The sequence below is a fragment of the Varanus komodoensis genome, unplaced genomic scaffold, assembly GCF_004798865.1.
Source record: "Varanus komodoensis strain SLA01 unplaced genomic scaffold, ASM479886v1 scaffold51, whole genome shotgun sequence".
Taxonomy (NCBI): Eukaryota; Metazoa; Chordata; class Lepidosauria; order Squamata; family Varanidae; genus Varanus; species Varanus komodoensis.
Window position 1 is genome coordinate 2,111,986 of NW_025336100.1, and position 72,089 is coordinate 2,184,074.

Below are 72,089 nucleotides of genomic sequence, written 5' to 3' on the forward strand. Positions count from 1 at the left end.
GTGTGCCCCCCCCCCCACACACACACAGCCTTTGCAGCACGCGCCCATTGCCGGCAACCTTCAACTGGCCCTGTTTAAAAAGTTTGACCCCTGCTTTAATTGCAAATTCCAAGAGTAGTAGATAGTGCACTACTTACTAGCACTCTGTCCGGGTGTGAAGGTCTGATCCTACATCAGCCTGTCACAGCCTATCACTTAATCACATCTTTCTTGTGCACACGGGCACATATCCTTAATTTTAATTTAAACTATATTACTATATTGAGCCTACTACTCTGAAAAACTAATTCCATGTGGATATCAACAGTCTTGCAGAGAGAAGCAGTTCCAAAAGAAGACAAAAGTTATGTATTAGATTTCTTCCTGGGATCCCTTGAGAAGAGCAATTTTCTCCTGAAAAATGATCCGTGGAACTTTTCTAAAATAAAATTTAGTCTTATTCTAATTTACTTGAACTAATGTTTCAATGTATTGTTCCAAATACAATGTATGAAAGAAATAAAACACACTTGTTTTCATGGCACTATGTTCCTTTTCACAAATAAAGTCTTGTTATTTGTAACTGGTATTTATCATATCCTTGATTTAATATTTTCTTCAGAGAAGGGAAAATAAAGATTCCATTTTCTTCTTTTCTTGTTTGAATGAGAAATTCTAAATTTACTCTTCTTTATCTTCAAGCTGAACTCCACACTGGATTTTTAAAATAAGGGGCAATTTCTAGAAACGTTTGCCCCTTATTTTAAAAACAAGTTTGCATTGTTGTTGTTGACCATTAAACCAAGTTAAATCTACAGTATGGCTACTGTCTTACTAAGTACTTTTGGGGAGTGGTGGTTCAAACTGCATATAGTGTCAAATAGTAGCAATGGCAATTGAAAGTAAAAATACTGTTCTTGTAAACCTATTGTTGACAGCATTCCAATGTAAGACTCTGAGTAGTCATGAGAATTTAGTTGCTTGGAAATTTGGTTTTGATTACTCTTTTTTAAGCTTATTGCAGATTATGCAATAAAGTTAACTACATGTTATTATGAGTGAATGAAGCATGTTAGTCTTCTCTTCTCCCTTCCCTTCCCAGCAGATAGTTGGGAAAAACAGAAAGAAAAAGATATAAGCAGCTTCAGAAACTAGAAAATACAACCTGATCTGATATACGATATGTAAGACCAATATGAGATTTGTGAATTTACATACCTCATTAAATTCCCGCACTCATTTTCCACTATTAAACATGGCACCCAATGAAAAGTAGAGATGGGTTCCTGATTTCCCAAGCTATTTCTCCCAAGCTATTTTTCTCCCTGTGTGGTTTAGTTCTAGTTTCAGAGCCTGACTGGGAATAAAAACAGCTGGGATGAAGCAATTTCTGATAGGGAAAGATTCAGTATCTCCTTTCACCCACCATGCAGAGATGTATATTGCTTCTTGTCCCTCACCCTTGAAGGACACAAGGGATCCAGGCTTGGTGCACTCAATTAAGCACAACAAGAATGAGAGGGAAAGAACCTAAGTTTTATTCTTCAAAAATAGTTGGATCACAAGCAAAAGGGAAATAGACCTAAAACAATGGTGAAGTTCCCTTTAATTCCTTTGATGACCAGGTTACAATCACAGACACTCACTGGATTGAAATTTCTGCCTTGGATGCTGATTAGTACATTTGAATTCTGGTGGTACAGTGGTACCTCGCTTCATGAACTTAATTCGTTCCATGATTCTGGTCGCGAACTGAGTCAAATTTCCCCATAAGGCTCAATGTAAATAAGGCTAATCTGTTCTGAACCACAACTTTATGTTATATATAAAGGATGGCATATAAAAGTTTTTAAAAATGTCTTTTTTTTTTAAACCATAAAAATGTGAACCATGTCCACAGGCTGCAGGCCAAGCTGCAGCCAACTCACTGAGCCCAGGGGCAGTCGGTCCAAGTGGGAGCGGGGCCATGGCTCCCACGCCTCTGCCGTAGCCTTCTCAGGGCAAGCTGCTGCCACCATTGAGAAGCCACCATGCTTCTTCCTCCCGTGGCAGGGAGAGGTGGAAGACACCCTGTTTAGCCGGCCACAGCCCCATCCCTTGCCTCGGCCTGAGGAAAGCAGCCATTACCCCCCTCCTTGCGGCCCTCTCCCAGCCAGGGGAGCCGTCCCGCACCCAGCTCCCCCTCCCCCTCCCGGAGCCGGGCAAGTGCCTGCAAGGGGACCTTCCTCTGGCTCAGAAGCAGGGCAGTGGCGAGGAGTTGGGAAGGCCTCAACTGAGGCAAGAGTGCCCTCATGGCTCCCTTGTGTATTGTGCTCCCTTTTGACGGGCAGCACAGCGTCATCTAGGGCTTCTCCTGCAGCCCGAGAGAGCTGAAGATGGCCGCAGTCATGTTCATCACCCGATGCAGAGTTCGCGAGTGGAAGCAAAATTTTGCCAAACTTTCTGTTCGCAAACCAAACTGTTTATGAACAGAAGCATTCGTGAACCGAGGTATTACTTACTCTTTCTTCTCCTCCCTCCTCCCTGGGAGGTTGAGGCTTGGAGCAGCAAGGGATTTTGCAATCCTGGTCTCTGACTTGGCTCCAATTGCTTCAGCATTGCAGGAGAATTGACTAGGCTGTGTTTAATGCCAGCCAGCCAGGCATGTCCTGCACCCTTAACTGAAGAATTGCTAGCAACTGGTGTCTTTTAAAAATATTTTTATTAATTTTCAATCCAATATACAACCAAACCAGCACTACATCTTAAATAACAACATATAGAATTAAATATACAATTAAAATAGTTCTTAAAAATACTGTGCCCCCCACCACTAGGACCATAGGATACATGTTACAGAGAGAGAACTTATTCAAAATTTCTTTGGAAGGACATTTCGCCCTTCTAAATGTGCAATGATTCTTTTGATGGTTCAAATCCTTTCCCTTTTAAAACACATACACATAAATGTGCACCAAATCTCATTATACTTATTTTTCTTTATATGCCCTTTTCTCACTTTAATATCACATTATTATTAACTTATCATTAATAGTTATATTCCAAATTTCTGTATACCAATCATACAATTGGTAATCATATATTACTTTCCAATTCTTAGCTATGATTAATCTTATAGCTATTATTAAATTTATTAATTCCTTATCATTCCAATTCCATTGTTTCTTATCAAATATTGAAAATAATGCAATCTCAGGGCATATTTCTATATTTAAATTTAGTATTTTACTACATTAAAGACCTCTTTCCAAAATTTCATATTCTCATTTCTACCACATATGGAAATATGTACCTACTCCATGAACTTATCCTCAACATAAATTATAATAATTGTTATCTATACAATTCAGTTTCACTGGAGTTAGGCACTACTTCCATAGAATTGTATAAAAATTCCCTTTATTCCTACTGACATACATTTTAATATCCTCTTCACCCAAACATTTTCCCAATCTTCATTACTAACATTCTTCCTCAGATCTGCTTCCCAAGTTGCTTTCAATGAATCATATTTTCTTCTTCTAACAATATCTTATAAATTTTACTTACTATCCCTTTCATCTGCATATTCTCTTATTCTTCCTTTTCTATAATCATACCCTCAGATTTTGTATAATCCCTGCATCAGTCTCTTTTCCTCTCTTCTTTTTCCATTCTTTAGTTCAACATTCAAATTGAATCACATTATACCAAATTATTATCTCCTTTCCTCATATTGCTTTCATCTCCACATTTTATCTAGCCAAACTTATAATGTAATTATTTGCTTATTCTTTAATATTTTCCTTAAAACCTCTCTCAGATTTGATGGAAACCCTTCTAATTCAATAATTTGACATAATGGTGAGACTGAAGACATTTTTCCCTATATTTATTCCAAATATGTAAAGTATTTTTAAGAAAAGGATTTTCTGACTTGCCATTCTTTTATCTGCTATCTTAATTGGTAACATCATAAATAAAAAAAAATCTTAGGCAATATTTTCATTTTACATAAGCCTATTCTACAAACCAAGATAATCCAATCTTCTTTACCTTGTTTTTAATTTATTTAAATTGTTATTTATTTAAACATTCTAACTCGAAATACTTGGTAACTCCAGATACTTAATTTTAAATTTACTCTTTTTTCCTCTTCTTTATCACTATTACATAACATCATCTCTGATTTATCCTTAAACCTGCTATCTCTTCATTTTCTAGGACTAATCAAACCTGATCCATAGCTTCTAATGGATCCCTTATTGATAACAGTATCATCAGCAAATAAGCTAGCCTTAATCTCATTCTCAAAACCTATAGTTTTTATTATATTATCATTCCTAATACTCTTTGCTAGTAGTTCTATGCCTAAAGCAAACAATATTGGAGAAAGGGGACATCCTTGTCTAGTACCTCAGCCTAGGGATATTTGCTCATTTACACCATCATTTACTATAACTTCCGCTATATTACCTGAATAGAATTGCTCTGTTTCACCTTTAAATCACTTTTCCACAGTTTCCTTAATCCCCAAACAATCCTTTGGGAATAACTAAGTATCCCACTGGGGTCCTTTATCTTGGGATTCTATGCTGCCTATCTGTGTCCTTAGCTAGGCTGCACTCACCCCGCCCCCCAAGTACACAGTCTGTTTTTTAGTGAACATTGAGTAAAATACTTATAAAGGATTTAGGGGAAAAATAGAGTAGGAAAAAAGGATGCTTAGATTCTGGGCACAAGGCAGTAAATCTGTACAAAGGACAAACAAAAGAAAAAAAAGCTTGCCTAGCTAGCACAACTCTGTGCTAGGCTGCCTGCCTGCCTGGTCCCCTCAAACTTCAATATGGCTGTGGCAAAATTTTCCTGGTATCTCAAGGGAATAATGTCTTCCCTTGCACCCTTTGGTTAAAGAATAGCAGCACTTGAGTGCCTATAGTAAAGAAACCTCGGGCAATTTAAATTGGGCCTACCTCAAGCTTCCACGCTTCCAGGGAGATTTATTCCTGATGCCCATGTCAGAAAAGTCTCCCACACTTCCTTTCTCAGTAGAATATATCTCTTTTGGCATCGCCCCCACAACTCCAAAGCAAGGGGAAAATTTCAGAAAAATTTCTTGTTTGCATCTGCTGATTGCCCAGTAATAACTCCTCTGCAGCCCTGAGATGGAGTCTCAGAGATTTCTTCAGGCATTTGGACAATTTACTACTTGAATAGATTGGCTAAGTGGCAGTGCTCAGCCTAAAGATGACCTCAGCCAGGTAAATGCATAAGAAAAGGAAGGGTCCTGTCTCCTGAAGCAGGGTAAAAGCATAGGCTGAGCAAGCAACTCCAGGCTAACACCCATTCCTATCCTTCTCCCTACTGTAAGTTTTCTTCCAGGTAACAGGATGGCACTGAAGTTGGATGCATTTGTTATTCTTGTTAGGACACAATCTTATGTGTGCTTAGATAGGAAAAAAGTTATATTAACATGCCATCTGGGGAGTGTTTGCAGTAGTATGGTTTTTTTTTTTTGTCTAAGCATGCATAGGATTGTGCCCTTAGTGACTGTTTTGGAAATCCAACAGAAAATACATCAAGCTTCCACCCTCATCACCCCATAAAAAGATGGCCAGGATTGTGTGTTTGTATCAAAATAGAGAATCTCTGCCTCCAAGCTTCCATCCAGGTATAGGAAAAGGTTAGGGTGTGACCAGAAAAACCAGAAAGCGTAGGTACAATCAAAATAAAAATTTATTCAGTCATACAGGATATTCACGCAGCATGTAGGTAGTTACTGAAGGGACTTACAAAGATGGGAGTCTGTACAAGATACTTTTATAATCCATCAGTTACATACACAGTTTGGGGGAGGAGGATTATGTAGGTAGTTTGCTAGGAGCACATAAGAGTAAACAGAGTTGACTAGATTAAAACAATACAACACAAAAAGAAGAATCTTCAGGACAGTATTAGCATGTTTGTGTGCCTCCAATGGAAGACCTTTCAAGAAAAGCATATTACCATATCTAAGGTGTACGGGAGGTATACGAAAAAAGCAAGTAATTACCTTAAAAGTCTAAAGCTGTTTGTACAATGGAAGGCTTTTAAACAACCATATTATGGTAGCACTTTCGTTTATTTTGTCTTGACTAAGAGACAATCCTGTTGCCCATATTAGTTTATACTTCCATGGTCCTATTGAACTTTTTCTACCCACCCCTCACCCCCGGATGGAAGCGTTAGCAATAGAAAACAATTGAGGAATCCAGAATTTTATCATAGAGACCCCAAATTATATGGTTGTAGCAAAGGCAGACATTCATCTTTTTTGACCCGAAGGCTTATCTTGTATGGAAAATATGACCAATGAATAATATTTCCCGTTTTAAAACAAAGAATCGCATTGCTAATACCAACTCTCTATATAATTGGGGAAGATGTTGCCGACCGTTGCTTCCAAAATTCCCGCCACGAAATGCAAAGGTCAGTCGAGCGATATTGTCCAGTCAGACCCCGTTCAAGGCCCATTCATGCATTGACTTGCCCGCAAGCACTTCGAAATGTCCAAAATATCACATTTTCCAACAATAAAAATGAACTGACGAAAGAGCAGAGTAAATTCCTGTATTTGCTGCTACCTTTGTCTAATGGTGAGAGAGGAAGAGAGAATAGTGCCTCAGATCCCCGCTCTACCCTCACTTTCTAAGAAAGGCTTTCGATTCCACGGCAGCACCCACGAACACACCTGAAAGTAGAGAATCGCCAGCCAAGGCCTTCCGCTTCGCACAGGATGTGACGCCAGCCCTTCGCTCTCTGTTCCCATTTCCTGTGCCGGCCTCGCTGTTTGTTGTGTTTACCATGGTGGCTAGTAGGACACTGGGCGAAAGTGGCGGGGGTGGTGCGGCCGCCGCCGCCATGGACTACTCGGTACACGAGGCTTGGAATGAGGCCACCAACGTGTACCTGCTGGCGGTGCTGGCCAGCCTGGCCCTCCTGGTGTACGCACGCAGGTGGGAGATCGCTAACCAAGGCAGTTAATAGCAGCATGTAGCGACTGTCTTTTAGATAGTGTTTTTAAAAGTGCCTCACGTGCGTTACAGCACCTCTGTCAGGTAGGTCGGTGTAACTTCCCCGTATTCCATATGCAGGGCTGAGGCAGAGTGGCATGATGAAGCGCACCTGGTGAATGTGTGGCTGAAGAGAGATTTAAACTAGGCAATCCTGAACTGTGATTTGTAGCTTTCTTCTTTTTGGCGGTACTTTATGTCAGGGCGGGATAACCCAAAGCTTCTGTCAGGTTGATTGCATGGCAGAACTGGAGATTATGATAGTTACAGCATCATCAGCATAAATGATTATTCTTTATAGAGTAATATAAGAGGGCAGAACATAGTTCTGAGTTTAGTGTCCAGAATTATATGCATAACATCTTTCTATGTTCTGTAAGTAACTAATCTTTTCCTGTCTCTACTGGGTAGTTTTTAATGCCTCAGTCTTAACAGCACTTGCATACTTCCTGTTCCCTTGGTCTGCAGCTCACATTTCTCTGGAGACAGGTATTTCATTATTGGCTATGCCTATAGGCCCACTGTAATAAAGAATTTTATACTTATACTGTCCTAATTTTCAGTAGTTCTGTTTTCCTATAGGGCTCACCCAGTTCTCTCAGAGGATTCTTATCTAGTCAGTATAACTTTAGAGCCTGTAGCTCCTATCTCTATATTTATAAGCAAAAGGGAGAAAAAACCTCTTCCAATTTCCCTTTTAATCCAAGGATTAAAAGGGAAATTCAAACCTAGATTAGGAGTGCTGAAAGGTCAACAGGGAAACATACTATCCAGCCAGAATAAATAATACTGATATTGGATACAACCCAGTATTTTTAATTATGTTTTTAGTTAAAAGTAACAAAACATTACCTTGGCTATTGTAATTTTATGGTGTGTGTTATACATTTTTAAAACAAGACTTTATGAGAGAAAGCTGAATAAAAAGTATGAGTAATAATAAAATATGGAATTATGAAGAAAAGGAAATTATTTATGTACTACTTTTAGACTTTTCAAAGTGTATCACATCTATTATCTTACTTTAATCTGCACAACAGCCATATAACATAGGTGAAATTATTATCTCTTAAGTGTATGGAGGAAGAACTGAGGCTGAATACATGTGGCTTCTCTGAGTTCCATTACCGAACTCATGGGTTTGTTGGAAGAGGAAAAAGGAATGTATACAAATCTAATAAAACAATAACAAATAAATATATAGTTGAGGGGAAATTTCTGGCTTCCTGTTTTCCAAGCCTAGATACTGATGTATTATGGTATGTCAGGTCTTGTTCTTGAAGGTTTCAGAAAACAGATGCAGTGCCTGTGAAAAACTTCAGTAACTACTTTCAGTGACACTCAAGCAGTAGAGAGTGCACATTCATAGCGTTACTGTAAATGCATCCACATCATAGCATAACACCTTCCCCTGCTTCAGCAGCTAGCTTCCATGTGGAGAGGTACTGTGCATCCAGCTTCTACCTTTGAATTCTGGCTTCATCCCCAAGCTTCCACACATTGGGCTCGTCATTCTGTCATTTTGGAGATTGTATCCCAGTATTGCTTTTCCTACTCTTTTATTGACTATGAAGGCCACTCCATTTCCTCTGAGGGTTTCTTGCCCACAGTAGTATACCTCATGGTTGTCCAAATTAAATTCACCCATTCCCGTCCATTTTAGTCCACTGATTCCTAAGATGTTGATATTCAATCTTTTCATCTCATGTTTCACCACGTCCAGCTAACCTTGATTCATAGATCTTACATTCCAGGTTCCTATGGAGTATAGATTTTACAGCATCAGACTTTCCTTTCACCACCAGATACAGTGGTAACTCAGCTCACGAATGCCTCAATTCACAACCAAATCGGATCGTGAACAGAACATCCTGAAAAATTTTGCCTCAGGTCACGAACTCCGCGTTGGGTGACAATCGCACCCATCTCCTCCCCCACTGAGTATGCCTATGATCACGCCCGTCTCCCCATGAACACACCCACAATTGTGCCCGCCTTTCCTTCAGCGCACCTGTGATCACGCCTGCCTCCCCCCAAGTGCACCCATGATCACGCCCGCCCCTCTCCCAGTGCACCCATTTCAAATGTTTGTGATTAAAAAAAAAATAGTTACAGACAGATTAACCTTATTTACATTGAACCTTATGGGGAAATTTGATTTGGCTCACAACCAATTTGGGTCACGACCAGAGTCTTGGAATGGATTACATTCATTAGCCAAGGTACTACTGTGCATCCACAACTGAGTCTCCTTTTGGCTTTGACCCAGTCACTTCATTTCTGGTGCTATTAGTACTGGCCCTCCGGTCTTCCCCATTAGCACATTCGACACATTCCAACCTGAGGGGCTCATCTTCCAGCATCATTTCTTTTTGCCTTTTGGTACTGTCCATGGGGTTTTCCTCCTTCATGATCACTGCCTTGTCATGGTGAAGGGGCTTGCATAGCTCAATGAAGCTATGAGCTATGCCCTGCAGGGGCACCCAGGACGGACAGGTCATAGCAGAGAGCTCTGACAAAATGTGATCCACTGGAAAAGGAAATGGCAACCCACTCCAGTACCTTTGCCATGAAAACCCCATGGACAGTACCAAAAGTACCAAAAGGCAAAAAGATATGACGCCGGAAGATGAGCCCCTCAGGTTGGAAGGTGTCCAATATGCTACTGGGGAAGAGCAGAGGACTAGTACTAGTAGCACCAGAAAGAATGAAGTGACTGGGTCAAAGCTGAAAGGACACTCAGTTGCAGATGTATCTGGTGGTGAAAGGAGAGTTCGATGCTATAAAGATCTATACTTCATAGGAACCTGGAATGTAAGATCCATGAATCAAGGCAAGCTAGATGTAGTCAAACAAGAGATGACAAGACTGAACATCAACATCTTAGGAATCGGAGAACTAAAATGGACAGGAATGGGTGAATTTAATTCAGATGACCATCAGGTATACTACTGCGGGCAAGAATCCCTCAGAAGAAATGAAGTGGCCTTCATAGTAAATAAAAGAGTAGGAACAGCAGTACTGGGGATACAGTCTCCAGAATGATCTCAGTTCAAATCCAAGGCAAACCATTCAACATCACAGTAGTCCAAGTCTATGCCCCAACCACTGGTGCTGAAGAGGCTGAAGTTGACCAGTTCTATGAAGGCCTACAACACCTAGAATTAACACCAAATAATGATATTCTTATCATCATGGAGGATTGGAATGCTAAAGTAGGAGGTCAAAAGATAACCGGAACAACAGGCAAATTTGGCCTTGGAGTACAAAATGAAGCAGGGCACAGGCTGTGAGAATTTTGTCAAGAGAATACAATGGTCATAACAAACACTCTTTTCCAACAACCCAAGAGATGACTCTACGCATGGACATCACCAGACGGTCAACACAGAAGTCAGATTGACTATGTACTCTGCAGCCAAAGTTGGAGAAGCTCTATACAGTCAGTAAAAACTAGACCAGGAGCCGACTGTGGCTCAGATCATGAGCTTCTTTTTGCAAAATTTAGGCTTAAATTGAAGAAAGTAGGGAAAAGCACTAGGTATGACCTAAATCATATCCCTGATGAATATACTGTAGAGGTGACAAATAGATTTAAACAATTAGATCTGATAGACAGAGTACCTGAAGAACTATGGACAGAGATTCGCAACACTGTACAAGAGGTAGCAACTAAAACCATCCCAAAGAAAAAGAAATGCAAGAAAGCAAAATGGCTGAGGAAGCTTTACAAATAGCTAGGGAAAGAAGGGAAGTGAAAGGCAAGGGAGAAAGAGATAGATACGAATACACCCAACTGAATGCAGAATTCCAGGGAATAGCTAGAAGAAATAAGAATGCCTTCTTAAATGAACAATGCAAAGAAATAGAAGAAAACAATAGAATAGGGAGGACCAGAGATCTCTTCAAGAAAACTGGAGATACGAAGGGAACGTTTCATGCAAAGATGGGCATGATAAAGGACCAAAATGGCAGGGACCTAACAGAGGCAGAAGAGATTAAGAAGAGGTGGCAAGATTACACAGAAGAACGATACAAGAAAGAGCTTAACGTCCCTGATAACCACGAAGGGGTGGTCACTGACCTCAAGCCAGACATCCTGGAATGTGAAGTCAAATGGGCCTTAGGAAGTCTGAGCAACAACAAAGCTAGTGGAGGAGACAATATTCCAGCTGAGCTATTCAAAATCTTAAAAGACGATGCAGTAAAAGTGCTACACTCAATATGCCAGCAAACTTGGAAAACTCAACAGTGGCCACAGGATTGGAAAAGGTCAGTTTACATTCTGATCCCAAAGAAGGGCAATGCGAAAGAATGTTCAAACTACCGCACCATTGCACTCATTTCACATGCCAGCAAAGTTATGCTCAAAATCCTACAAGCTAGGCTCCAGCAGTATGTGGACCGAGAACTACCAGAAGTACAGGCAAGAGGGAGAGGAACTAGACATCAAATTGCCAACATACACTGGATCATGGAGAAGGCTAGGGAGTTCCGGAAAAACATCTGCTTCATTGACTATGCTAAAGCCTTTGATTGTGTGGATGACAACAAATTGTGACAAGTTCTTAAAGAGATGGGAGTACCAGACCATCTAATTTGTCTCTTGAGAAACCTATAAGTGTGTCAAGAAGCAGAGAGAACTGGCCAAAGAAAGGGACGGCAGAGGATGAGGTGGCTAGATGGAGTCACTGAAGCAGTTGGTGTGCGCTTAAGTGGATTCCGGGGGATGATGGTGGACAGGAAGGCCTGGAAGAATGTTGTCCATGAGGTCTCAATGGGTCAGATGCAACTTTGTGACTAACAACAACAACATGGGGTTTTCATGGCAAGGATACTGGAGTGGGTTGCCATTTCCTTCTCTAGTGGATCGGCTTTTGTCAGATCTCTCTGCTATGACCTGTCCATCTTGGGTGCCCCTGCAGAGCGTAGCTCATAGCTTCATTGAGCTACAGAAGCCCCTTCACCACAACAAGGCAGTCCATGAAGGGGAATTTATTTATTTATTTATTTATTTGGGGAACTTCTATGCTGCCCCATTCGCCGAAGCCTCGGGGCAGCTCACAACCCCTCGGGGCGGCTCACAATCTTTGTGCTATGCGCCTTAATATGTTGGTAGAACATCCCAATTCCCTTTTCCTGCAGATTGGGCCCTCATTCACTGGTGACTGCTTGTAAGTGAAGTAGTGGAAATAATACATCTGTTGATAGATTATTTTTGTTTATCTTAATTTTTTGTGTTTCAGAAATAAAAGGAAGATCATGAGGATTTTTGCACTACCTCCAACTGTAGAGATACCAGCTGAACCAAATTTTTATGACAGTATGAAAAAAGTTCGTCTACGACAGCAGTTAGAGATGTATTCAATTGGTAAATATATTTTCAAGCTTATAAAAAAATTAAACTGCCAGTATCATAATTCCATTACACCAATCTATGACGTGACCACACTTGGAATACTATATTCTGTTCTGGTCACTGCATATCAAAGGAGATAGTGTAGAGTTAGGAAAAGTGCAAAAAAGGGCAACTAAAGTGATCAAAAGGCTGGAGCAATTTTCCTGTGAAGGAAGATTATAATGTCTAGTTGAGAAAAAAGGCAAGTAAGGGAGGTCATGATAGAAGTAATGCATGGTGTGGAGAAAGTAGATAGCGAAGTCTTTTCCATACTATTAGAATCAGGAGTCATCCCATAAAGCTGTCTAGTGGGAGATTCAGAGCAGATAAAATGTATTTCATATAGTGTATGGACTATGAAATTCAGTATGGAATTCACTAGATGTAGTGATTATCACTAATTTCAGTGACTTTTAAAAGGAATTGGGTAATTTCATGAGGGATGGGGCTACCAGTTGGCTACTAGTCATGATGGCTAGTTACCTTCAGTTTCAGTATGATGGGATTACAAGCAGGAGGGTTTTGCTTCATTTATTACAGTCACAGTCCAGCAAATTAATAAGAACAAGAACAGAAACAATTAAAACAAATAGAACTGAATACAATTTATGCAATATCTTCACTTAGCATTTTTCTTATTTGCATTAGAGTCATACAAATTATTAACCTTTTTAGTAACATAAGATACATCCATTAAACAGACTGATACCAGTGTGGGAAGAAATCTGTTATTAATGAAATCTGTTATTAACTCTCCCCTGCACAGGATTTTCTCCCTCCTACATGGGACATTTCATGAAAAATGTCTAAATATTGGTAGAGAATATACTATCCAGCATACCATCTTGATCAAGATAGAAACTGCCATTCTTACTTAGTAACATCTGCTTATTTAAAGACACAGGGGTGACCCTGGCTTATTAGTTTCCAGAATCCTTCCAGTCAGCAGTGCTCAGTTTTACTTTATTAATATTAGGTTTAATTCTTCCTTGGACTAGAGATCTATCATTTTAAATTATTCACCCTGCCCTGGTTTCTTACCCATACAAACTGGGAAGAGTACTTAAATAGTGATGAGACCAATACATTTTCAATAGATTTAACTTTCAATAGTTACCTCATATGGGAAATAGGCTCAGCAACCTACAAGTTTGGAGGGTCTTATTATCTTCATGTCATGTCATAGACTTTCCAATCTACCTATCTGGCCTGTGTAGAAACAGAATGCTGGACTAAATTCGGCATCATTCTTGGCAAGGTGTATATCCCATTTTAAATGCAGTTTAGTACCTGAATATATCTCAAATATAGACTCCAATTAGAATCTTGATAATAGCTGTGTCTGAAATAGGTACTGCATATTGTGGTACTAGCAAAAAAAATTGTGGTATTTTGAAACTCATCACAGGAAAAATGCTCCAAATACTTCTATGTTTAAAAAAGTGTAGCTCCTTTCTCATCTTGCATATTATAAAGAGTTACAGGAGGAATGAACAATTCAAAATTGTAGTATTGTGGAATATCACAGATAAGGTAGTGTAGTATGTTCATAACAGAGAGCTTTGACTGTGGGGTGGTATAGAAATAACATGGGTAATAAATTTAATTAGATGTTGTGCCTCGAATTGTTGTGCTGTTGAATCTTGACATGTACTTTGCCAAAATTTGTAGTAGGCTCTGAACATGTTCCCATTTTCTTTTTTGTTAGTAATCCTGAGCACCAGTTTTTGATGGAAAGGATATCAATCAATAAATATATAGATTTTGGCACAAGACATAGTCTTTTTCGACCAGAAATGGTCACCCCTCCACATTTCTCTATGATCCAGGGCTTAAAGCTTTAAAGCTTTGCACCAGAGCATGTCAAAGTCCCTTTATAAGGTTCAGGATGCAAGATTATGATGTTTCCCTTTATAAGCTTGAAGTGCTTGATCCTGCCTAATCTTGGAAGGTAAGCAGGGTTGGGCCTGGTTGAAATATGGATGGGTGACTTAAATGTTGTGAAGCACCCAGAGATGTTTGGCTACATTTATAATTTATAATTATAATCCAATGTGGCTGTTACATTGGACAGCCAAAATATGGGACATCCAACAGAAGGCAAGAAATGTACAGAGGCAAGGATTGTTACTACAAGTACTAAATAGTGTGCTAAGAGTTGCTGTTACTATTAAAAGGGAACATTTACCACTTGTCATCTAAGGCAAATTTTGCTGCTAAAATGTACACATAGAAAATAGTTACGCTTGTATTTTAGTTTATCTTGCGGATAAATATAGGCTTGAAGTTGGTGCCATATTATTTTTCTGATAATATGGTACCAAGTAGGTACCATATGATCAGAAAAAAAATCTGGTAATAGATAGCAGGCCTATCCATGTTAATTTCAGAGTAAGTCACACATGGTTCACTGGAGCTTATTTTGTATTAAGTATGTTTGGGATAGTAGTGTAATATATCTCAATCATTTTTTTCTAGCAAGGAAATATGACCAGCAGCAACAACCACAGAAACAGACTGATAGTGTACAGCTTTTGATGGAATGAAGACTTAATTCTGAAATCAAGAAACAGTGCTGAGGATGCCAGAGCTTTTGGGATGTAGTCACTTTCAATGCAACTTTAATTTGTTACAGTCATTTTACTCTGCAGTGATTCCATACAGTATTTCTTGACAAACAGGCCTTGCGTACATCTAGGGAATGTTCTTTGAAACCTGAAATATGAATGGGGCTCATGCATATTGGTTCTGTTTTTTAGTTTGTATTACAGGGTTTTCCCCCCCCAGTAAAACCAGGAGCTTACAGTATCATTGAGATGTTCATTGTGGGTATTGTAGTTATCCCCATTGCTGGTTTCAAGAAAGGTATGAGACATGGGACATGGTATGTGGGCACTAAAGTAAACTTTTTTTGGTTAAGAGGCTCAGAGAGGCATATCTTCTAAACATTAGCACATAGAAGAAAAAACAGTGATATGCCTAATAGCCCATCACACCAGTGAAATAAGCCTGAATACCTGCAGTTATTTTCAAGTATAGATGCCACAGGACATGGATATTTTTATTTACCCATTTAATTCCCCCCCTCCCCTGATGCTTTTCTGTCTAATTTATTCTTAAAAGTCAGAATATTTTTAGTTAAGGCTACTTGGGACTATTGAACCCAGTGGAACTAAGTTGTTAAGACTGAGTATTGGTGCCTAAGTAGCTTGTTATTCATAATCCTAAGCAAAAATATAATGAAAATGTTCAGGAAATCTCCAATTAATGAAGTTTACAGTAGAGCTGTTTTTCCCTGGCTTTCTAAGTGATACCATAATGGGATTTAAAAACAAGGTTTTAGAATGCAGGACAAGAGTTTAGTGTATACTGCTAGAACTATTTAGAAAAGAGATCCATATTAATGGCCAGTTATAGTTTATTAGTTTACAGATATTCTATAAACTCATGTGGAATTATAAAATGATCACTAAGTTGTATGTAGGTGCTTAAATATTTGAAGAAATGTTAAAAACCTGTTTGATTCAAGCATTTTTGAAACTAATATTTGATTGATTAAGCAAGCAACCTTATGGCTGTTAGGTGATGTCTGAGGGACCATGAGACCATTTGGATTCCATGATTCAGGTTTGGAAACAGTGCCCTGACCTCAGACTGGAGAAGCAAAGAATGGGCCCCTCTGCTTTCTCCCCTTGCAGTTGGTGTGGAAAGAACTGTGCTGGGTGTCCTTTGACATTGGCCTTGGACGGGAAGGAAAAGGAGGCATCTTGGCATGTGGGAGAGGAAACTGGAGAGGCCATGATATGAGCTGTGCTGAAGTTTCCTTTGTTATACCTTTGAAATGCCTGAAACTCCCCTGCAAAAATGCAGGATACAAGGATGGGAAGGTTAAATTTGTCTTCTCTGCTCCTCCCACTCTTAGGGAATGAATGTAACCCTATGAGTTCAGGGTTTTACAGTCACTGAGGGTACAACCCATAGGACTGAGCCTTTAATTATAAGTTGCTTTCCTAATAATGTATTATACTTCCAACTGTAGGTTAAAGTAAATAAAACAATTGCATAGATTTCTGCCTAGTATTAAATAGCTAGTTCTGACATATCATTTTCCTGTGTATGACCTGTTTCTCCTGAATTGTCCTGTGCTTAAATGCTTGTGGAGACGTTTTTGATTTTTCAAGTCTGTGAGGAAAGTAAGTTAAACTTTAGCAGTTTAAGGACTGATGCTTGTATCACATTGGGATAGGGGGTTTTTGTAGATGCAAGAGTTGTCCTCCGATCTACATATGTAGATACAATATTATGTGAGCTTAAAAGTACATGCATCTTGGCTGCCACAACTTCTGTGATTACATAGTAACAACATATTTAAGTGATACATATGAAGTTCTCATGCTGTATGTGTCTGAAGAATAAAAGTACATCAATTTTTAATTTCTGTGAGTTTAGGACTGTATAGTATGGTAATGAATCCTCAATATCTTTGGACTGTTCAATATTGCTATGAATATCTGTTCTTGGTAACTGAACTATAGTGTGCCCCTTGTAAAATGCTACTGCAGCTCCTGCACATAAAATGTTCATATTATTTTTAATAATAGTACAAAATACATTTAAATATAATTTAAGTTGAATCTGTGTGACACTTATTTTCCCATTTCAGTGAGGAACTAAAGTATTTGTATAACTTTATTTCTTTAGAAGCACACTCAACTTTATTTTCATTGCTGACACCCTTTGTGTCATCTGGACCTGTTGTATCATCTGGACCTCGCTCTAGAATTCCCACATGGTAGGACTGGTTTTCTGAAACTGAGAATCAGTGGTCTTTTCTGTTCTAGCATTTCCATGTTGTGGCTTCTCTGGTCATCTGATTGCCTTTTTTACCATTGTTGATATGGAAACATAGAGTTCCCCATGAGTCAGCATTTCCAGCCTTTGATGTCTACTGTCCCCTAGCAATAGATGCATCATTACCCTTTTTTTTCTTATTGGCTGAACAATATGTTCATTTTCCAGTTTATCCTAAGAAATGAAAACAGCATGAAAATGCAAGAAGGGAGAAATGGAAATGGCAAGGAAACTGTTTTCATTTAATAAAATTGGTGATGGGGTGGGCTGGAACTGAGGAAAAGCAACACAGGCATGCAGGTATACTTGGGAGGGAGAATCTGCCTCATGGTCACAATGGACTAATCAGCAAGAGAGTGCTGTTTGTTGTGCAAATCCAACCCATGTGTGCAGGGAGGGAAGTTGAAAATGGGGCTGAGGACATGGATGGGAAAACTACTAGATTAAGATGCGGGGTAGGATAGAAGAGTATGACCAGAAATATGAGTGTGTTGAAGACTGTGCACTGTATTTGAGAAGGAGCTCTTGATCCAGTTTGCCTGATCAAAACAAGCCACAATAGCTTTAACATGGTAGATTGTGAACTGCAGTGCATGCTAGATGTGGTTCTTTGCTGCGGCTTGCCATGTTATCTGAAGCTGAATGACATGACTTGTATGGCTATTTAACTCTCCAATAAGCCATGCTGCCTGGTTCAGATGACACAATAAGCCTTGACCAATGATTATGCAAAGTGAGTCTGCCATACATTGTAACTCACAACAAGTTATGCTGGCTTGTTTTGCACATATCAACTGCTCCACTGAGTCAGGAGAGGGAGGAGTGATAATGTTTCAAAGGGAATCAAGAAAGAAGGGTGGAAAGGAAATCTGCTTCAGTGGGAAGCTGGATATGGGATTATAGAGGGTATTGTGCCCTGTTGAACATCCTCAACGTGTAGAAATCAAGAAGATTTTGTATTTGATAGCACCTGTTCCCTGTAATAATGAGCTCAAATCCACAAATAGCGGATTTGTGCTTTGGAAGCAAAATGGGACAATCCACAAGGAAGAGGGAAAATATAATTGTAGGGAAACATGAAATGAAGCAGTATCACTTCCTAAATTATCTCCTCCCTGGGGCCAAGAAAAGGTAAATGACACTTATATGTATAATAGCATGCATGGATGGACTGTACTGGATGTCATGCCTCACCCTGCTTCCATGCTACACTCACACTGCATGAGTGCAGGTTTGCTGGTGCCCCTCACAAATGAGTGGATTGTCAAATCTACTGCCCCCCTCCCCAATGTCGACACATCGTGCCATAGCTGCTATTCCTCCAGGCTCTGAAGGCTTTGAAAGTGGAATACTCAATAGTCCACATAAGCAAAAGTCCTTTACTTGCAGTTGGCTGCAGAAGATTGTCAAATGGGCATGAGGCATCTCTGAGCCTAGCCTTTAGCAATGAAATTATCCCATTTTCAGGTTTGGCAGAAAGAGCAAAGAAATAAGATGACAGGTGTCCAGGTTTGGGATTTTATGCAACCTTGTTGCAGGTAATTTCTATATTGCAATGCAAAGTGACTGAGAAAGTTGCTTATGGTACCCTGCAATGTAATCCATGATTAATTGGGTTGGGGGGATTGTGGGGGTGTTTTTAAGTGTTTTTAATGTGTTTTTAGTTTATTTTAATGGATTCATCTTCAGCTTTGACTATGGGGTTGCCTGAGGAGCGCATGGGCATTGGGGTGGTTACGGGCAATGGACGTTATGGCATTGGGGGTTTAATGAGTCCGCATAGGAGGGACAGATGGTTAACACCTGTTCCTCTTTCTGGTTATTCCCCCAGCCGGAGGGTTCCAGGTAGGCTTGTCAACCACCCCCTGGGCCTGTTGGTGCTGTTGCTTAATGCCAGGTTGGTCCATAATAAGTCATCACTCATCCATGATCTGATCATGAATGAGGGGGCCGACCTGGCTTGCATTACAGAGACCTGGGTGGGAGGGGGGGATGTCTCCCTCTCTCATCTGTGCCCACCCGGGTATCAGGTCCAGCACCGACCTTGCCTGGAGGGGAGGGGAGGGGGGTCGCTTTGGTTTACCGAGCCTCTATTTCCCTCACGGGGCTTCCTGTTCTCTTGAGGCCGGGTCTAGAGTGCCTCTACTTGGTGTTGGGTGACTGAGCCAGATTGGGGATTTTGTTGGTGTACCATGCACCCTTTTGCCCAACAGACTCCCTACCTGAGCTGATGGAGATTGTCTTGGATTTGGTGTTGAAGACTCCCAGGATGCTGGTCCTGGGGGACTTCAATCTCCACGCCAAGACGGTTCTGACCGGGGTGGCTCAGGACTTCATGGCCTCCATGATGGCCATGGGGCTGTCTCAACATGTCACTGGCCCAACCCACAAATGTGGACACACTCTGGACCTGGTTTTCTTGACAGGGCAGGAAGAGGGGGATCTGAGGGTGAGGAACTTGTGTCTGACACTCCTGTCATGGTCAGATCACTTCCTCGTGAGGTTTGAGCTCGAGAGCGACCTTTCCCTCTGTCAGGGTGCGGACCCGATTGTGTTGGTCCGCCACCGGAGCTGGATGGATCTGGATAGATTCCTGAAGGCCCTGGGGGAATTCCCGGTTGATAAGGCTGGTGCTCCTGTCGATGCCTTGGTCGAACTGTGGAATGGGGAAATGACCAGGGCTATTGACACGATCGCTCCTAAGCATCCTCTCCCACCTGGCAGAGCCCGTTCATCCCCCTGGTATACACCTGAATTGCGGGAGATGAAGCGGGTTGGGAGACGTCTAGAGTGTAGGTGGAGGAAATCACAGGATGAATCTGACTGAACACACTTAAGAGCCCATTATCGGGCCTATGCTGTGGCGGTGAGGATGGCGAAAAAGAAATTATTCTCCGCTTCCATTGCCTCCTCACAATGCGGTCCAGCGGAGCTCTTTCGGGTGGTACAGGGGCTGGTTCACCCAGACCCCAAGAAAGATCTTGTGCCACCCTTGACGGCCCACTGTGATGACTTTGCCAAGCATTTCAAGGAGAAAATCGCTCAGATTCGTCACGAGCTGGATTCCACTAGTGACTCAGAACCTTCTGGGGAGGTGCCAAAGTTGCCATCAGGTCCAAAATTGATGGATGAGTTTCAGTTGTTGCGTCCTGATGATGTGGACAAGGTGCTTGGACAAGTACGTCCCACCACCTGCTTACTGGACCCTTGCCCATCTTGGCTACTTAACAAAGCCAAGGACGGGATAGGGGCCTGGATCCTGGAGGTTGTCAACCCCTTTTAAAGGAGGTGGTAGTCCGGCCAGTCCTAAAGAAGGCATCCCTGGATCCAGAGATGGCTGCCAATTATAGACTGGTGGCCAACATCCCGTTCTTGGGCAAGGTGTTAGAACGGGTGGTGGCAGGACAACTCTGAGCACTCTTGGATGAGACTGGTTATCTGGACCCATTTCAGTCCGGCTTCATACCCGGGTATGGTACTGAATCTGCCTTGGTCGCCCTGTATGATGACCTGTGCAGGGAGAGAGAGAGGGGGAGTGCGTCCCTGTTGGTTCTCCTGGACCTCTCAGCAACTTTTGATACCATCGACCATGGTATCCTTCTGGATAGGCTAGCGGGATTAGGAGTTGGAGGCACTGCTTTGCAGTGGTTCCGCTCCTATCTCAATAGCCGATTCCAGAAGGTGGTGCTGGGGGACTATGGCTCTGCACCATGGCAGTTATGCCATGGAGTTCCGCAGGGGTCCATTTTGTCCCCCTTGCTATTCAACATCTACATGAAACCGCTGGGAGAGGTCATTAGGAGGTGTGGGCTGCAGAATTATCAGTACGCTGATGATACCCAGCTCTACCTCTCGTTTTCAACTAATCCAGGTGAGGCAGTGGCTGTGCTGAACCAGTGCCTGGCCGAGGTAATGGACTGGATGAGGGCCAATAAACTGAAGCTCAATTCAGACAAGACGGAGGTCCTGTTGGTAGGTGGTTTGGGCGTCAGGGTAGGAGACCTGGACCTTGTCCTGAATGGAGTTGCACTCACTCTTAGGAATAGGGTTCGCAGCTTGGGAGTGCTCCTCGACCCAGAGCTGTCATTAGAAGCTCAGGTGACGGCGGTGGCAAGGAGCACTTTCCTTCAGCTTCGGCTGATCCATCAGCTGCGTCCCTACCTGGAGAACGATTGCCTGGCAACAGTGACACATGCATTGGTAACTTCCCGATTAGACTTCTGTAACGCACTCTACGTGGGGCTGCCCTTGAAGACAGTCTGGATACTTCAGATGGTGCAAAACAGAGCTGCCAGGTTGCTGATGGGGACTGGGCGTTGTTCTCATAGAACCCCAGTTCTCCATCAGCTTCACTGGCTTCCCATTGAAGTCCGGGCCCGATTCAAGGTGCTGGTTATCACCTATAAAGCCCTCAACGGCTTGGGACCTGGTTATCCAAAGGAGCGCTTGCATCCATATATGCCCTCCCACCCCTTGAGGTCAGCGGCAGAGGCCCTTCTCTGGGAACCGTCCGTGAAAGATATTAGGAGGGTGAGTACCCAGAGGAGGGTCTTCTCTGCGGTGGCACCCCACCTATGAAATGCACTCCCCACAGAGGTCCGCCTGGCCCCGTTGTTATTTATTTTTCGGCGCCAGGCCAAGACCATTTTATTTAAAAGTTCTTTTAATTGTTAATTATTGATTATATGTATTGGGTTTTATGCTTGTGCCAAGATGTTTCCGGTCTTTTAGGTTAATTATATGATTGTTTATTTTGTAAGCCGCCCCGAGGCTTTTTGAGAATGGGGCGGCATAGAACTATTCTAAATAAATAAATAAAATAATTCTGTAAGTTAGATACAGTGGTGAGGTGGGTTTGGATTTTCACATTATCCCCCGTTCAAGTAACTCCATACATTTTAGTAAAGTTACCTGTGTCTATCCATATCTGACACTGAGCTGCACGCAGAAGGTTGTTGTTTCATTGACTTTAAGGTACACAAGTTCCACTTTTAAAATTTCCACCCAAACTAAGATCCAAGGAACAACTTTCTTACTACCTTTTTTCCGAAGGGGAAACCTGCTTTCCAGTGGAAACTCTAATCGTCATAGAATTCAACTGATAATTATCACTTCCGGTATGGAAATAAACGGGAAACTACCAAAACCGGAAGTATGGGCTGTGTTTTACGTGCCATTTCCCCATCTCTGTGGTATGCTCGCCTCTTCGTTTTACTTCCGGTGCTGGGGTCTTTAATTTTATTTTGATATGCATCCGGGTCCTGCCGGCGTGGTTGGCGGTTGTTGAGCAGAGCGGGTAGGCGAAGGCGCCCGGTGGAGCGCGTGGCCGGACGGTGAGTGAACTGCCGGGCGGGCGGGCGCGCGAGCGTGAAGGAGGATTCGCCTTCCTCGTTTTCGTTCCTCCTGGTGCCGTCAGTGCAAGAAGGCGGGCGGAATACTTTCCTCGGGTGACTCAGAGTTCGTCTTCGTTGTCCTGGTCACGGTGACCCAAAGTCACGCGGAGTGGTCGGGCGCCTGTTCTCTGCGGTCATTGCCCGGATCCCGTCTTCTGTAGGGGCCCCTGTTTCTTTTGATCGGAACGCCTGGTGACTGGCGTTTGCTTTCCCATCGGCGATTTAGTCATGTGGGGGGGAGGCAGAAGTTGGACAGGATGGAGGCTGCGAAACCAGACCGCCAACTCCCGGCGAGGTGAAAGGGGTTAAGGGAATGCCAGTGCAGTGCTTCAGCGCGTTCAAACACGCTCTGCATATGCAAAGTATGCCCGTGATGTTGGGAAGGGCCAGTGGATATTGGGTGCAATACTGAATACAGAAATGGGGAAGTGCTGTGGGAAACCAGGCTTTGCTATTTGTCTTCCCATTCCTCTTAGGGCATAAGAGAACCGAAAGGTTCAGAAGGGCGGGGAAATTGCTCTGCGTGTTGGTTATCCGTTGGTTAAGGCGACCGCATTTTGTAATCCGCTTAATTTGCTCTGGTGGAGTGAACGGCGAGTCTCTTTCCTTTACCATTAGGAGATCAGTTGATAACTTTTTGTCCGTTTACTGTGTTTTTCCTTGCTAGTAAGTGCGCGTGCGCGTGCGTGTAGCTTTTGCTCTTCTCCCCTCTTTGCTCGACAAGTTTAGTTCTTGGCTTTCTTTAATTTGATTTTACCTATCTTGTGTCTTGTCTTGAGCTTCAACTGTTAGTTTATAGTGCAACCTGAAGGGGAGTCATACAGTGCTTTTTTTTGTTAAGTGGAGAGAAATTGAGAAGCGAAAGTTGTATGTATGTAATAGAAAATTAAGTGGGATGTAAGGAATGCAGGTCAGAGTTTTGGTCTGCACTTGACACCTTTTCCTGATAATAACAATCTTACTATTGGGTCTTAGGCATGTTTGCTTGGAAAGAAATCAAGAAGTTCCTCAGTGAATTCAGTGAGGCTTATACTTTAACTATGATTAGATTTACGAAACAGCCTTATTCTGGACTCTTCCTCCCCTTCCCCATAAGGCAATCTGCCAGCATTTGTTGTAAAAATATACCTATCTTATGGCACCTAAACCAGAAAGTGAGCATGCCTAAACCTTTTCTGGCCCTCTCAGCTACAGGAAAACATTGGTTTTGCTAATGAAAACATTTTGTTTCCTTGTTATGTGACTGGATAGGTACAAAATGCTGCTCCTAAGGACCAATCTGGATGTTATGCTAGCTGGTGAATGCATTTAAAATGCATGACTTTAAAAAGGGGTGGGATGCAATCGTGATTGTTGCATAGGGTCCTTAACGTATTGCCCCTACATGTTGTCTAATCAGAATTCCCCTTCCTTGCTATTTGCAATAGGAGGACAGTTCTTATTGGCATAGCTTATATCAGTGGTTTTCAACCACTTGTCCACAAACCTGTACCGGTCTGCCAGAGATTCCTGCCTGTCTGGGTGGGGGGGGGGGGGCATCCCGCTCACTGCAGACTGATGTGAGAGCTGGCTGTGCTCCACCATCTCTTCCTCAGTTGGTATCATATTTGTGAGCTTTGTGCTGGTGCTGTCCGGGAGGGGAGAGATGTCTTTTTGTTTCTGCCTCAGTGGTCCTTGAGGTGGTTTTCCTGTTTTCACTGGTCCCCAGCTGTGGAAAGGTTGAAAATCACTGGGTTTATATGACTCAGCCCACAGGGGAGAGGTGTTAAAGCCCCCCATGTTACAATCTCCATGCCATTTCCCCATGTATACCAGAACAGTCCTGTGTGTCAGGGCAAGCCATGTGACTAACAACATCCCTTTTAGTTTGATTTCAAAACTAATATGCAAAGAAGGTCAGTAGAATTGTTGCTCTTGATGAGTTCCTCTTAAGGTTCCTGCTTTGTATCCTTGAAGTATACATCAAATAAAGAAGTAAGGATATTCATTTGGCTGGCAGTTCTTCCATTCCCTATGCCAAAACTCTGCTTCATGTAGTTACAGCCAAAGCCTTTATACTTTAAATGAGTTTCATCTAATACATTTGGGTTAGGTCTTGAAAATTGCCATTGTATAAATCAGGGCTGTGGAGTCAGTACATAAAACCTTTGACACCAGCCCTGACTTTGACTCTTCAATTTATAATGCCTTCAACTCCAATTCCTTTATTTATATATCAGTAAATATATATTTCCTTTATTGATTGAAAGCACTCAACCTACTAAACACTGCAAGTGTCTTTTTAAATTTGATGCTCTTGAAGGTGCATTTTTATCCAACTACAAAAATTATTTTTTGCAACACTTGCCTTTTCACAATCATTCTCTTTTATAATACATAGAAACATAGAAACAGAGTGAGTCAGAAGGAGCCTCCTGGGCCATCTAGTCTGACCCCCGGCTCCAGCCGGCTCTGCTCATAATATATTGACACTCATAATATTTCCCATTTGTTGTTATTGTAATGTTTTCAAAAACATCTGACTTTGTTGACACTTTTTTGCCATTGTAAATTTTTCATGGGGTGCCACTTTCACTAATATATGTTGTTAAAATATATCCTGAAAAATTTCCTGAAATCCTGTAAATGTAACCTGAAAAAAGGGTTAATCAAATTATTACTTGCAAAAGAAGAAATTTTAACATTATATCACAATGTAAATTTATTAGGAGTTGGAGTCAGCACATTTTTCCAGATCTAGCAACCCAAGAATTGCTTCTGACTCCATGACTCCAACTCCATAGCCCTGGTATAGATGTTGGCGGACATCTTTGACATTAGGGAAAATGAGACACACCTGAAATATGAGCATTTAGAAATTCATGCTGTATCAGAAACTATTGCAGAGGGCAAAAAGTCAACAGTTGCTTCTTAAGAAGCAAATTGGAATGGCCATTTAACAGACATCTAAGAGAATGTTAGGTTTGTGATTGAAATTAATAATATACACACATTAATAAAGGTAGCTATCTACATACTGTGAATGGATTGTGGTGAACCTTGGCACTGCCAGAACGAGGCATTAAGTTTTGCTTCCAATATTCTGTTACTGTGATTTGTTTTATGCAAATCAGGAAATCACAGTTAAAGGTAATTCTGACTAATTTCAAGCAGGGTGGATTTGATTTAAGTCATGAATTAAATCATTACTTGTTAAGACTAGATTGAAATCATGGGTTTCTACATAATTTACATGCATGCTTGCCTTACCCATAGGTAGAGGAATTGTGTATGTGTGTGGAACACTGAATTAAATACTTGCTTTTTCTTATTAATACCTGTGGATATAGTCTGCTTTCAACTGAAGAAATTGATCAGAGCTGTAGTTACAAATGTTTGATTAGCAGGTCCTATATTTGGCATTCTGTTTAGGTTTTGTTTATCGAGGTTATTGTGGGTAATCTAATAAATAGCATGCACAGATGCTCTGCCACAAAGCTTTCAAGTCTTACTTTCTCTTCCATTTAATAGAGTTTACTTTAATAAAGCTATTTCTGGAACCAGCATGATGACAATCTTTGACCCATTGGGTGCCATTATGTAGTAGCAATTAAGCTCTGGTACACTTGATGTCTTTTAAAATTATTTTTATATTTATAAATAAAAGGGAAGAAAAGCAAGAAAAAGTAACATGAAAAAGAAAAAGATACTGAGGAACCTTTCACAAAAATGACATAGTACTGAATGCAAGAAGTTACACAAAAAGTTAATTATTACTTCTATCAATTTTATAACTATAGTTTTGACTTACTAATAGTTGGTTAATTCAAAAGAAAAAAACCTTTGACATGGATATCAAGTAAAAAGTAATTCAAACCCACCAGCAATTAATAATTCTTTTCCCCCAGGTAAAATAATATCATAATTTAAAAGTTTCATAAATCAAATATATCAATTTGATCATTGTATACTTAATACTAAAATACTTTCCATTCTTTTTAGATCTATTTTAAGTGGTTGGAAAGCATTTATATGGCAGTTATGCTTCACTAAGAATGTCTATAGGTTCTGTTTTTTTCTCTCAATAACTAAATAAAAGTACATATAGTAGGCTTTCCATTTAACATAAAGTTCATTAACTGGTCTTTTACATATAGTTGGTTAGTAAATAGATATCATTACATACATTCTATTTTTTCTCTTATTAGGTTATATATGCATAGGAAACCTTCCATTTATCATTAAATTCTTTAACCAGTCTTCTATTTATATAACTGGTTAATTTTCCCATTACTGCATATTCTGCTAATTTGTTTTTCCAGTCTTCACTAGAAAAATAGAAACAGAGGGAGCCAGAAAGGGTCTCCCGGGCCATCTAGTCTGACCTCCGGCACCAGCCGGCTCCGCTCACGACATGCCCACCATGTGGACGTCCAGCCTATCCTTGAACACCCACACCGATGGGGCCTCAACGACCTCTCGTGGAAGCCCATTCCACACCCTCGGTGTCCTTACTGTCAGGAAGTGCTTCCTGGCATCCAAATGAAACCTTGACTCCCTGAGCTTTGCTCCATTGGAGCGTGTCCTGCCTTCCTCTGCAGGGGAGAACAGGTCTGTAGATGGATAGTCCTCACTTTCCATTTTGTTGCCATTATAACTCTAGCTGCTGTTGTCTGGCACACTTGATTTTTGTCTCATTCAAAAGATTTTGCAGAAAAAAAACTCCTAAGCGGGCATTTATATGCAATTAATAACCCATGAAACCATAACCTTTGCAGCTCTATTTCCATAAACTGTTAAACTAATACAGATAATGAGAGAAAATGAAGAGTCATGGGAGGTGGTTGAAATTCAATTGGTCAGGGTGTTTAAGTATAGGCTGGGCATGCACATGGTGGGCATGTCATAAGTGGAGCCGGCTGGAGGCCCCTTCTGACTCACTCTGTTTCTGTGTTTCTATGTTCTATGGATTGTTAGAGCAGTTGAAAGGAAGAATTGGAAAAGGGGTTTATCATTCCAGTTTGCTGAGAAATCTTCCACTACTGTGTTTCAGAAATACGTAGGACCATAGAATGAGTTATATAATGAACCTGGGCAACTGGAATGGATACAATATACGCCAAATTATTTGAGTCACTTATAAAAATATGGAATGGCACAGAGATTTGGACATAGCCCTGTGTCACTCCACTTGAGATTTCCCTCCAGCAGGATTTTTAGCCAATAATTAACACTTGCTAGATATATTTTTGCAGCCAACTGTGAATATTTGCTATCCTCTCAGGACATCATGGTAAACCTTGTTAAATGCTTTGCTACAATCAAGGCAGACTATGTCCACAGCACTCACGTAACTTATCAAACCAGTAACTACTAAACAAAAGGGAAAGAGAGATTATCAGTTATTTCTCGATGCTCACAAACTGATCACTTTAATAATCTGTTCAAGAATTTTGCCCAGTACTGATGTTAGGTTGACTGGTCTTTGTTTTCCTTGATCTGCTTTCTTCCCTCCTTTTCTCCCCCCCCCCTTTTTTTTTTTTTTGAAGTTTGGGAACATATTTACTCATCTCCATTCTTCTAGCAGCTCACCTGTTCTCCAGGAGTTCTTAAAGATAACAGATACTCATTCTGAAATACCATCTGCAAGTTCCTTCAAGTTTAGAAGACTATATTTTAGAAGTGGGCCTTATTCCTACAGTGAAATGCTTTCTAACCATGACCTTACTTATACCAAGGGATCTATAGCCCAGAATATAAATTGTTCTACTTGTCCCAGATTAAATGCATTTCTGGTTTTGGAGAAGACTTTGAGGTAAAATAGAAGTTGAATAGTTCTGCCGTTACCACCTGTTAACAGCTCATCATCTTCCCTAAGCAGAGGACTTACTCTTTCTTTGATAATCTTGTTCCCAACATAATCAAAAAAGCTACTGCTTCCTCTCTGAAATCTGCAATTAATTCATAACTATTCCCAGAAAGTGTGTTTGTTTATCTTCAGGCACACCCAGATTAACATTTTAACAGCTTTAGTTCCTGCATTTGCTTTAAATAGTATTGTAAATAGTATTCCAGGTTTGTTGGAACAGGCCATAATTAGTCTGAATCAGGTTCCTTTCCAAACTTAACATGACTTGATTTTTATTGGACGAGCAATTTTTACTGGGCAAAGTAAAGTTCTTCATGGTCTCTTTGCATCACAGATATGGGTGCTTCACCTGTGCAGGGCCTTCATTTAGGAAGAGTCTTCTAGTGAAGCTTAGAAATTTTGGTGGGAGCCCCACCCCCTTGCATAGTATAAATAGGTGGGCCTCCTGCCATTTTCCCCAGTTCAATTTTGACTGCTGTTTTGAATGCCCTAGAGCTTTTCTAGCTGCATATTTCAATACTTTGCCTCATTTTTCTTATCTTTTCTCATAACTTTTTCTCATGAAATTTTTCTCTTGATTACCTCTTAACATTTTACTTCACGTTTTACCTGAAAAAACCCCTTTTCACTTTCAATGATCCCTTTTTCTTTCACCCTTACCCTTACCTCTTGTGGTGATGCACACAAGAATGCCCATCAACCTCTTGTGCAGCCCTGTCCGATATTGGTCCAACTGGAGCAAAAGAGTTGAACTGACTATAGCCCACTCCTTCTCCAAATGGGAGATACAAGAGTTGCCTCCCCCATCTCTAGATCACATCTCCAACCCATCTGGCAAGCACACTGCACCAGGATGAGGATCTTCAGGAGGTTTCTCTGAGACCATCCTTGTAGTGCCATCACTTGCATCTGCCCTTTGGCCAATAGAATGCCTCAGACTGCTAACACAGACCTGGCACTGCCACCCTCACTATTTTTGGAATGGTACTACTGTGAAGAGAGTCTGTCCAGCCCTTATTGATATGACCCATGACCACAGACCACTGTGCAACCACCCAGTGTGAATGCCAGTGCAACAAGCCTGTCCAATGGCCTTCACCTATCTGTTACAAACTCGATGATGACGAGCTGCCTCTGCATGCCAATCCCCATTGCTGCAGTGACCTTCCTTGCCATCGAGTGCCTCATCCTTATCCAACCTAGCCCACTATGCTGCTAATTCCATCATGATTCCACCATACAGGGAACTGGTCTCCACATTGCTGAAAAACCTTATCTCTGCTCAGGACCTTGGTTCTCCCTCTGAAGACTTGAAATGGTTCTTGGAATAGGTCCTTCGAATGGCAGCATCTCTCAGTCTGCAATTACAGCAGCTGACTGAACTGAGCTATGATGCTGTGCAGACAGAGGACCTTCTGCACATAGTAGGCATGTTGTGAGTGGAGCTGGCTAGAGCTGGGGGTCAGACTAGATGGCCCGAGAGATCCCTTTTGACTTGCTCTGTTTCTATGTTTCTGGTAGCCATACCATTTATACCGAGACTCTTGCAGTCTGTGAATGATCTGTGGCAGATACTGACAGAGCCTTATCTGACCTCTTGTTGCCAGGAGGGCAGGTACCAGGCCTAGGAGGAAGACATACCTTTTTGCCTTCACCACCCAAGAGTAAACTCAATTATTGTCAAGTAAGCTCAGGGACTGTCACAACAGAAGCACTGCACTCCAACAGATCAAGAAGGGTATCTTTTGGATGTGATGGCAAGGAGAATCTATGTGGTGATGTGACTGGACCTCTATATATCGAACTGTGAGGTGACCATGGGGAGATACCATCCTCTGGCAAAAGATGAGTGTTTTAGCAGAGTTCCTCCCCAAACAACATCAAAAACTGGCTAGGATATTCTAAATGGAGGCACTCCAGCTGTCTAAGCAGCAGATCAGTACCACTTGTCACCATGTCAACTATAATTCCAGGGCACTTGTATGTGCAGTGGCAATTCAGAGGCACACTTGACTTCAGGCAGCCAATCTGCCACAAGAAGCATGGTCCCACATCAAAGACATGCCCATTGACAGGGAAGGGCTCTTCAAATATGAGGACTGATGAGAAACTCAGTGCTTCCAAAAGGCCAGAGCAATGGCTAGACGGATGGGCTTTGGACCACTTTCAATTTCCAAGAGTACATAAATGGCCATGGGGCCCCTTGGTTTCATACCAGCACTACCAAGGCAGGACCCCTTCACCATCCAGTACCAATAGCAGCAACAGTTGGCTTGCCAGCATCACTGAAAAGCACCATGCTTCCAGCAACCCAACAAACAGAGGCTAGAAGTGAAGAAAAAGCACCACTGATGAGTTGTGTGAACCAGCTGTGTCCACCACCCTCAACACTATTCTGGTTCAAGGACCACCTCAGAAATTATCTTTTCAAATGGGAAATCATCACATCGGAAAGGTGGGTGCTATCCATAAGACAATATGGACATCACATTGAGTTCAATATGTTACCACCACTTGGAATGGTCTGCATCACTCCTCTCTCTCCAGCCCTAACTGGGAAAGTCAATACCTAACTAGCAAACAGAGCAATGCATCCCAGCCATTGGCCCAATTATGCTAAGGTTTCTATTCCAAATATTTCACCATTCCTAAGAAAGATGGTAGCCTCTGCCCAATATTGGACTTACAGTGTATCAATCACTTTATCCTGATCAAGAAGTTGGTCTCTTTACAAAATATCCTCCCACTACTTCATCAGGGGGACTGATTCTCAAAAATAGATTTGAAAGATGCATACTTTCATATTTCCATCCACCAGGACTATTGCCACTTCTTAAAGTTCCAAGTTGGCACTACTTATGAATTCAAATTCCTTCCATTCAGACTCTCTATGGCCCCAAGAGATATGGCAGTGGTTTGTGCCCATCTAAGACTGCAATATATTCAGCTCTTCCCCTACTTGAACAATTGGCTTTTAGTTGCTCCATCTAGGGAAGATTCCTTTGTATCATCCAAAAGACAGTCTGCTGAAAAAACTTGAATTCTGTATTAAAAAGGAGAAATCTATTATTCTCCCTTCACAGACCATTCTATACATTGGGACATGCCTGTACTTCTCCCAAACATGAGTGTACCTGCTACTGGACCACATAGAGAAGCTCTGCCTGCTGCCTCCAGTCTGAACCGATAACCACAGTCCAGAAAATTCAACAAACACTCCAACATATGGCATCCACAGTGTTGGTAGTGTAATTTGCCAGGCTCTGCATGTACCCACTTCAGTTGTGGTTTTTCTGGGCATATTGCCTGCAACACAACCCAATTCACAAATCATTCAAGCTCCCCCATTCTGTCAAACCGACTCTGTAATGGTGGACCAACAAAGACAAGCTAATTCAAGGACTCTCCTTCATATCTATGATTGCATCACTCAAGGGAGGGGAGCCTATAGTGGGCAATACAAAACACAGGCTGTATGAACCAGACAGGAGCACAGGAATAACATCAATTACCTCAAGCTCATGGCAGCTAAACATTCTTAGAACTGAGACATAACTTTGGCATTATAAGGGTTTCTAGGGGAAAAGGATAGTTGTATTTAATATTTCTATGCTTTGAAGCTTCCCATCTTGACTGGTATTATATTCATTCATTATAAAAACATCAAAATATAGCAAGTCAGAAGTGGTCTCCTGAGCCATCTAGTCTGACCCCTGGCTCTAGCCAGCTCCACTCATGTAATACCCAGCATGTAGCTATCCAGTCTTTCCTTGAATACCCTCACTGATGCCCCTCCCCACCTCCTGTGGAAGCCCATTCCCTATCCAAGGGGTCTTAAACTGACAGGAAGTACTTCCTGACATCCAACTTGAAACCCAGTTCTTTGCCCCATTGGACCACATCATTTTCTCCACCCTGGGCAGGGGGCGACTAATGTTGCTTGTCAATGCAGTTATTCCATGGGAAAGCTAGCAGTGAAAATATGTCCACCCTGTGTTGTTCAGTGGGTTTGGATAGTTTTCAAAATGTGCAGAGAACATGCTTATAGACAATGTTTGCAGAAAACATTAAAGCGAAAATTCAAGAAACTTGGTGGTGGTGGTGGTGGTGGTGATTTCATTTACTGCCTCATAGCCAAAGCTCTGCATGAGAACATAAGAAAGCTATGCCAGATCAGACCAAAGGCCCATCTAGTCCAGCACTCATATACATGGTGCCTAAACAGTTGCCTGCAGGATCCCTCAAGCAGGATGGGTGCAAAACCTCCTTTTGCCCAAGCTTCTCAGCAGCTGGTATATGCAGGCATGCCACCTCCAATAAAGGAAGTAGCACATGACCAGGAAGGTTAGTAGCCACTGACAGCCTCCTCCCTAATGAATCTGTCCAGACCCTTTCCAGATTGGCAGCCATCACCACATTCTGTGGCGGCAAATTCTGTAGTTCAACCATATGCTGTGTGAGGAAGTACAGCAAGTCCACTCTATCCACTGGCTCAGTTACCACTTTTGAGCTTAACTGCATTTGATGTCAGCTGAAAGAGAAGTCGTAAAGTGCCAAAAAGAGGTCATAAATTGCTTTCTGTCAGCAAAATTTCTTGCTGTAATAGGGAAAGAAAATATTTGTATGCTGAGGTTAGAAGGAATGAAATTGTGAAAAAAAGAAACCTACTGTGTATATAGTATATGTTATATAGTGTTCACTATTATCCGAGGTTTCAGGCATCCCCTGGGGGCTTGGAACCAATCAACAAGGATACAGGGGTTCTGCTGTGTTTCCTTTTATCTGTCCCAAACCTCCCACCAATCAACTTCATGGGATAACCCTGGGTTCAGGTGTTATGGGAGGAGAAGAGTTCTTCCCTCTCTACTTTCTCTGCACTGTGCATTATTTTGAACACCTCTCTCTTTGTGTTGAAATCCCCTTACCATTTTTCTAAGCTGAGCAGTTCCAGTTATAGCCGCTCTTCATAGGGGAACTGCCCCAGGCCCCTGAACATTGTTGTTGCATTTCTGTACTTTGTCCAACTCAATAGCGTTTTTAAGGTAAGGTGACCAGAAGAGAGCACAATATTTCAAGTGCAGACACGCCAAAGATTTGTGTAAGGGGAGTCAGATTTTGGCAGTTCTATTTTCTATTTAATTCCTAATTGTGCCTAGCATGGAAATTGTCTTCTTCGCAGCAACTCTGCACTGGGCTGACATTTTCACTGAGCTGTTCACCACTACCCCAAGACCCCTGTCTTAATAAGTCACTGCTAGTTCAAATCCCATCAATGGGATTTTTTTTTTTTTTTTTTGTCCCAACGTGTATTACCCTACACTTGCTTACATCGAACTGCATTTGTCGTTTTTATTCCCATTCTCCCAGCTTGGAGAAATCCCTTTGGGGCTCCTCATAATTCCTTTTGATTTTAATCATCCTGAAAAGATTAGGGTCATCAGCAAATTTAGGAGTAGTTAACTACCCACTCCTAATTCCATATCATTTACAAATAAGTTGAAAAATATTGGTCCTAATAAAGAATCCTGTGGGACTCTGCTGGTAGTATCTCTCCATTGGCAGAAATTGCCATTTATTCCCATCCTCTGTCTTCTGTTCTTTAACCAGTTAGTGGTGGTTAGTGAGACAAGACTCTGGAGTTTATAACAATCCATACAAACAAGACAATAAAATATAATAAAATACTTTAAAAACAAAGAAACATTGCACTCTGTAGTCTTTAAGCTAGACTTCTATGATGTATTGTAGATAGAGTTGTCTTTTAAAGATTAGAGCAAGCTGTTAGAGCTAGTTATATCTAATAGGATGTTACTATGGCTGAACCAAGGAAATGACATCAGGCTGTAACTAAAAAACTACACTGGCTCCCAGCCCTTCTGAATAGCATTCTAAGTGATAGTGTCTTCCAGTATTTTTAGGATTGTGTGTTGATTGTAAAATGCCGTAATAAGTGCTATCGAAGCCTGATATATGAATCAAATAAACATCCTTTTCTTATGAAAGAGTAGTATGAAGCAGTGACGTATTCAGGTCTTTTACTCCAAGTCTCAAGTCAAGTGTCAGCTCTTTCAAGTCCAAGTCAAGTCTCAAGTCATTGCAATAAAATTTTGAGTCAAGCATCTTCTCAAGTCTCAAGAACCAGCTATCAAAAAAAGGGGAGGTAATAATGGGGTGTGCCTGTGTGTGTGGGAATGGGAGAGTTGTAGACTCCTCCAATGTTTCCATCTGCATTTGCAGTGGCTTAGCAGGGTATACAGTACATCCCTGCTTTTGGAGGCACCCCACCATACCAGTGATTTTTTAAAGTTGTTCTTGTTTGTTCATCCCTGGAAATGCATGGGAACAGAGCAGAGACAGCGGGCAGAAGTGCTGTTGAGATTCCTGCTGAGGTGAGCAAAGTGCACCAAAAAGAGTTAAGCCATCCACCTATATTGCCACCCCCATGAAACTCCCTCCCCCTCACTGCCTCTGCTGTTTTCGTGTCTACCTTCCAGGATATCCTTGAGCCCTTGGTCTCAAAAAATATAGACCATGACTCAATCATTAAAAAAAACATTTAGAAATCTTAAGTAGAGTCACTCATTCATGACTCCCAAGTCGAGTCTGAGTTGAGTTGAGTCACTAACATGACTTGTGTTGAACTTATGAGTGAGTTGCTCGACTCAAGTCCCCAACACTGGTATGAACTATAAAGAAGCATTTTTAGAGGGGTGAAATAGTTGTCTCTGACAAACATATGGGATTGCTTATTGTCAGCTTGAGGTGTTGTCATGGTATGTATCTTTTTCTACAAAGTATATTAGAAAAATCCTATACAATCTTTTCTAGTATTACTAGAGACTTAATTCTGCTAACGGACACATCTGATGGGGGAACACTTGTGTTTATGAAATTTGGTACATAGTGAGTATCTGTACTGTGAAGTAGATTTTCAGTCATACTCAGAGGATTATGTTGACTTAATCTTCTGAGATCGCAGAGATAATATGTGAAAATACAGTTGGTAAAAATGAAGTATCTGGCAATGTTCACTGAAGTCTTGTCACCTTCCTTCAATTATAACTCTGTATTTGTTTAAAATATTTGCAGCCTGCTTTTGTAACATACGGGTAGGTAGAATGCTATATTTTCAGAGAGAATAAAATGCCATCAGGTCATAGTGCTGACTGAAATGTCACCTGTGTCACCCCAAAATAGAGATTGCAATGGGCTTTCGATGGAGAGTATAAGGTGTCAGTTCTGAGTTTCTATGTGAGAAGGATGCTAGTTGTGTAAGGGTTCCATGTGATGCTATTTATGGAGCTTGTCTCAGATGTCTTTCTATGAATAAACCAGCTGTCAAGAACTTTAGCCAACATATTGCAACAAGTCACTTGTAATACCATTTTTTTTCTGTACTCAGTTGCATTAACTACATTAATCAATATAGCATCAATACTTTGCTCAAAAATGTTTACATTCACATGTAATTACCACGAATGAACAATCTCTGTGTTTGTTTCTTTGATTTCTGCCAAGAAAATGGCACTCAAGGCAGCTTGCAATCATACATAAATTAAAACTCAAAGCAATAAAAGACAACTACATTAAAAGCACAACTGAAACCACAATGATGACAAAATAAAAACAGCATTAAATCCAACAGAGCAATATACATGGCAGATACTTGTATGAATAAAAATGTATTTCCCTGTTGGTAGGAGCTCAGCAGAGAGAGACAGCCTAGCCTGTTTTCAGCATGAGGTTCCACAGCTTGAAAGCAGTCACTGATAAGGCTCTCACTCATAGCAAATGTGCCTCTGAATACAACAGTACAAAAAGAAGGACCTCTCCCAAACATCTTAAAATATAGAAAGACTTTTATGGGAGAAGATAACTTTATATGTCATTTTACTTTAGATTGTGTCCAGAAACAGACAGTTAACCAATACTTCCTTTTGTCTGTTCTAAACCTCCCACCAATCAGCTTCATGGGATAATCTTGGGTTGAGTGTAAGGGTAGGGAGAAAACTATCCCCCTCTCTATTTTATACAAACCATGCACTATTTTAAATACATCAATCAAGTCTCCCCTTGCCTTTTTCCTAAGCTGAACAGACCTAGTTGTTGCAGCCACTCCTCATAGGGGATCTGCTTCAGGCCGCTGATCATTTTTGTTGACTTTCTCTGCACTTTTTCCACCTCAATAATGTCCTTTTTCAGGTCAGATGACCAGAAGAAAGCACAATATTCCAAGTGCAGACACACCAAAGATTTGTGTAAGGAATGTGTGTGTCAGATTTTGGCAGTTCTGTTCCATTCCTAATTGTGCCTAGCATGAAGTTTGCCTTCTTCACAGCAGCTCTGCACTGGGCTAAAATTTTCATTGAGCTGTCCACCATCACCCCAAAATCCCTTTCTTGATCAGTCACTGCTGGTTCAGTATAAACTGGATACCTCAGTGTATACTTGAAGATGGGATTTTTGCCCCAATAAGGGTTCCCCCACAGCCCCCTAAGAATCCATAAAAAAGAATATTTTGGGGCTAACCCCTCAGTGTGTTGCAGTGGTTGAGAATGTAGGACAGGGACTTAAGCGATCTGGGTTGTAGTTCCCACTCAGTCACAGAGCTAAGTGGGTGGCTTTAGGCCAGTCACCCAGTTGTTATCAGAATAAGATTGAGAGGAGGAGAATTATGTAAGTCACCTTGAGTTCCTTGGAAGGAAAAAGTTGGGAAATAAATAAATCCCCTTTCAAAGCAGGACCCCAGGATTTATGGGGGGGAGGGGCTAGGAATCCCTAACAGTCTCCTCAGTTTTGCAGTTGATTAGTAATGGGAAGTGGTACTATCCACTAGGAATCAACCTGAGGGAAACTGGTTCCGGGGCGGGGGGTTGTGATTTAACGGGATGTGCTTGTTTCTCTGCGTGGGGATTTCTCCAGGTTTTGAATTGCCTCCTTGCCAGCAGGGAAGGGAAGCTTTTCCCAGATGATCCCAAACACTGCTTTGGCACTTTAGGATGCCTGGGAATGGTGGTCACCTGTTATTTCCTTGGTTAGAGCAGCGGATCTTTCTATTGCTCCTTCCAAGGTGCCCTATGGTATTTTGGCTTGCTCATGGTTTATGCTGTTTGTGTTTGTACAACACTATGGTGGGTAAGCCATGGTGGCTTTATTAAATCCACCTATGAACTTCCTGTGGGAAGAGTGCTTATAAACTACTGTGACTTATAAACCACAATGGCTTAATGTGTTGTGCAAGCCATTCACAGTCAGATTTCACTTTCTGGTTAGTTTAACTAGTTAAACTGCATGTAGCTCTCAAGTAGGCATTAATAAGTTACAAACACCAGCGCACAGCTTGTTCACATGAAACCCTTTCACACTAATCCTGGTTTGTGTGCATATATGTCCAAAAATCCATTCATAGGCTGTTGTAAAATGGCTATTACTGATTTCTTGAACTGCAAAATCTACAAAGGAAAAAGAAGGACCCTGAACTCTGTGTCTGAAATTTTAAAGACCTATCCTGGTATCACATCTGGTTGTGGGAAGCGATAGGGTCAGGAAGTCTGGCCATTTGAGAATTTGCCCTCCAGGGCTGAGCTGCTGCAACCCTTCCTTACGTAGTGCTTATCAGTCATCCATACTCCTAAAAGCAGCAGTTCAATAATTAGGAATTCTGGAGAGCTAGCATAATGCATTGAAATGGACTGGGGAGTCCATTCACATCTTAGCTTAACCTACCTAACAAGGTTGCTAAGACAAAGGTAGAAAAATATAGAATAATTCACATGAAGACTTTCTCAGTGTGGAAGAGAATGAGTCACTCTGGCATCATTTACCTATGGGGCTTGTCAGTTTGTGTCATGCATCAGGGTTTGTTTGAAGGTTGCACAAGCCTCAAATAACCCTGAAACAAGACAATATCTAAGAGGTGTCAGACAACTCCTGCTGCCTGGGTTCACATGACATGTCAAACTGGCTGCCCATGTATGCCTAGCATGATACAACCACCCCTGCAAATAAATTACACCATGATAGACTGTTGTGTCCTGTGAACCAAGACAGTGAGATGACTCTACATCTGTTTATTCCTTTCTCCTACCTCTCTACACCTCTTTTCAACTAATTTTCTGCTCAAAAAATTAAATAACCAATAGCCTTTGGGCTGGTTTGGTGTCATTCCCAAATTTGGAATCCAATTTCATCTTTTGTACATATATAATATCTTCATGCAAATATAAACCCTGAAATACCTACGGGACACACTTGATCTCTGTCTTTGCATTCTCATATTTATACATGGTACAAATAATACAAGACAAGCAGAGACTTTTTAAAATTTAATGTCTGTTAATATTAAATGGAGATTTATTTATTATTTATTTCATTTAAGGTTTTTGTATACCATCTGACTACCACTGTCTTGGGACGGACTTACAATAAAAACAGGATAAAAATGAACAAGATAAAAATGAACCATAGCATCCAGTAATAGAAATTGAAAACCTAATCAGCTTTTAAAATAATGGGTAAATAAAAAGGTTTTAGCCTAATGTATAGCCTAAATAATATCAGTTTGGGCCAGTTTTATGTAAACTGATTCAGCTCTACATCTGATTCCTTCATTTTATTGCAATAAAATGCATTTTTGTAATACAGAATGTTGGTGTAGTTTTGTCCTTGGATAGTTTGGGGTTAAAGGCAGAATATGTTCTTGTTGTGATATGAAACACTTTCTCAGGTGATAAGCAACTCACAGTGTGTTTCTATGCTGATCTCTGATTTGCTTATCGCAGTGGCAAATCATGCCTGCTTTACATTTACGCTCATTTATTGCAGTGTAAAAAAGTGGAAATGGAGGTTCTTTGTAGTGATACTGTGAAAGAAAGACATAATAGTGAAGTAAGCCATGTGTATTTGCCAGTCATTATACTTCCATAATAAACAAAAACAAGAACAACACGGACTTTTGCAGTATCACAGCAAAGAAGCTCCAAACAAGAACAACACAAGGAATATCCTAAACTGCAGCAGCTAGATGCCAGCAAGTAACTTAGAAAAAATATGTAGTAGAACATTTGCTGCAAGGCTGAGGCACAGAAAGAGAAGAGAAACTTTTTTCAACCTGTAAGTAATCCCATTTTTTGCCACTGAGGAATGCAGTTCCAGAAAGACAGGACATTACAGAACACCACTATACTTAAGTGGTCTCTTTTTAAAGCTCTCTGTAGGGCAGTTCTAATTCCACATGAACCAAATGTTACAGCATTACCTGCTTTGCTATTTTTGTGAGCAGTGTGAGAACATGTCTTTGATTAGCTCAATCTTTGATTAGCCACAGACCACCATTTTTCCCACACATTTTTGGCATACAAATGGTCATTTAATTTTTTTTTTACACTCTTAAAGTTACTTTCCTAAAATGGTCAATCAGAGTTTGACTTGTTTCATTAATATGCAGGAGATTTCCTCAGCTGAGTCCAGGGAACATCCTTTAGCAGGGATAAAATAAGCAGTTATTCTGTTCATAGGCTCTGAAAGTAGAAACCCTGACAAGAAAGAACAAGTAGGGGGAAGCTGCTCAGGTTGTCCTAGCTGTGCAAGAGAAGAAAGGAAACTGAGGGAGTCCACAAGCCTAAGCCTCATGATAGCTCCTTCCTGCTTGTTCCTGCATTAATAAACCATTCTTTACATAATGCGCTACCTGGACTATAATATGAAACAATAGTGCAGCACATTTTGCAGTATGTTGATAATTTGCATACTGGAGACCTAACTTGAATTACAAAAACTTTTGAATTACAATGAACGTTCGTAACTTTTGAATTACAATTTGGGTATGTACTGAAATTTACCTTATACCAATATATCTCCCCAGATATTTAGACTACAGCTCCCAGAAGCTCTGACTTTTGTTTGTGCTAATTGAAGCTGATGAGATTTGTAGTCCAAAAAAAAAAAATTGGTGGACATCAGGTTGTCTACCCCTTCCCTCTAGTATATGAGCTTTGAACTACCCTGTATTTTATCTGTAAAGTATTGCCATTCTGACTTTAAACCTGTTCAAAATTGTCTCCACATCAAAGCTCTAATTATACCAAAGTATAATAATTGTGAGCATGAACATGTGCCGGTTACTCAGTATGTATGCTGTTGCTTGGGTTTTATGTAAGACTCAAAGAGAAATGGTTCATGCTTTACTCTGGTGATGTTTCCTGTTTTGCTTCTTGAGATACAGGTATCATGATAAGGAGCATCTTTGGGTCAAGGTGGAATGAAGAAGCATAAAGTGAAGAAGCTGATTCAAGTTGTTCTACACATGGGATGTTTTGGGGATCAGACTGAGGAAAATCGGCAAAGTGGAAATCTGTAACCCTAATCACTAAGCAGGGACTCCAGAATATGAGACATTGCATTTATTTACAGTGGATCTCCATCTTCTATGAAAATGGCATTTTCATATGCACTCTGGAAGATTTAAAAAATCCTATTTCCTCAGTGTCCTCTACACCAGGCGTTGTCAACATTTTTGGACATGTGGGCAAATTTGGAAATTTGAGAAACTGCTGTGGGCACCACCACAATGGATCACCAGTTTGGCATTTACCTTTTACCTCTGTGGATCTTGGTGCATATCCTGCTCAGCAAATTCTTTTCTTCATGTCTGTTGGACGCAACAGTCTCTCTCTAGTAAAGGATTATTCAGTTTAGCTAATTGCTGATGTTGCAGTACAACTAGTGAGACTTTTAAATACATGTTTTGGTAATGTCCAGCACTTGCTACTTTTTGGGAGAAAACTATTACACAGTAATTTTTGTATTTGAATAGTCTTTATTAAATGATGTACACACACTTTCACATTTACCTACTTCATAGAAATTAACTAATAGAAAGTGAAACAGATTCTTTTGTCAGCTGAAAAATGGACATTACAGAATTAGAAGCATAAACAGTCATCTCCTCTAATGCAATTGACAGAGGACTTGCCTTATATATTGACATATGAATGTTAGCCTATAGGCCAGCTTCAAATGGATACCTATTTGTATAGTTGGTTTGCTTTTGTTGAAACTTACGTGTAATTGCTAGAGAGTTATATGTATTTCATATGTATCAATTTACAAATATTAAAATGGAGGTATTTCTGGGGGTGCCTGTAGTTACCTTGTCAGGTACCCTTTTGTGACTATCATGTTGAGGACTTCTACATAGTTCTGAGTATTTTTTAAAAACGTAGAAATCTTTAATCAGTAGATCCTGCAAGTCTCTTTGATAGCAATATGCAAGATTCCAATAAGTTTAAAATTTAAAGTACCTCCTTTATTTCATTTTTGTACTGCCCAATAGTGGAGGCTCTCTGGGCACTTAAGAAAAGTTAAAAAAAAACGCAACGAAAAATTAACCAAACGACAAAAGCATACCAATTGTAATTGAATCAGCATAGAAGCATAGCAGTGGTACAAGATAAAGTGTAATATGAAAAATGAAGTTTAAAAGTTGAAATTGTTAAAATGCTGGGAAAATAAAAAGATCTTCATCTGGTGCTGAGAAGATTAGAAAGTAGGTACCAGGTGCACCTCTTTGGGGCTGCTCATTTCACAGCTGCTGTGCCACAATCAAAAAGACCTTCCTCTTAGTAGCCACTTGCCCCTTTGGAAGGGGCTCCTGGAGAATGACCTCCACAGATGACCTTAGGCTCTATTCAGTTACATATGGGTTGAGGCATTCCTTCAGATAGCCTCGCCCCAAGCTGTTTAGGGGTTTGAACATCATTATTAATATTTTGAATCGAGCCTGGACTTCAACTGGCAGCTAGTGGAGTTGGAAGAGGATTGGGATAATATCTTCTCATGAACCAGTTGTTATTAACAGTCTTGCTGCCCTGTTTTGGATCAGTTGAAGTTTTGGAACCATTTTCAAAGCCAGCCCTATGTACAGTGCATTGCATTAATCCAATGAAGAGGTTACCTGAGCATGGAGAACTATAGCTAGGCTCTCTCTGTCCAGGTAGAATCATAGTTGGTATAGCATCCTAAACTGCTAAAAAGGTTCTCTGGGCCATCAAGTCCATTTGATGAAATATGAACGTGTGCACAATAGTGCGACAGCTTATCCAAGTCATAAAATCTGCATCAAAAACTGAATTGATAGTCACTTAGTAACTCATAATTTATGTCTTCAAAGATGCTTTTATCCAGTGCTCTTGGCTGCATTTAAAAGCTAGAAAAGTAAGACTGATAAAACTTTTCAAAATTCTCTGAAATGCACAGTGTTTCTTTCCTTTCCAAATTATTATTTTAGGAAAACTGTGTGACTTGGAGGTAGAAATGGTGAGTGCTCCCTACCAAATATTTCTTGGACTGATACCACTTAAAAAAAGACTAAAGGGTTATATCTAAAACAAGTGAGCTAAGCAGCCACACTTTTTGTAGAAGATAATATAATGAAAACTTAACATAGGTGGTTCTTCACACACACAAGCCTATATTTAATCTGTATAGCCTGATTTCAATCATATTTTTGTGAAAATCTATTGACATTTTTTGGAACTTTCAAGTGTGTTCATGATAATATTGAAACTCCACTTCTAGAGGACTAGTTGTATTGTAAAACAAAAATTGCTTACTTGTGTAAAGCCAAGCACTTCAGGGGATTGCTATATCAATCCCAGTGTATTATGGTACAATATTCTGGATCAATTTATATCACAGGTAATGTTGATACTTTTAAATTGTGCCAAGTATTGTAGAGATCAGATTGGAAAATTCAATACCCAAATCAATTAAATCATTTTTATCTAAGAAAATACTGTCTACTCTCTGTTAGATATTTGGCTCAGATTTTCTGTTCAAGGAAATGTACGAATACGTGACAAGAAAAGCCTAATTATGTACTATTGTATTTCAATGTATTTTATCATGTTGTAAGCCGCCCCGAGGTTTCGGCAAGGGGCGGCATAGAAATGTTATAATAATAATAATAATAATAATAATAATAATAATAATAATAATTATCTACTATACAGTGCAATTAAGCCTTTGTTAGTACGGTACTAACTACTAGTACAAAAGTATTAGACCAGTTCACATAGCATGCTAAGTTGTGGTTTAGTAAGATGTATGCAAGCAGGAAGCAGCTGCCATGAGCCATGGGTACTAATGCTCTAGCCTTCCTATGTGATTAGGAAATGGATTTGAAGTTGGTTTGTTTGGAAACTGATCAGAGTATTGCAAGCTCACAGCTGGAATCAAAGCTGAGATGTACAAAGTATAAGTAGGGGGAAGCTGCTCAGGTTGTCCTAGCTGTGCAAGAGAAGAAAGGAAACTAATGGAGTCCACAATCCTAAGCCTCATGATTGCTCCTTCCTGCTTGTTCCTGTATTAATAAACAATTCTTTACATAACGTGCTACCTGGACTATAATATGAAACAGTAGTGTAGCACATTTTGCAGTATATTGATAATTTGCACACTGGAGTCCTAACTTCTGAATTACAATTTATTTATTTTTCGATTTATATCCTGCCTTTTTTCCTACAAAGGGCTCAAGGCAGCTTACATCTCCTCCTCCATCTTATCCCCACAACAACAACCCTGTGAGGTAGGTTGGGCTGAGAGTCTGACTGGCCCAAAGTCACCCAGTTGGCTCCATGGTTGAGCAGGGACTAGAACCCAGATCGTCCGAGTCCTAGTCCCATCCTCTTAACCACTACACCACACTGGTTCCATGGGTATGTACTGAAATTTGGGTATGTACTGAAATTTACCTTATACCAATATATTTCCCCAGATATTTAGACTAAAGCTCCCAGAAGCTCTGACTTTTGTTTGTGCTAATTGAAGCACAATTGTAGTCCAAAAAAAATTGGTGGGCATCAGGTTGTCTACCTTTCCTCTAGTATATGAGCTTTGAATTACCCTGTATTTTATCTGTAAAGTATTGCCATTTTGACTTTAAACTTGTTCAAAATTGTCTCCACATCAAAGCTCTAATTATACTGAAGTATAATAGTTGTGAGTATGAACGTGTGCTGGTTGAGGTAACTATATATTTTAAAAAATTGGTGGCTTTGCAGTATACTCTTGGGAAAGTATAAAGTACTATACACATTATAGGTTTGACATTTCGTTTGATTATACAGTTGAACCTTGGCTTTTGTGTATTTGATTATTTGTGAATTTCCCATCAGTAATAAAGTTGTGTTTTTTGTTTGTTTGTTTTAAGTTTTGTGGTTTATTGTGGAGAGAGGGATATCCTCAAAGCATCCATTCTTGCTTCACTTTTTCAGAGAGGAAAATCCCTCTGGCATTTCCTTGGTCCAAAGTGGAGGCACTAGTGAATGAAAGGGAGGGCAGGGAAATGGAACATAAGAATGTAATAAATGAAGAAGGGAAACCCTGCTGAATCAGAGCAAGATCTAAGGAGATAGAAGCAATCCAGTGTGTGCATGGTCAATAGGATTAAAAATTAAAGTTTGAGGGTGGGGCTAGAGATTTTTGTGGTTTTTCCACTTTTGCAGGGTTCCTACACCCCAACCCACATGGATGTGGAGGACCAACTATATACTGTTAAGACAGCCAAATATGCCCCCACCCCTTTATGTATGGTCCTCTGGATTTCCTCAGAAAGCCATGCCCTGTTTCCCCAAATCCCAGGGCTTCTGTGGTTTCCTGACTTTTGCTCATTTGCCCTTATTCTAAAAGGTTTGGAATGTCTTTTTGTATGGCTGAATTACTTGCAGGAAGAGCTTTAAGAAAAAATATACAGGAGTTTCTAGATTTGTTGTTTTACTTTTTTTGCTTTCAAACTGTGCACCACTGAATTGTGTACTCCAAGAGATTCTCTGAAATTTTATTTGGCGCTTAGTCTGAAATAAGCTCAGCACCCCTGTTCTAAGAAGTCAATAATGCAGTAATGTATAACACTTAAGCTTATTCAACTCAAATTAAGTATGCATAAGTTGTATAACTGAAATGCATGTAACTTGTACAATAAACAGTGTTTAAAATGATAGCAGAACAAAAATGATGCTGCTTTTGACACCTTCAGGTTTTCTATAAGTTTGGTTTCTTGTACCTTGAAAAAAATCCAGAAATGACTGCTTAAAACATCTGCACCCAGCTGCTAATCAGCTAGCTTATGATATATTCCATGTTTTTTCCAGGAAAATCAAGGCTGTATACATGGTAGTTCTCTGTCTCTCCAATCCCCCCCCCCCCCCCTGCCAATTAGGTCCTCACAACAACTATGAGTTTGGCTAGGCTAGCCCAAGGGATCTTCAAAGACTGATGAAGGTATGAACCTGGATCTCTCCCATTTCTTTTAAACCCCCTCAGGAGTCCCCAAAGTTTGTGCTCCTGTGGGCACACTTGGAATTTTGAAAAAATGACCTGGGTCTCACCATAAATTGACTGATGTAAGGTGTGGCAGTCAAAAATGTGAGAAGCATTTGCCACAGTCACCTGCGTGCATAGAGATGCACCTTCTATGTGTACTTTTCATTCTGACATGTCTACCCCTAGCTCCTAATTTCTTTCTCTCACGTCATATTTCTTCTTCTCCGCATGTCATGAGCAGAGCTGGAGGTCAGACTAGATGGCCTGGGAGATCCCTTCTTACTCGCTTTGTTTCTTGGGCTCATTTCTGTCTCTCCTTTCCCTTTCCTTCCTATAGTGTAATTCCTTTCTTTAATTGCATGGGGCAAGTAAGAGCTGCCATCCTGAAAATTGGCTGGGGTGGGAAAGAAGCATCCCATGGCAAAGCCCCTGCTGCCTCAAGAGTCCGTGGTGAGGGTGGTCTTCTACCCTGTTGGCGGGGAGGGTTTTCAACATAATAGATCCCCAAACAAGGGATCGTCTTTACTGTTGAACAATGTATTTGCCTTTATATTGATTCAATTGTAATTGCTGTAGGGGTTTTTAGTGTTAATTTTTTGTTGTTTGTGTATTTTTAACTTTTGTTAGCTGCCTAGAGAGCCTTGGCTATTGGATAGTATGAAATGAAATGAATGAATGAACGTAACAGAAAAATCATTCTATTAAATAGGAAGTGCAGAAGCCCACATTGTAAAAATCAGCTGAACTGTGGGAGAAGCTCATTCCATGTGAAGGACCCTGTTGCCATTTTTTAACAGGTTGCTTCTTGACAAAATCACTCCATTCACTCACCGGGGTGGGGTGGGGGATAGCTTGGCAGTCGGCTCAACCTGGCATTGTGGGTGCAATGTTGGTGAACTCACCTCTGTATCCCCTATCTACCCCACCTACAGTCACATGACAAGGGTGGGCAACCTGTAGTACCAAGACTGCACATGCCGTTACCTAAATTCCATGTGGGTGGGAAGGAAGGAAAAACACAGGGAAAGGGAGCTGCAGAAAGAGGTATGCTGTATTGACTTAGGCTCTAGATCTGTCCAATATCAACAGGTTACCTAGAAGGAACAAAGGCTTTGATAGTTTTAAAAAGTTCCCTCGCCCCCGTCTACTGTTTTTATTACCTACCAATATTATTATTATTATTATTATTATTATTATTATTATTATTATTATTAAAACATTTTTATGCCGCCCCATTCGCCGAAGCCTCGGGGCGGCTTACAACAAAAAATTTAAAATAACATTTTAAAATATATACAATAAAATGCAAATATACACTATAAAACAAGCCGCCCTGGCCAAATAAAATTCAATAATATTAACATTTAAAATACTGCTTAAATAAAAAGGTCTTCGCCTGGCGCCGAAAAACAAATAACGACGGCGCCAGGCGGACCTCTCTGGGGAGCGCATTCCATAACTTAGGCGCCACCGCTGAGAAAGCCCTCCTCCGAGTAACCACCCTCCTAACTTCTTCCATGGAGGGCTCCCGGAGAAGGGCCTCTCCCGCCGATCTCAGGGGGCGGCTGGGCATATAAGGATGTAAGCGCTCCTTCAGGTAACCAGGACCCAAGCCGTTTAGGGCTTTATAGGTCATAACCAACACCTTGAATTGGGCCCGGACTTCAATGGGAAGCCAGTGAAGCTGACGGAGAACTGGAGTCATGTGAACATAACGTCCAGTCCCCGTCAGCAGCCTGGCAGCTCTATTTTGGACCAATTGAAGTATCCGGACCGTCTTCAAGGGTAGCCCCACGTAGAGCGCGTTGCAGAAGTCCAAACGGGAAGTCACCAACGCATGTGTCACTGTCGCAAGGCAGTCATTCTCCAGATAGGGGCGCAGCTGATGAATTAGCCGAAGCTGGAGGAAAGCACTCCTCGCCACTGCTGTTACCTGAGCTTCCAGTGAAAGCTCTGGGTCGAGGAGCACTCCCAAGCTGCGGACCTTGTCCCTAAGAGGGAGTGCAACCCCATTCAGGACAAGGTTCAATTCACCCTCTCCGAAGCCCGATCCACCAACCAACAGGACCTCCGTCTTGTCTGGATTGAGCTTCAGTTTATTGGCCCTCATCCAGCCCATTACCTCGGCCAGGCACCGGTTCAGCACAGCCACTGCCTCACCTGGATTGGTGGAAAACGAGAGGTAGAGCTGGGTATCATCAGCGTACTGATGGTTCCGCAGCCCACACCTCCTGATGACCTCTCCCAGCGGTTTCATGTATATGTTGAACAGCAAAGGGGACAAAATGGACCCCTGCGGTACTCCATGGCATAGCTGCCATGGCGCAGAGCCATAGTCCCCCAGCACCACCTTCTGGAACCGGCCATTGAGATAGGAGCGGAACCACTGCAAAGCAGTGCCTCCAACCCCCAATCCCGCAAGCCTATCCAGAAGGATACCATGGTCGATGGTATCGAAAGCTGCTGAGAGGTCCAGCAGAACCAACAGGGACGCACTCCCCCTGTCCTTCTCCCTGCACAGGTCATCATACAGGGCGACCAAGGCAGATTCAGTACCGTACCCGGGTCTGAAGCCGGACTGCAATGGGTCCAGATAATCAGTTTCATCCAAGAGTGCTTGGAGTTGTCCCGCCACCACTCGTTCTAACACCTTGCCCAGAAACGGGATGTTGGCCACTGGTCTATAATTAGTGGCCATCTCTGGATCCAGTGACGCCTTCTTCAGGACCGGTCGGACTACCGCCTCCTTCAAAGGGGCCGGCACCCGACCCTCCCTCAGAGAAGCGTTAACCACTTCCAAGATCCAGGTTCCAATCCCGTGCTTGGAATCATTTATTAACCAAGACGGGCAAGGGTCCAAAAGGCAAGTGGTTGGACGTACTCGCCCAAGCACCTTGTCCACATCATCGGGCCGCAATAACTGAAATTCATCCAATAAATCTGGACCAGACGGCAGCATTGGTGTCTCCTTTGAAACCTCTGAATCAATAGTGGTGTCCAGCTCGTGACGAATCTGAGCGATTTTCTCCCTGAAATGCCTGGCAAAGTCGTCACAGCGGGTCTTTGAGGGTGGAATCAGGTCTTCCTTTGGACCTGGACGGACCAGGCCTTGCACCACTCGAAAGAGCTCCGCCGGACGGCATTGTGAGGAGGCAATGGAAGCGGAAAAGAATCTCTTTTTTGCCGCCCTCACCGCCACAGCATAGGCCCGATAGTGGGCTCTTAAGTGTGTTCGGTCAGATTCATCTCGTGATTTCCTCCACCTACGCTCTAGTCGTCTCCCAACCTGCTTCATCGCCCTCAATTCAGGAGTATACCAAGGGGAAGAGCGGGCTCTGCCCGGTGGGAGAGGACGCTTAGGAGCGATCGTGTCTACAGCCCTGGTCATCTCCCCATTCCACAGTTCGACCAGAGCCTCGACAGGAGCACCCGTCTTGTCAGCCGGAAACTCCCCCAGGGCCTTCAGGAATCCTTCTGGATCCATCCGGCTCCGGGGGCGGACCCACATAATCGGGTCCGCACCCTTACAGAGGGAGAAGTCGCTCTCGAGCATAAACCTCACCAGGAAGTGATCTGACCATGACAGGGGAGTCAAGCATAAATTACTCACCCTCAGACCACCCTCTTCCTGCCCCGTCGAGAAAACCAGGTCCAGAGTGTGTCCCCGTTCATGGGTGGGGCCGGTGACATGTTGAGACAGCCCCATGGCCGTCATGGAGGCCATGAAGTCCTGAGCCGCCCCGGTCAGACTGGCCTCGGCATGGAGATTGAAGTCCCCCAGGACCAACATCCTGGGGGTCCTCAACACCAGGTCCGAGACAGTCTCCGTCAGCTCAGGCAGGGAGACTGTTGGGCAGAAGGGTGCGCGGTACACCAACAGAATCCCCAGTCTGTCTCGGTCGCCCAACACCAAATAGAGACACTCCAGCCCTGGTCTCGAAGGGACTGGAAGTCCCGTGAGGGAGATGGAGGCTCGGTATACCAAAGCGACCCCCCCTCCCCTCCCCTCCAGCCGTGAGCAGTGCTGGACCAGATACCCGGGCGGGCACACTTGGGAGAGGGCAACATCCCCCCCCTCTCCCGCCCAGGTCTCCGTTATGCAGAGATGTCTGTCTTCTCTATTCTATCTGGAAAAGTGCCATCTTGTGCATGTATTTTTCTTTCCTATACCTAATCCCTCCATGTGGGTATATATATATGAGAAAGCAAGAGCATATGCATGATTGTAGGAGTACTTGCTGGTTGACAAGTCTAGCTTGAGTTGGATCTACTGGTTGTATTTGAGAATCCATATTAAAGGATTCGTATAGGTACTGAAGTTACAGACAAATATCTAATCTTTAAGTATTGGCATGTGTGGCATGTACTTGCCTTCTCTATGGCCTCTTGAACTGAATCTTTAAAAAAATAACTGCCTGTAGCAAGATTCCAGAATGGATGAGCTTCTGTTAGCTGTCTTGAGTGCCAGTTCCTAAGGATGTTTAGGGTCAAAAGCTGGAATAGTGCTTTCATATTTCTTAGCTGCCAACCACATGGTCAAGAAATATATGTGGTAGGAATGCAGACTGTTGCTTATATTCCATGACAGGCGTAGAGTTTGACCTACAGTACTTATGTTCCATTTTCCATCTCATTTCCAAGGTACACACCTAGAAAATTAACAGAGGCCTGGCTGCTTTCTCTCTTTTCTATTTTTTTCTACTTCAAGTATTCTTATATGGAATTACTGTATTAGCACTGTAAATACTTTCACTGATGTTAGTCCCCAGGATAACAGCCCTGAGTATTTTGTTAAGAGACAAGTATGCTTCAGAACTTTAGCACAATAATAACTATCAGTTATAATGTGAAAATGTTTTAAGTTCCACGTTGATTTTAGGTGTTACTTGGAATTAACATACCTTGTGTATCTGTTCATGACTGGTATTAGTCTTTGATTCCTGCTTTTTTATGCTGTAGTACTCCAAAAAGGCTGCCTATTCTTATATGTACTTTCCCATGTCTTGGTATCTATTATAATGATAAACTTCTGTACTATTTCATTCCCTGTTTGCTCTTTGATATAAACATATGTTTCTATTTTGCCTGTACATGTAGTAATTTTCTGGTTAAAGCTGCCCCTTGATATCTGTTGTGTGTGGGAACTCTTTTAGAGTCTTCCCACAATACTGCTATTAAAGGACTAAATGAATTCATGTGACTAGGTTGTCTTGGTAGGTTAGAATTAAATGCATCCTTTCAAATCAAACAAATGTATGGGGTTTTTTTCCAAGTAACATAGTCTCTTGTGAGTGTTTCTTCAGTCACTGGGTTTAATAGCCAGATGGATGAATTGAGGCTTGTTGAAATTTAAAATCAGGGCATAGGTTTCTTGCCCTTTAAATGTCAATAGAAGCCTGAAGAATTGTTTTTAACCTGGGGCAGGCTGAAGTACAAGGTCTGTAGAAAGAAGCATTATAGGAGACTATATTTACATAAAAATAATGTTATATCTTAAAGCATGGATCTTCAACTAGTGGTTGGTAATGTCTAAGCTGGCTTCCCTTTTAAAGTATTCATTTTAAAGTGCAGTTCCAATGATGCACTTAAGTATCCCCTGAAGGCAGCCTTGCATAAGATATTGGGGTACATACCCTGGGCTGCATGTTGCTTTCAACATGGATAGCCGTGAGCAATTTCAGACATAACTCCAAGAATTCAATGTGTTACAGAGAATGTGATGTTTCATTTGTATGCAGCTTGCCCTTGCACATGAGGAAGAACCTTGCAATAATAATAATAATGATCACATACAGAGTTTTGGGGAAGGGAAACATCAGAGAACCACATGTGAAGATTCAGATACAGGTTCTGTGTTTTAGGTGGTTTGAAAGTGGATCCCAAGTCTGCAAAGCTTGAAGATCATTACCTGAAGATTTCATAGTGGTGGTAAGCATGCCCAATAGTTCTTCAAGGATTTTCTTGCTTGCTCATGAGTGTCTGTGAAATTATGTTCATTTTTCTGACATAATGCTTGCAGTGTAATGTGTGAACCAGTCATCTCTAATGCAGACTGGGGATGGCTGGGAGTTGTAGTCCAATACATTTAGAGGGCACAAGGTTAGGAGAAGTCACATAGTGCTATCATGAAATGAACACATGCAGAAAATATGATGGGTTGAAATCAAAAAGAACAAAGGACTTATTTTGTTGTTTCTGCTACTGCAGTGCTCTTACTTGCAGCTCTCTCTCTCTCTCTGTGTGTGTGTGTGTGTTTTGTTTTTTGTTTTGTTTTGTATTTTGTTTTGGGGTGGGGGGTTAACCATGGAAAGGCATTACAGGAAATCAAGTTATGGCATGTAGTATTTTTAATAACTCATTTTTAATACAGTAAACATATGCCACATTGTTCATAAGTACATAAGCAATGATCAGCAATTTCAGAACCGACTGTGTGATATTTCCAGTTTGTCTTGAAAATCACTGTCATGGCTTTTAAATGCAATAATGTGGCATAGCAATTACTTCAGGAACAAAGGCAGGATGTATAATCTCTGTGCACACCCCCATTCTAACATTTTTCCTTATTAAATTGGAAAGATTTTGTCTGTGTAAATACATATGTTTGTAACATGCATGACTGAAGTTTTTGTAGATACATGATCTCTAAACCTTGCATGTGTGCACATGTGTGTGTGTACTTATGTAAATCCATACAAGACAATGCTTAGTTTTGGTATATAATGATATATATATTTTGGCATATAATTTGGCATTTGTGAAAGGAGGACTTGAGAAATACTTACACGGAAAGACATATCTCCCTCTTTTAGCCATGTCTTTTGTAGCAGGGTGAGGAAAGAATGGAAAGAACCAACAGGCTCTTTAAAAAAACAACCTCCATTTGGATTGGTTTCACTCATGTAATCATGACACTGTGTTTAAGTACCCACCCTCACTAGTATCCTGTTAAGAGGAGGCATTCTTTCACCTTCAGTATAAATTCCTGGTTGATGGTTATGAGCGTTGCTTTTCACTTCTGTCTGTACATTTTATCAGGAGGTTTCTCTGTAAGTTGTAGAACAGTTAACTTTGCTTATGATCTCTGCAGTTGAGGTGTGACTGCTGAATATGATAGGGTATCTATTTTAGACATTAGGAATGTATTTGTGACCAGCAAGGCAGAGTTGCTCAAAGAATTGACTGGGCTTCTCTTTGAAACAGCTTGGAAGCACTAAGTGAGTTTTAAACTGCATTTCTTTTCTTGTTTGATGCAAAAAAATTCTGAAATTTTAAAATAGGGTTGTCTCTCTGTTGTAGAAATGGAGAAGAATGAAGAATGAACTTGCTCTCTGGCAAATTTCCAGTGACTTGATGGTTGATAACATCTCCCTCCTGGCAAATTATTTTAATTCATTAACAAAAAAATTAGCTGTAAAGAAGCAAATATGATCTTGAGTTTTCTATCTGGCAAGCTAAGTTAAACTCAGGCATCACTTGCTTCTTCCTACACAGTAAATTTTATTCCAGAAGGATATAAATATGTGCATTGTCATCTATATGCCAGATTGGGTTGGAAACCTTTTTCTCTTTAGTTGAATTTATAGGTCAGAGTGCATATATTAAATGAGAATTGGGATCAAATAATTCAATGAAAAATGTGAAGATTCCAGGTACGAGAGACATTGCTTTGGATGATTTTATAGCAGGAGGTAGCAGATACCAGTATGGGTTGTTAAAATACAACATACAGTGCTTTCCTGTTGGCTTGCAATTAATCAAGCTATACAAGGATGTGTAGGATTTGGTATGTGAAGTAACCCTTCTTTGTCATGGATATTTATTTTAAAATGATTAAAGCCGTATGTATGATATTATACATCATCATTCTTACATTTGTGCATCTAATTTTAGAACCATGTAGAGATGTAATTTGCTTAGAACTATTTTAATTAATCTGCCTGCCATGATGAGGTCTGTTAAATTTTAAATACTTTTTTGACTTTAACATCTGGAAGGTGAAAATATGTATATAATTGACTTTCCTGTATCTGACATTTCAGTTCATATTTGATTGCTAGATAGTTCTAAGATACTAACAGAATTTTGTATAAATATTTATGAATATGAAAACAAAGGATTGCATACAAATTGCTGTAAAATAGTCTGCTGTTCTGAAGTTTTTTCCCCCCTGTCAGTTAGATACAAAGTTTTTTTGTGGCTCAATGTCATTACTTTATTGGAAGTTCTTTGTGATTACAGATTATTGGTATAAGAAAAACCCTGTAGAGTTGTTTTTTTTTTTTTTTTGGTTGGAGAGGGGACTATGTGCAAATTTTGCATCGCTTGTGTCTTGGGTCCTAAGCAGCAAAAGTGTTTTTCAGACAGATTTTGTGCAACAACCATAGCCAGTAGTTACAATGAGGTATCCCTGCTTGTTCCCTAATGGTTAGGTTGTAATTAGTACCAATATGTTCACTTACTGTTTAATTGTCTTTGGTAGTAGACTGTTCTTCTGTTGAGATCCTCTAGCACAGAGCTTCTATACAGTACGTGCACATGGGAACAATTTTTTCTCAAATGCTGGCAAATTGTTGGCAGTAGTCTGGCACATGTAAACAAACTCTATAATTCAACAGGGTTTACCCCAGATTTTGGCAGAGGAAATGTAAGGATAGCATATTAGAATTCCCTTTGTAGTTGCTTATTTTCTTTTGCATATAGTATTCTTCGATTAGCTGACAATAAACTGCAGCTACCGTGGACTCAGAACTTGGCTCTGCAAGCATCTTATTTGATCTTTCAGCATAATGTTCTAATTTTCCCTTTCCCTCATATATGCAATTTGAGTTGAAATTTGCATTTTGGTTGGATTATAGTCTTACCCTTCCTGAACTTCTGGAAATCCTTCCCTTGTGTTTCTCTCTTTAACACAGGGACTCTTCTACGTCTGGTTTTGTTTTGTTTTTAACTAAATTAAACCAGAAGTAGGCACCTACTTGATGTTTCCTAAATTCATGGTATCATTTCTTTGAATTATGTCAAAATTGAAAGTGTTAGAAAGTCAAGTTCCTAGGCTGCTGATCTAGGCTAAGGTCTAAGTAACACAAAAAAGAAGAGATGAAAGAACAAATTGCTCACTTTCACAAGCAAACGATTCAACTTCTAAAATATGGGGCCACTACTACTAGTGGATCCCCCACCCCTAGCTTAAGTCTGAAAGTGGACACAGGAACTGGTTGAAGATGACTCTGGCATAGTTGTCAGCATTGTTTCATATTTAGTTCTTGTTTCATATTCTGTACAGTGCCCATGGGCTGTGAGGCAGTATACAAATGTAATAATGTCTTCTGATGTCCAGCCCCAAAGCTTGCTGTTGTAGCCCAGATCACAGCAGTTGTCCCAATGCTGAAGCAAGCAACAAGGTAAAACTAGTGAGCTCCTACTGAAAGCGAACAGCTACTACGTTAACAAAGGAAGAATCTAGCTGTCAAATGAGACATAGACAAATAAAAAAAACTGCTCAGGAAAAAGTTGTAGAAACCTAGGATTCCTAAGTGAATCATGCAGAGGAAAATGGTCAGTTGTTTGTAAGCTCCAGAGAGGTCAAGGGGAATGCGTGCTTAGTCGGGACCAGTGGGTTTGTCATAGAGAGCATCAGTGATCAGCGAAGCATTGTTGTTGTTGTTGTTGTTGTTGTTGTTGTTAGTCACGAAGTCGTGTCTGACCCATCACAACCCCATGGACAACATTCCTCCAGGCCTTCCTGTCCTCCACCATCCCCCGGAGTCCACTTCAGCTCACACCAACTGCTTCAATGACTCCATCTAGCCACCTCAATTCTCTGCTGTCTCCTTTTTCTTTTGCCATCAGTTGTTCCCAGCATTAGGCTCTTCTCCAGGGAGTCCTTCCTTCTCATTAGGTGGCCAAAGTCTTTGAGTTTCATCTTCAGTATCTAACCTTCCAAAGAGCAGTCAGGGTTGATCTCCTCTAGGACAGACTGGTTTGATCGCCTTGCGGTTCAAGGGACTCGCAGGAGTCTCCACCAGCACCACAATTCAAAGGCCTCAATTCTTCGGCAGTCAGCCTTCCTTATGGTCCAACTTTCACAGTCATACATTGGAACTGGGAAAACCATAGCCTTGACTATATGCACTTTTGTTGGCAGGGTGATGTCTCTGCTTTTTAGTATGCTATCTAGATTTGCCATAGCTTTCCTCCCCAGGAGCAAGTGTCTTTTAATTTCTTGGCTGCAGTTTCCATCTGTGGTGATCTTGGAGCCCAGGAAAATAAAATCTGTCACTACCTCCATTTCTTCCCCATCTATTTGCCAGGAAGTGAGAGGACCGGATGCCATGATCTTAGTTTTCTTGATGTTGAGTTTCAGGCCAACTTTTGCACTCTCCTCCTTCACCCGCATCAAGAGGCTCTTTAGTTCCTCTTCACTTTCTGCTATTAGAGTGGTACCATCTGCATATCTGAGGTTGTTGATATTTCTACCCGCAATCTTAATTCCAATTGGTGATTCATCTAGGTCCGGCTATCTCATGACGTGCTCTGCATATAAGTTAAATAGGCAGGGCGACAGTATTCAGCCTTGCCAAACTCCTTTCTCAATTTTGAACCAATCAGTGGCTCCGCGCCCAGTTCTCACTGTTGCTTCTTGACCCACTTATAGGTTTCTCAAGAGACAAGTAAGATGGTCTGGTACTCCCATCTCTTTAAGAACTAGCCACAATTTGTTGTGATCTACACAATCAAAGGCTTTAGCATAGTCAATGAAGCAGAAGTAGATGTTTTTCTGCAACTCCCTAGCTTTCTCCATGATCTGGCGTATGTTGGCAATTTGATCTCTAGTTCCTCTCCCTCTTCGAAATCCTGCCTGCACTTCTGGTAGTTCTCGGTCCACATACTGCTGGAGCCTAGCTGGTAAGATTTTGAGCATAACTTTGCTGGCATGTGAAATGAGTGCAATGGTGCGGTAGTTTGAACATTCTTTGGCATTGGCCTTCTTTGGGATCGGAATGTAAACAGACCTTTTCCAGTCCTGTGGCCACTGTTGAGTTTTCCAAATTTGCAGACATATTGAGTGTAGCACTTTTACTGCATCGTCTTTTAAGATTTTGAATAGCTCAGCTGGAATACCATTGCCTCCATTAGCTTTGTTGTTGCTCAGACTTCCTAAGGCCCATTTGACTTCACATTCCAAGATGTCTGGCTCGAGGTCAGTGACCACCCCATCGTGGTTATCAGTGGTTATCAGACGTTAAGCTCTTTTTGTATAGTTCCTCTGTGTAATCTTGCCACCTCTTAATCTCTTCTGCCTCTGTTAGGTCCCTGCCATTTTGGTCCTTTATCATGCCCATCTTTGCATGAAATGTTCCCTTCATATCTCCAATTTTCTTGAAGAGATCTCTGGTCCTCCCTATTCTATTGTTTTCTTCTAATTCTTTGCACTGTTCATTTAAGAAGGCATTCTTACCTCTTCTAGCTATTCTCTGGAATTCTGCATTCAATTGGGTGTATCTTTCCTTTTCTTCCTTGCTTTTTGCTTCCCTTCTTTCCTTAGCTATTTGTAAAGCTTCCTCAGACAGCCATTTTGCTTTCTTGCATTTCTTTTTCTTTGAGATGGCTTTAGTTGCTACCTATTGTACAATGTTGCGAACCTCCGTCCATACTTCTTCAGGCACTCTTGTCTATCAGATCTAATTGCTTAAATCTATTTGTCACCTCTACTGTATATTCATCAGAGGTATGATTTAGGTCATACCTGAGTGGCCTAGTGCTTTTCCCTACTTCCTTCAATTTAAGCCTAAATTTTGCAACAAGAAGCTCATGATCTGAGCCACAGTCAGCTCCTGGTCCAGTTTTTACTGACTGTACAGCTTCTCCATCTTTAGCTGCAGAGCACATCGTCAGTCAGATTTCTGTGTTGACCGTCTGGTGATGTCCATGTGTAGAGTCATCTCTTGGGTTGTTGGAAAAGAGTGTTTGCTATGACCATCGTATTCTCTTGACAAAATTCTACCAGCCTGTACCCTGCTTCATTTTGTACTCCAAGGCCAAACTTGCCTGTCATTCCAGTTATATTTTGGCTTCCTACTTTATTATTATTATTATAACATTTCTATGCCGCCCCTTGCCGAAACCTCGGGGCAGCTTACAACACGATAAAATACAATGAAATACAATAGCACATAATAAATTACCATTAAATACAAAGAACAAAAAATACATTGGTTTACAAATATAAGATTAAAATTATCAGTATAACTTAAGTAAATAAAAATATAGGAGGAGAAAAGAGAAGGAAGAAGAAGTTGTCCTGGCCAGATCATATATTTTAACAATTCAGATGATGTTTAAATAAAAAGGTCTTTACCTGGCGCCGAAAAACCAGTAACGACGGTGCCAGGCGGACCTCTTTGGGGAGTGAATTCCATAGGTTGGGTGCCACCGCAGAGAAAGCCCTCCTCCGAGTACTTACTCTCCTAATTTCTTTCGTGGAGGGTTCCCGGAGAAGGGACTCTCCTGCAGATCTCAAAGGGCGATCGGGCATATACGGGCGTAAGCGCTCGTTCAGGTAGCCAGGACCCAAGCCGTTTAGGGCTTTATAGGTCATAACCAACACCTTGAATTGGGCCCGGGCTTCAATGGGAAGCCAGTGAAGCTGACGGAGGACTGGAGTCATGTGAGCATAACGCCCCGTCCCCGTCAGCAACCTGGCAGCTCTATTTTGCACCAATTGAAGTGTTCGGACCGTCTTCAGGGGAAGCCCCACGTAAAGCGCGTTACAGAAGTCTAGGCGGGAAGTCACCAGCGCGTGTGTCACCGTCGCCAGGCAGTCGTACTCCAGGTAGGGGCGCAGCTGATTAATCAGCCGAAGCTGAAGGAAGGCGCTCCTCGTCACCGCTGTCACCTGAGCTTCCAAAGAAAGCTCCGGGTCGAGGAGTACTCCTAAGCTGCGGACCTTGTCCCTAAGAGGGAGTGTTTTGCACCATTCAGGACCAGGTCAAATCCACCCTCTCCGAAGCCCGATCCACCAACCAACAGGACCTCCGTCTTGTCTGGGTTGAGTTTCAGTTTGTTGGCCCTCATCCATTCCATTACCTCGGCCAAGCACCGGTTCAGCACAGCCACTGCCTCACCTGGATTAGTGGAAAACGAGAGGTAGAGCTGGGTATCATCAGCGTATTGATGATTCTGCAGCCCACACCTCCTGATGACCTCTCCCAGTGGTTTCATATAGACGTTAAATAGCAGAGGGGATAGAATGGAGCCCTGTGGTACTCTATGGCATAGCTGCCATGGTGCAGAGACATAGTCCCCCAGCACTACCTTCTGGAATCGACCGTTGAGGTAGGAGCAGAACCACTGCAAAGCAGTGCCTCCAACCCCCAATCCCGCTAGCCTATCCAGAAGGATACCATGGTCGATGGTATCGAAAGCCGCCGAGAGGTCCAGAAGAATCAACAGGGACGCACTCCCCCTGTCCTTCTCCCTGCACAGGTCATCGTACAGGGCGACCAAGGCAGATGCAGTACCGTACCCGGGTCTGAAGCCAGACTGAAATGGGTCCAGATAATCAGTTTCATCCAAGAGTGCCTGGAGTTGTCCCTCCACCACTCACTCCAACACCTTGCCCAGAAACGGGATGTTGGCCACAGGTCTATAGTTAGTGGCCATCTCTGGATCCAGTGATGCTTTCTTCAGGACTGGTCGTATTACCGCCTCCTTTAAAGGGGCAGGCACTCGACCCTCCCTCAGAGAAGCGTTAACCATGGCTGAGTGGGTACTAGAACCCAGATCGTCTGATTCCCAGTCCCATGCTCTTAACCACTACACCACACCACACTGGCTCTCACTGCATCTAGTGAGGTCAATGCCACTTTGGAGTCCCCCAAGTCCGAATTGTAGTGAGGTGGAAGACTAGAAAAAGAATCAATAGGCGAAGTGGGACGCCTGGACTGAGTCGCTCTCGAGATCGGAGGAGCATCTCTCGGTACCGGAGAGAGGGTACGATCGCGCACCGACGAGTAGTAACCATAGGGCGGATAATCATCCCATGGCTCGTGATGTGACGGCCTATGGGGCACCTGCCCCCATTCTTCCGAGGGACCAATGGAGGCACGCTACTGATATCACTTCTGCTGAGCTGCAGCCCTCGGGAAAGGCTCGGGTGGTGGTTGTGGAGTAAGTGAACGAGCCATTGGAGGAGAGTCTCGAATCTCTCTGTCGGGGATCGATCCCAACAAGGGAACGTTCCATTGCTCATGGGAGGACTGGACCGAAAGTGTGATCCGTCTGGGAAACCCAGGCAGGGTCACTTGCATGGCCAACTGGAGGGCCAGGCCGGTCGGCATCGGTACTGAGACAGCCATCGGAATCGACGGGGTGGACGAACCCAAATCATGGTGCCTGTGATGATCGGGTTTCTTAGGCTTACGAGCCGACTTCTCCATCTTGTCCTTCTTGGACTTCTTATGGCCTGAGGACTTGTTGGATATGCTATGCTTACTCTTCTCCATTTGTTTGTGTGGAGATGAAGAGGAGCGTTGACCCTCCGGCACCATCAGCCGACGGGCGGGGTGGAGGTGTGGTGGAAGCGGAGGACGGAGGAACAGATTTGCCTGCCTATTGGTCAGATTGGAGCAGGGCTTGGTCTCACAAGAGTTTGCGTAGGCGATTCTCTCAATTTTTCCTCGCCTGCTTGGTAAAGGCCTGGCAATGGGGACATTCTGGACCCACACTGAGAGCAGTTGCGGAAAGCCGCACGCTGCGCCATCGAGGAAGAACGAGATAATAGCAAAGTAGATAGAAAGAGGAGTAATATATTTGAACAGGAAAAAGGGGGAAATTGAGCAGAAAACTTCTAACAGTGAGGGAAAAACTTGAATAAACGTATACAAACTGAGAGACGAAAGGCTCAAGGCACAGCGAACAGCGGTCGCAAGAAGACTGAGGAAATAGCGGGCACTCTGCTCTTTTACACCATGGGGGGGCGGGGAAGGGGGGCAGAGTTCCCGCCAAAACTGTTAAGCTTTTGAATCTTTCTGGCCATAGGCACTGTGCAGGTGCAGCACCCATATGTGTGATGCACAGAGGCCACGACAAAGAAACCTTGCTTTATACTCCCTCCATATCCAAAATCAGAATGGTCAAAACAACATGGAGTACAGTCTCCCCCATATTTACACCCATACTGCTGCCACATGAGCTCAAGCAAGTTTAGGTACAGATAATGATTTTAAAACTTTTTAAAACAAGTTTTCATATTAGCTTCTAAGCAACTTTCAAAATTAATGGAACTGAAGGGTGGGCAGGAATCCTTTTAAAAATACACTGAAATCAAAAGATATTACTTTGAAATAAACAATTACACTGAAGGTACTATGGCCTTCATGAAATGCTGCTGCACCTCCAACCTCACCTGACTGCCTTCCTCACCTGTAGCTGCTGAGTGGGAGACAGCAGCAAAGAGCGGGGGGGGGAGGGACACTATCAGCCCTCCATTCCAGCTGGCTGCTGTGAGGTGGGGCCTTCCAGTCCAGGGCCTTTATTTCCAGCAGGCTCAAAAGGCCTTGCTGCTGCCTCCTGGCTGCTTGCTGGCACACCACCTGCTGCCAGAGCATGACTCTACCATTCATGCAGTGCAATCTTTGGATGTGTCCAGTGCACCATTTAATGGTCCATTATTGGATGAGTTTCAGTTATTGAGACCTGAGGATGTGGACAAGGTGCTTGGCTTTGTCCGATTCACCATGTGCCTTCTTGATCCTTGCCCATCTTGGTTGATTGGGAGATCTGACGGGGTTTGGCCCTGGGTCCAGGATGCTGTCATCACTTCATTAAAAGAGGGAGTGGTCCCTGCCCTTTTAAAGAAGGCAGTAGACTACTCTTTAAAAGGCCAGGCCTGGATCCAGGGGTACTGGTTAATTACTGGCCCATTGTTAATTTTCCCTTTTTGGGCAAGGTGCTGGAACGGGTGGTGCCCAGACAACTTCGGGAACTCTTGGAAGACACGGATTATCTGGATCCATTTCAATTGGGCTTTAAGCCTGGGTTTGAAATGGAGACAGCCTTGATCATCCTGTATGATGACCTGTGCAGGGACAGAAACAGGGACAGTGTGACCCTGTTGGTTCTCCTTGACCTCTCAGCCGGCTTCAACACCATCAACCACGGTGTCCTTCTGGACAGGTTGGTGGCACTGCTTTGCAGTGGTTCTGCTTCTACATGGCTGAGTCCAGAAGGTAGTCCTGGGGGACTATTCCTCTGTGCCATGGCGGTTGTGTCATGGGGTACCTCAGGGCTCAGTGCTGTCCCCCATGCTTTTTAACATCTATATGAAGCCACTGGGAGATCATCTGGAGGTCTGGGCTGAGGACTCAGCAATATGCTGATGATACTCAGCTCTACCTCTCTTTTATGTCTCATCCAGGTGAGGTTGTTGCCATCTTGAACTGAGGTCTGAGTTTGATAATGGACTGGATGAGGATCAATAAACTGAGGTTCAATCCTGACAAGACAGAGGTGCTGCTAGTAGGGAGATCATCTGACAGGTTGGAGGGGCACTGCCCTGTCCTTCATAGGGTTGCAGTGGGCCACAGTCTGGGGGTGCTCCTGGACCTGGGTTTGTCCCTGGAATATCAGGTGGGCTTGGTGTCTAGGGGTGCTTTCCTCCAGCTATGGAGGATACACCACTTTGTCCCTACCTGGACAGACAGAGCCTGAAAACAATCACCCATGCACTGGCAGCATTCAAAATAGATTACTGCAATGTGCCCTATGTGAGGGTGTCCTTGAAGATGGTCCGGCAGTTACAATTGGTACAGAATAGGGCCACTCAGTTGGTGACAAGAGCCCCTAGAGCGGCCCACGTAACACCTACACTGAAAGATCTTCATTGGTTACTAATTGTGGCCTTGGCCCAATTCAAGGTGCTTGTGTTGATGTATAAAGCCCTAAATGGCTTAGGCCCCAGTTATCTTAGGGAGTGCCTGCATCCATACGTGCCCACCTGGCCTTTGACATCTACGCAGGGGGCCCTTCTGTATGAGGCATCCCTTGAGGAGGCGAGAGGGATGGCCACTAGGAGGGCCTTTTCCACAGCTGCTCCCCATATTTGGAATGCTCTCCCCCAAGGAGATTCGCTTGGTGCCTTCCTTACTTTCTTTTCGGCACCAGGCAAAAACCTTCCTTTTTTTAAAAAAATATTTCAATAACTAATTGCCATAGACCGCTATTTTGTATGTTCTGCTGTGTTTTATTGTTGTTTTTAATGCGTTATTGGTTTTATTATGTTTTATTGTGTTTTTATCTTGTGGTTGTGAACCACCCAGAGGTGCTGTGGCACAATTGGGCAGCATATGTTTTGAATGAATGAATGCTGGCTTACAAGTGACTTCCATATGTCATTCCTATATTGCAAGACATGCATCTGTAAGGTCATGGGATATTATTTGGATATATGTGGGTCTACTCCATTTATAGAATTGCACACCATGGCTTCACCATAGAGAATATGTTTGATGGCAGAGAAGGTGAGAAAGAAAAAAAGTACCTTGTTTGAAATATGTTTCTATTGAAAAACTGTGGGCTAAGGAGATTTTTTAAAAAATGTGTTGGAGCACCTATTCCATCACTACTTTAGACAGATTATTTTTCCTTATTAGCCAGTCTCTCCCATGGCAGCCATTCTGTGGCTATGCCCAGGTTTTTCCATTTGACCAGTGTGCCCAAAAGCGTGCCTGTTTAGATTAATCTATCTCCATTGGATTTGTGAACCATGGTTAAGATAAGGAACACTGCATTCAAACAATTCAGAACATTCAACACAGCCCTCTTCCTTACATATTGTCAATATAATACCCAGGAGATGTCTGCAGAACATCTATGCATTTTGTCCCAAAGCTGTGCTTTATGTAAAATGGATTTTTCTGGCTACAGTATGTGAAGCTGTTTTTTAAAGTTCTGCTTTAAGGTGAGGGGAGGCATTAGAGTATAACAAAGGCTGGTTATTTGTTCATACCTTGCTTACATATTTTCCGTTATCATTTTTCTCAGACACTCTCGCAGATTACGTGCTTAGAAATACACCTAAAAATATAATGTGTAATGCCTGACATATTTTGAAATAAATGTATGCTATACAAACATTCAGAAAGCCAAGATGGGCTGTAACTTCCTAGATGTGGCTGCAAAATGGCAAGGGGTATTTTGGGTGTCCTAAATGAAGTACTAGTTGCCTTCTGCACAGCACTAGTTAAGCCTCATCTTGAATCCTGTGTCCAGTTCTGAGTACTACAATTTAAGAAAGATGTAGACAAAATGGAACAGGTTCAGAAGAGGGAAAGAAGGATGATCCAGGGATTAGAAACAAAGTCCTATAAGGAGACACTGAAAGAACTGTTCATGTTATCCCTTGAAAAAAGAAGGCTGAGGTGAGATATGATAGAACTCTTCAAATAATTGGAAGGTGGTCACACAGAGGAGGGCAAGGATCTCCTCTTGATCATCCCAGACTGTAGGACACAGGATAATGGACTCAAGTTCTAGGAAGCCAAATTCCAGCTCAACATCAGGAAACATGTCTTGACTGTCAGAGCAATATGACAATGGAACCAATTAGGAAATGGGCTTTCCCCCACTGGACACATTCAACATGTAAGAGAACAGCCATCTGTTAGGAATGCTTTAATTTAGAGTTCTATGCTCAGCAGGGGTTGGACCTGATGGCCTTATCAGCCTCTTCCAATTCTACTCTTCTATAAGTCTAAATGTACCCTCTGCCACAGACACGGTATGCCTCAATAAATGCATGAGATCATCCTTAGAATCACTATTTTAATTAACCTGCTAGCTTAATTCTTAACATCCTAATACAAAAGGTGTGCATTTGCTTCTTAGTGACTTGCCTAATTATCTGTGGGTCTGCAGCCCAAAAAGTAATGTTTCAGAAGCATTTTGTTTTGGTCTGGACTGCCTTACATAAAGCCAGAGCTGAGCACATTTTATCTTTTAACTTCTTCTAAAAGTGGTACATGGTATAACAACAGTGGTTTTCAACCTTTCCTCAGCTGAGAACCCATGAAAATAGGAAAACCACCTTGGGAACCAATGAAGCAGAAACAAAAAAGCACCATACACATAATACAGTATTCATGTAGTAGCTTCCAAACACAATATCAAAAAAAGAAAATTCTCCAAAACAACCAGAAAAGGAGCAACAAAAAATGCCAACAAAAGAACAAAATACTGAAACCGGCATAGCATGGCTCCCAGCCAGCTGTCTCTTCCCTCCCTGGCCCTACCACCAGCACTGGCACACCCCCACTAATGCAATGCCAACTGAGGAAGAAGTGGTGGGGCACAGCCAGTCCCCACACTGGTCTGTGGCAAGTGGGATGTGCCCCCCCCCCCACAATGGACCACCAAGAAATCTCCTATGGACTGGTGCTGGTCCATGGACCAATGGTTGGACACCACTGGCATACGCTGTAAGAAAACAACCCTTTAACACACTGACTTCCAAAGCACAGGATCACAGCAAGAACACTAACATTGCTAACCAAAGATAGAAAGAATATTACGTGGCCATTATATGCTGTTGCAATGTCTATGCTATCTGCTACTTAAAGCTAAAAAACAAGAATTGGTTGATTACTAGAACATAAATGGCCTAACACAATTGTTCAAGTTTAATGAGTCAACAAACCAAACCTTTCTCAGGACACTGGCAATGGAGAATGGAATCTAGAGAACGCAGAACCCAGAAATTGGCACCTAGATCCAAAGACTAGCATTGACTATATTTAGTGCAAGTGCCTTGCCAACATACACAACTAGAGCAAAAGGCAATGGTGCTGCCTGACAATGTGTAAAACAAACATATAATGCTGAAAAAACACTACCTTTTGAAAACCAGAGTCCCTGCTTCAAATGATAAAAATCATCATCATCAGCAGCAGCTCTCTGCAGTCATTCCTATCCTCCTGATGCCCCAGCTCTAATAATGTTTTGTACTCATTGGTTCCCTGGCCTGTTGCATAGTCTCCTTATCCCCAATGGGTTGGGCATGGCTGCTGGGAAAGGACCCTAACCAACCAAGCAGACAGAAACAGCCAGCACAAACCATCCTTTCAAGCCTGAACATGTTTTCATCCAGTCATCTAACACATGCTGGCACAGATGCTGCCCAAACAACAAGGGAAACCGCAATCTTGAATTTGGAGTGGGCAGAAACATAAACATCTCTCAACCCCCAACAAAACTTTTGTCCTGTGCTACTAAAGGTGTTTTCCTCCCCTACAGATAAGGGAGGACAGTGAAACCACAAAAAAGTAGAATGAATTCTCATTACAGAAGATGCTGGGTAGAAATACATACCTGAAACACTTTTTTGAGGGCAAGGAATTTGAAAAAAACTAGCTGTGACAATAAATCAAATTCTGTGACAAATTAATATCATCCAGTTTGGAATAAACTTGAGAGTTCTTAAAACACTCATATATAAAATTCTTGATATTCTAGCAAAATATTTACCTTCCCATGAAATGGCAATGTGGCTGTTAATTCTAAAAATGGGAACTGGGTGGGTGGAGCCATAAAATTGCAGGCCATAGTCTAACATTTGTAAATTGGTAGAAATCAATATTTATCCTAAAGTAGAAAGTATTAAGTTGTATATAATTCCCATAGAACTTTGGAATTCCACAGTCAATTTCTGTTGCAAGGTCCAATAGCTTATTAGAACTCACTCTGTGAGTCAGGGCCACAACCCAGTGTGCATACTATTGACTTGGATTGGGAAAGTGAGGATTGAGGCATTCTCTTAGTGGTAACTTGTGTCAATATATACGTTCAGAATTTGGATATGAACAAGACTTTTGGCCAGGAAAACCTCTTGGTTCTTCTCCTTCCAGAGGGAATAAAGAAAGAAGGACCATTTCAATTAATTATAATTTCATGTTTCATCTGAGCTAGGAAACTACTAAAAGCTTCAGAACAAGCCAACATATTAAACCAACTTCAAACCATGGTTTAGCATCTTGTCTTGTTTTGAAGTTGTTATCTATTATTTCCTAGTTAGAATATGCAAAATGTGGTTTGCTCATCTAGGTAAAAGGAGAATTAAAAGGTTACATGCAGAGCCCCAAGTCTCATTAATATTTTGAGTTATTAAGCAGAGTTATAATAGTCTGAATGCAGTCTGTGATTTCTAACACATACTGGCCCTAGTGGCAGGCAAAAGAACTTAGGTAAAATCAGCCTATCATAAGAACTCAGCTTTATGAATCTTCAGTCTAAAAATAAATTGAGTAGTGGGGAACACAACAGCTGCTCTTAATCTATTAAAATGGAGCCAGCCTAGAAAGTTATTTTGAAAGGAAAACAGATTTCCAATTTACATGGGAAGACATTATGTGTCAAAAACATGTCCTTCAAAACATTCTTTATAAACAAACAAAAAAATAGCAAATTGGTAAGCTTGCAAAATAGTAATCATTTGGTCACTGAAGACAACTGAGCAATTATAGGTGACCTTTTCCTATGGATAAACAATGGCGCAGCAGGAGAAAAGAGGAAATTCAGCACTAAATACCAATAAAATTAGCTCAGACTTCAGTTCTCTGGCTAAAACCAACTCAGAACCCACAGTTCAGACCTGATTATATTTGTATATTCTTTTCCCACACAAATGGGTAGCAAGAGTACATAATTATAGATGAAGGAAATGTTTGAGCAGATTGCTTTTTAAAAAACATATTAGGATTAGTGAGAATTTGCAATGAACCACAATGCTTCTTGTATATATCCCCAACTACTAGAAATTACAGTACTCACAAACTGAATTATAGTATTAACATAGGCAAGCTCTCATTACCTACCTAACATCATTACCTCCATGAGCAAAAGATCCAAAACAAGCTGTAAGAATTTGGAGAAAGTGGAAAAGAAGGTGGACCTCTGAGGAGTCTCTCTCATCTCTCTCTTCTTCTGCAGGATCCTCCGAGGGATGGTTAGGATCAACTAACTCAGATGCCAATTTCATCTCCACACCACCTTCTTCTGCTTCAATTTCTGCTTCTGCCACAGCATTGCAGTAGCTGGAGTAGCTGTCATAGCGAACTCTTTTTTTTGAGTAAGATACTGTGTCTGTAACTAGCTTTTCACTATCTTCTGGAGTTGACATGTCAGTAGCCTTGAAGGAAGAATGCACTGGCATCCCACATATGGCAGCTGTGTAGCAAGTGTAACTGTTATTGCGTCGTAGCAACTTGTAGTTATTTTCTTGTGCAGGCTTGTCATCATTACCTCGGTCTAGATGTATTTTGTGCAGTAAGTCTTTGTACAACCCTGAGTCTTTGTGCACAGTGTGATATACATGTATATCACTCTTCATGTGACCATCAAAATTAAAGGTGCCATTGGAAACAGGTGATTTCACCATACTGTGTGTCATTGAAAATGCCCTTCCTGAAACAGCAAAGAAAAGTCTTACTTTTCAGAGGTAACCAAAGACAGACAGGTAGCAAAAATGCTGAAGCAATATTACTTTTCAATTATCTGTATTTGCTAGCATACATTTTGCAGCAACCAGTCATTCTGTGGCTTATAGAAGATGGAAAGGACCTTTCCACAGCTTGCCTGGTCAAAACACTCCTCCTTGGACTGTAGCCATAGCCAGTCAATCTGCATGGCAGGGGAAAAGAGAAACCTTCCTATTGATCTGTTCTAACAGCTATTCACCCTCGCTTCCCTTGACTGATTTTCTTTCTTCCTTCCTCCTCAATGTGCTTTGTCTTTAAACTTAGATTTCTTAGTTTGAGGCACAGGGTCTGTAATATTTCAAGTTAGCAATTTTAACTTAATATGTAACAAAATATAAGCAACAGTAGCGTTGTTCACTGGTTAGAATGCTGGACTTCAGTCCCCACTCAACCATTAGGTCACTGGGGTTGAGCATGAAAAAAACTAAAGCTTTACTCCAATATTATTCCTAAGTGAAGGAAAGAAAGCTAGTGTATACAAAAACACTTTCAGTTAGATATAGAGGCTCAAATATTAATGAAACATCATTCAACATCTAAGTTTAAGATGCCATTAAATTTTTTACCAAAAAAGATTATACTATTATAGGTTTCTAGTATATCACAAATCAATTTGATGGTAACTGGATCATCATTAACAGAAACCACAGTAAACTACATAAGTAGCTGGTAAGATAACTTGGATAACATAAATGTATAAGTATGTTCTTTTCAAAACTCTGTTACAAGCCAAAGCAATCTCTGAGCATTCATGAGGAGAGCATGACAGAACTACATACTCTTTCACTTTGGGTTTATTTCTAACATCAGAAAGATTGGAACAAAGTACTGATGCAGGTGTTCTGGGCAGCTACATTTACACCAACAGGGTTATTTCAAATGTTAAACAAGCAGAAGTATGAGAAAAACTGTTTTTTTTACTAGCACTAGGGTCTCAAATTTAGTGCCATAGACATTCTCTTCACCCCCATCAGGTTCCCTGTCTTTCTGGATTTTTAAAGGATTTTAATTTAGAAAGTTTTAAGTAGGAGGCTGGCATGTTACAAAATAACCCGTTGTCCTCCAGTGTGTCTGCATTCTCAAGAATACTTGTGGGCCCCATACAATCACCAGAGGTATTCTTAGAAAGTAAAATTGGTGGGTGGCTGCAGTCCAGAAGACTAAGTAAAACGTGAACTGATATTAGCAAGAAACACCCTAAGGGTTCTAGAGGGATCCTTTCTAGGGCATGCATATGTGTATGACCCTATTTTTTGTTTATGTGTGGGTATTTTGTTGTGCTTTGTGGGGACTCAGATGTGATCTGCCATTTCTTGATGAGGTTATTTGTCTCTGAGCCTCATTAGTTTTGTGTAGAGAGCAGAAAACTGTGGATTCAAAACAGTGGCTTTGTACTTTGGAGCTCAGGGCCTGCCTCTGCCTTGTATGAGTATATGGGTTCTTAGCAAAGTTATTTTCTGTTAGCCTCACCAGTTTATTTTTTGGAGGAAGGCTGGTGCCATACAGCCCTGGCAAACATGGACAAGCCCAACCCATAACAACTTTTTTGTCACAGCACTTCCAGAATTCCAAATGTGCCAAATGACCCAAAAAGTTGGGCACACCTGACCTGGTAGATGTACAATCACTATCAGAACACGTAAAATGACTAACATGGGCAACACCTGTAATTATGAAACCATGATTGATATTTGGCTCTTTTGGCTCTTGGCAGAATAGTGGAGCAGCAGAAACTGGGACCAGGGAACTGGTGAAGGCCATGTAGGAGCTGGGCAAAGGTTTGCGGGGGGGGGGGGGGGGCGGAGCAGTGGAAAGGAAGGGCCAGAGAGGCCCAGGAGGAAGCAGACAGGTGGGGCCAGCATCCTTATAAAGCCATGCTCAGCAGTTGACATCGTCACTTGTCTGCTGGGCTGTGGCCTGGACTGGCCAAGGACTCTCTTCACTAGGTCATAGTTTTGTTTTAATAATTGCTTGTAATAGTTACTCTGTCTGGGGGAACTAGGTGAGTAAAGTCAGGGATGGATGCCAGGAAGTAATTCCTGACAGTTAGGATCCCAAGGGTATGGATCCTATGGGTATGGAATGGGCTTCCATGGGAAGTCGTTGAAGCCCATCAGTGAGGGTGTTTCATGGATAGGCTGGGCATGCACATGGTAGGCGTGTCATGAGCAGAGCCGGTTGGAGCCGGGGGCCAGACTAGATGGTCCAGGAGACCCTTTCTGAGTTGCTCTGTTTCAATGATATCATAATGTGTTATACAATGGTTTATGCAAGCTAAATCCAAAACTGAGTTTCCACAAGCAGAAGTCTTTCCCTGGATACAACCCATGGATATAACCAAGGTACCAGAGAACAGCTCACAATAAATACATGAAAATAAAGGAAAGCATTTTGTGCTTTTGGTATCTCACCATATGGCACACGTGGATGACTGCCATTTGCTATATTATCTGATGCACCAGCCTCTTCTGTTACAGAACCAGTAAGAGGAATAATACTTTCATCAGTTGCTCTGGCACCAGGAAGTTCTTTAAAGACAGGCATATCCTCATCTTGAATTTTGTCAAGGCTTTCATCAGAGATCTTTGATAATGCACCTTCTTTCTTTAACTGACCTAAATACAGAACTTTTATTAAAGATTGTTCTTTATCTATGTAATAGCCATTCTACATCAGAAGTACCCAATGTCATTTCAATAAAATGACTGCAGTGCTATAGCACTCTGCTCTGTTGTAAAGCCACATAAAAATAAATAATTTTTATACATGCAATGAATCTACCTCTAACAAACAGAATACTTGCTTCCATTAACACATGTGTCTAGGTTGGAACACAAAAACTTAAATCTTTCTCCCACTCTTCCTCAAACTCAAGGCAGTTTAGATGCTATGAATAAGTAAAATATTTTGAGCAGCACCCAAAATGTTATGTAACTAGTTTGAAGCTAATTTGGGTTGATGGGACTTGTATTCCTCAAGCACCATTTCTTCTACCTGCCACAGGCAAGTGATTTTTGAAAATAAAATCAGTTCTACTGTCAGTTTAGGATGCAACATAACAATCTGTTTGAAGAATTAAAAACAAATCAGAGGTCACATTGGGTGCAAGTAAAGACTATGAATCCTGCCACTCATTAACTCTTATCATTTGAATGAAAGTTATTATGAGAAAAGATTGGGTATAAATAAGCACTTTGGATCATAGTCTTTTGTTTGGTCATTTGGGTTCCAGTGACTCAATCACAATTAAAAAAAAAAGTTAATCAAACTATATTTTGTAATAGTAAGAAAATATAACAGCATATCCAGAGTTATAAGATTTTAAGCCAGATGCATTTCATTCCCCACAAAAGACATACTTGCTATTTTTCTTCTCATCCATGGACACACAAATATCCAGACTAAGGCAGCAAATACTAGTGATATACCAATTGATATCAGTGCTATTGCCCATATAGGAAGACTGATTCCTAGAACTGAAAGGGGGAAAGAATTAAATTTCATTATTTCACATTGGTTTGCAACCTTATATCACAATATAGAATGATTACCAGGTACCAGGCTGGGGAAAAAAGGGAGGAGGGAAGGTTGACTTCTGCCAGTGAACATGTATATTTTGAACTATATTTTAAAATATTTCTCTTTTAGAAACAGGACAGAGACAACTATGATTGTTTTAAATGTTTTAATTTTTTGTTTTAAATGAGTGCTTCAGATAAAAATGTGACAAACATG

The 72,089-nt window shown here is 41.6% G+C and overlaps 2 protein-coding genes across 3 annotated transcripts in view; one reads left to right on the forward strand and one right to left on the reverse strand.

Annotated features, from left to right (window-relative positions):
- Positions 1-6,787: 6,787 nt before the first annotated feature.
- SMIM19 (small integral membrane protein 19) lies at positions 6,788-44,709 on the forward strand. 2 transcript variants are annotated; one of them, XM_044447251.1, is made up of 4 exons: positions 6,788-6,953; positions 12,257-12,381; positions 14,887-17,200; positions 40,718-44,709. In XM_044447251.1, exons 1-3 carry the CDS (start codon positions 6,802-6,804, stop codon positions 14,952-14,954), a joined length of 345 nt encoding a protein of 114 aa, XP_044303186.1. In that variant the 5' UTR covers positions 6,788-6,801; the 3' UTR covers positions 14,955-17,200; positions 40,718-44,709. The 2 variants fall into 2 exon arrangements, with proteins under 2 accessions (XP_044303186.1, XP_044303187.1); XM_044447252.1 differs by lacking the exon at positions 40,718-44,709 and adding an exon at positions 14,117-14,359 and having other exon boundaries at positions 14,887-14,957.
- Positions 44,710-65,929: 21,220 nt separating this feature from the next.
- The window catches only part of LOC123031895 (sodium-dependent phosphate transporter 2-like), a 19,443-nt gene continuing 13,283 nt past the window's right edge, over positions 65,930-72,089 (reverse strand). Inside the window, exons 5-7 of the mRNA XM_044447367.1 lie at positions 71,714-71,830; positions 70,766-70,969; positions 65,930-68,280 (exon numbers count right to left, since the gene is read on the reverse strand). Coding sequence (XP_044303302.1) covers positions 67,688-68,280; positions 70,766-70,969; positions 71,714-71,830 — 914 coding nt within the window. The 3' untranslated portion in view covers positions 65,930-67,687. The remainder of the gene's footprint in view (positions 68,281-70,765; positions 70,970-71,713; positions 71,831-72,089) is intronic.

Coding starts and splice junctions, on each gene's coding strand:
- SMIM19 (XM_044447251.1), top strand. CDS start 6,802: ATGGTGGCTAGTAGGACACTGGGCGAAAGTGGCGGGGGTGGTGCGGCC. Junction 6,954..12,256: donor CTCCTGGTGTACGCACGCAG/GTGGGAGATCGC, acceptor TTTGTGTTTCAG/AAATAAAAGGAAGATCATGA. Junction 12,382..14,886: donor GTTAGAGATGTATTCAATTG/GTAAATATATTT, acceptor ATTTTTTTCTAG/CAAGGAAATATGACCAGCAG.